The 72,089-nt window shown below is 46.2% G+C and overlaps 2 protein-coding genes across 3 annotated transcripts; both read left to right on the top strand.

Moving 5' to 3' along the window:
• The first annotated feature begins 41,527 nt into the window (after positions 1-41,527).
• On the top strand, positions 41,528-49,838 carry tsfm (Ts translation elongation factor, mitochondrial). Its single transcript, XM_060920303.1, has 6 exons — positions 41,528-41,634; positions 42,620-42,772; positions 42,948-43,076; positions 47,708-47,824; positions 47,906-47,987; positions 49,194-49,838. The coding sequence occupies exons 1-6, from the start codon at positions 41,587-41,589 to the stop codon at positions 49,574-49,576; spliced, it is 912 nt and encodes a 303-aa protein (XP_060776286.1). The 5' UTR covers positions 41,528-41,586; the 3' UTR covers positions 49,577-49,838.
• A 528-nt stretch (positions 49,839-50,366) lies between these two features.
• On the top strand, positions 50,367-60,893 carry myl6 (myosin, light chain 6, alkali, smooth muscle and non-muscle). 2 transcript variants are annotated; one of them, XM_060920309.1, is made up of 7 exons: positions 50,367-50,486; positions 50,747-50,774; positions 55,322-55,465; positions 58,187-58,360; positions 58,637-58,714; positions 58,810-58,845; positions 60,153-60,893. In XM_060920309.1, the coding sequence occupies exons 1-6, from the start codon at positions 50,484-50,486 to the stop codon at positions 58,836-58,838; spliced, it is 456 nt and encodes a 151-aa protein (XP_060776292.1). In that variant the 5' UTR covers positions 50,367-50,483; the 3' UTR covers positions 58,839-58,845; positions 60,153-60,893. The 2 variants fall into 2 exon arrangements, with proteins under 2 accessions (XP_060776292.1, XP_060776293.1); XM_060920310.1 differs by lacking the exon at positions 58,810-58,845.
• Positions 60,894-72,089: the final 11,196 nt, after the last annotated feature.

Below are 72,089 nucleotides of genomic sequence, written 5' to 3'. Positions count from 1 at the left end.
CAGGCTGACACCTTACTGGCCGGGGGCTGCCCAGCTTAAGGCGGGTGGTAGTCGGCCAGTGGGATGCGATGACCCCTCCCACCATCAAAGCTGACCCGTGGTGCCCGTACCCTATGCCAATCGGGATGGACTTATCACCCATAGTCTGCCAGCTCCCGTGTTGTGTCCTCACTCTGGGAAGCGAGGCTGGAGTTTCCTCTCCAGGGTGCAAAGCCTGGGCAGAAGATGGTGTAAGTATGGAAATCCTGGGTTGCCCAATCATCAGGACCTCCCTCTCGGCTTTGCTGGTGGTGATCCAAAGGAGTGCGGAGCATGATGTTTGGCACCAGTTTGGCTGCAGGTTTCATTTTGAGATTGCCTTCCCCTAGATAAACTGCCTTCCCAGGCTGACAAGCTCCGTCTACCCATGCTATTTACCCATAGCTGGGGGGCTGGTTCATGGGTATCAGGGCATGTTCACATGCCGGTGGGCCATGCATGCCATATGTCTGGGGGCCAGACCTCCTCTGACCTCCCTGCAGTTTAGCCTGGGGCCTTGCAGTGCCTAGTTTCCATCTGTAGCCACGAGGAAGCACTGCATAGGACTTGCTGTGGAGAGGCTATATACTGACAGGAGAGACTTACGCACTTGGCTCTCTTTTTGTGGTGCTGCAAGACAGTTCAAAATGTAGCAGCAAGAGTCCTTACTAGAACTAGAAAATATGGCCACATCACCCCTGTCTTATCCACACTGCATTGGCTCCAAATCAAATTTCATATTGATTATAAAATACTACTATCGACCTTTAAAGCACTGAATGGTTTTGCACCACAGTACCTGAGTGAACTTCTGGTCCTTTATGACCTACCATGCCTACTTAGATCAAAAGGTACAGGCTATCTGTTGATACCTCATATAGTGAAGGCTACATCAGTGGGCGGAGCCTTTTCTTACAAAGCCCCACAGTTATGGAACAGCCTTCCAAGTAGTGTTTGGGACTCAGACACAGTCTCAGTGTTTAAGTCTTGGCTGAAAACGTATCTATTTAGTCAAGCCTTTTGTTAATAGTGTTTATGAGGTAAAGGAATAGATCTGGAGGGTTCTCAAGCAGAGAGTGTTCTGGTAAACTGGGATGCATGGATGCTGTCGCCCCCCCCACTCTCACTCATTCACTCGGGTTTGTTGATGGTGTAGTGGCTGGCTACTTTATGTCCCAGGGCTTCCTCATGACTGTTTTACCTTCTGGCTCTCCCTTTTAATTATGCTGTCATAGTTAGTCTCACTGGAGTCCCTGCTTGCACTCACCGCAAAATGTATACTGTTCTTAAGCATTAGATGACACCGGGCATACCTAACAACCTGTGTTTTTCTCTCTCTCTCTCTCTCTATCTCTCTCTCTCTCTCTCTCACTCTCTCTCTCTCTCACTCTCTTTCTCTCCTGTCCTTCCCCTTTGTCTCACCCTCTGTCTCTCTCTGCGACAATATTTCTTGTCAAAAGCGTGATACAAATGAACTTGACTTGACATTCTTAGTATAGACCTTTCTGTACACGTCATCATAAATCACAAAGTTGCTGCAAGATAAAAGTGTTCATCCTATCATCCAGACATTGCTAGTTCAAATCCTGATGATGCTACAGTCATCTGTAGCTGGGAGCACAAGAGACCAAAATTGGCCTGTGCTCTCAAGGATGGTGGGGCATACTTTCTCACCATGAGAAAGGTGTGGCAGGGTGGTGTTACATGCGGCTCAAAGATGTAACAACAAGAAAAATACCCCAAAACCGAATTCAAAATACCATAGGTCTTTTAATAAAGCACTTGCAAGTTCACAATCACAGAAAACCAAACGCACACAACAAGTGGCCAACGTGAAGCCTAATGCTCACGGGGCCACTAACAACTGAGGGAAGTCCAATAAATAAGGGTGCAGGTGAGCTCATCCCGCCAGGTGGCAATCAGGCAATCAGCGCAACCGCGCCCAGGAACACTCGCAGTCGTCACCATAGACCGTATGGTTGTCACAGTGGTGTAGTGGTTAGCACGGTTGCCTCACAGCAAGAAGATTCCAGGTTCGAGGGCCTTTCTGCGTGGAGTTTGCATGTTCTCCCCATGTCTGCATGGGTTTCCTCTGGGTGCTCCGGTTTCCCCCACAGTCCAAAGACATGCAGTTAGGTTGACGTGGGGCGGCCTTGAGCAAGGTACTGAACCCCTGACTGCTTCGTGGGCGCTGTGTGTGGCTGCCCACTGCTCTGGGTGTGTGTGCACGTGTGTTCACTGCTTCAGATGGGTTAAATGCAGAGGATGAATTTCACTGTGCTTGAAGTGTGCATGTGACAAATAAAGGTTCCTTTTTCTTCTTCTTTGTGGTGTGATGGCGCCGGTGTGTGTGGCTTGCCATCCGCTGCTGTCAGCTCTGGTGTCTCTGTCTGTGTTTGTCCTGTTTCTGACACTTGTTACCGGCAAAGTTAACTGTCTACGGATCTATGATCGACAGTCACTACTTAACATCTGCCTGTCTTATCAAAACTTCGTATCGTGTGATGATGGAAAGAATTTTCCTCCCCCTCCATTTCTATCGGAGATACCCGCTTGTATACGCCGCGCTCCTGTCCCACGCCCAAACCGGAGTCGCAAACGCCGTGGAAAGCGCAGCAGTCTGCTGGTGAAGGTGAAGCTCCAACTGTTGCGGTCCCTGGGATCAAAACGTCAGATTTTGGCATTGGATTTTCCATCTGATTGCAGCCGTTTTGTGTCTTGGCATTCCCTGGAACCAGCATACACCTGGCTGAGGCCCCTTGTTGCGCCCCCGGAGGAGCTCCGCACCCAACGCGCTCACTCACCTCGCCTCCACAGAGGAGGGGTGAACCTGCATAGTCTCCGGCCGGTAGATCGGGCACCCCGGAAGGAGAGTGATCCGGCGTCTATCAGGCGTCTATCTATGCACTTGTGAATACACGATCACTTGGGAATGACTTCTTCAAAATGCAAAAGTTGGATCTGTTGTGCCTGACAGAAACCTGGCTAAGTGCTGGTGAGTTGAACCCTTTTGCAGAACTTTTACCGCTTGATTGCTCATACCTAAACTCACTGAGAACAACCGGACGCTGTGGTGGCTTAGCATCTCATCTCATCTCATTATCTCTAGCCGCTTTGTCCTTCTACAGGGTCGCAGGCGAGCTGGAGCCTATCCCAGCTGACTATGGGTGAAAGGCAGGGTACACCCTGGACAAGTCGCCAGGTCATCACAGGGCTGACACATAGACACAGACAACCATTCACACTCACATTCACACCTACGGTCAATTTAGAGTCACCAGTTAACTTAACCTGCATGTCTTTGGACTGTGGGGGAAACTGGAGGAAACCCACGTGGACACGGGGAGAACATGCAAACTCCACACAGAAAGGTCCTCGCCGGCCATGCGGCTCGAACCCGGACCTTCTTGCTGTGAGGCGACAGCACTAACCACTACACCACCATGCCGTCCCGTTATAGAATCAATTTTAAAATTCTTTAATTTGTTTTCAAATCTTTACATGGTCTGGCTCCACTTTATATATCAGATCTCCTAAAGGTTCAGACAACATCTAGGGCATGTAGGTCAGCCGACCAACTCCGTCTTGTTGTTCCTCGCTCTAGGCTAAAAAGCAGAGGTGACCGGGCTTTTGCAGTGATTGCACCTAAGCTCTGGAATGAGCTGCCACTGCACATACGCCTGGCTCCTTCCTTGGCTGTTTTTAAATCTCATCTAAAAACCCATTTTTATGCCCTGGCGTTCAATACAGCATGAATTATTTATCTGTATGTATGTGTATATTGTTATGCTCACTTTTTGTTGTCTTTTCTGTTGTCTATCAAGTCATACTACTTTGTCTATCCAGCACTTTGGTCAGTTGTTGTTGTTGTTGTTGTTGTTGTTTTTAAAGTGCTTTATAAATAAACATGACTTGACTTGACTTCTTTATGAGGCGAGCTAATGTGAGCTCTTTCATACGGAAGTGGGTGAATAGCAATTTCCTCAGAGTTTGTTGTGTTACCCACAAATATTGCCTAAGAAGGTGTCTGAAAAATAGTTCCTCCTTGGAGTAAGCACACCATGCCCTTTGTGATGAGCCTAATTGGTAGCTGTCACATGACAGGGGAGTGTGGGGAGTGTGGTAGGGAGCTGCTGTGTGATACGTGTCTGATGATGACTAAATTGGGGAAAATGCAAAAGAAAAAAGAATCAGAAAAATTTTTACCACTGTAAGCACCTGATGCAAGGACTTTGATCAGTCACAAGTCAAACAGCTTCTCATTTTGATCCATATGCAACTCATGTTCTGTGTGCTCTGCATAATACACCGAATATATTGTTCCTAATATAGAACAGTATAGTGTCCACCTAATAACCTCATGTGTACCCAGTAACACACACTCCAAAAGGGTGTGGTTAATTCAAAGATTCAAAGATTCTTTATTGTCAATTCACTATATATCCAGGATGTATAAGAGAATTGAAATGCCGTTTCTCTCTACATTTACAGTAACAGTCAAAAGTTTTACTTTAGTCAACAGTACTATTTACTGGTTGACTGAAACGCATTGAGAAGGAAGAAATTTCACTAATTACCTTTTGACAAGACACACCCGTTAATTGAAAAGCATTCCAGGTGACTCCCTATAGTCACTCCATTAGTGTGCAAAGCATCATCAAGGGAAACGGTGGACACGCTGAAGAATTTAAAATATCAAACAGATTTTGTTTCTTAATACTTTCTTGTTTACCACATAATTCCATCAATGTTCCAGATGTTATTTCATAGTTTTGATGTCTTCAGTTTTGTTCTACAGTGTAGAGAATCGTCACAATACAGAACCATTGAATGAGTACAGTAGGGGTGTTCAAACTTTGACTGGTACTGTATACATAGTATTAATATTTAACATTTACACTAGGATGGCACGGTGGTGTAGTGGTTAGCGCTGTCGCCTCACAGCAAGAAGGTCCAGGTTCGAGCCCCGTGGCCGACGAGGGCCTTTCTGTGTGGAGGTTGCATGTTCTCCTCATGTCTGTGTGGGTTTCCTCTGGGTGCTCTGGTTTCCCCCACAGTCCAAAAACATGCAGGCTAGGATAATTGAAGGCTCTAAATTGACCGTAGGTGTGAGTGTGAATGGTTGTTTGTGTCTCTGTGTCAGCCCTGTGATGATCTGGCGACTTGTCCAAGGTGTACCTCGCCTAACCCAGTGAACGGGGGGGAATTAGACAATTGGAACAAAATAAAAAAGATGAATAATGAATGAATTAGCGAAAAAGAGATTTTAGCTGCCCCTAACACTTTTCTTCGGGTCAGAATTAAGCCACGCATCGACTGATGCTTGATGAGAGTGATGTTTTTATTATCTTCAAGAATCTTTAATGTCTCCAAACACCAAACACCGTGAAAAACTGAAATGAAATAAATATTACATTCTTAACATTGTTACATCTTCCCAGCCAATGAATATCTTAGGCCAATATCTTTTACAGTCCGTAAGTGTCCATGTGGCCTTCATGAAACTTTAACATAAAATCTTAAGGAAACTTAAACACATGAAATAAACATAAAATGCACAAGAAATACAATTTTCATACCGTGTGTGCCTTCTGACCGGAAAATTAGGAGCTGCTAAGGCTTTACGGACAAACTGTTACACACATCTTGCTCCATGAGCATCGCAGGTCCAAAAGACTGAACACATGATTTCCCAGCTACTCATTGCGTTAGTCACATGACTACCTGTGCACGTCATTACGTCATTATTACAGCTCAAAATTACAATTCACATTTTTCCCAATTATATAAGAAATATCGAAAGAATAAGAATATAAAAATATCTTAAAACAAAAATATTGTATAAAAATAATATACAAAAATATTAAATGCAACAGGGTGGCACGGTGGTGTAGTGGTTAGCGCTGTCACCTCACAGCAAGAAGGTCCTGGGTTCGAGCCCCGGGGCCAGCGAGGGCCTTTCTGTGTGGAGTTTGCATGTTCTCCTCATGTCTACATGGGTTTCCTCCTGGTGCTCCAGTTTCCCCCACAGTCCAAAGGCATGCAGGTTAGGTTAACTGGTGACTCTAAATTGACCGTAGGTGTGAATGTGAGTATGAATGGTTGTCTGTGTCTATGTGTCACCCCTGTGATGACCTGGCGACTTGTCCAGGGTGTACCCCGCCTTTCGCCCGTAGTCAGCTGGGATAGGCTCCAGCTTGCCTGCGACCCTGTAGAAGGATAAAGCAGCTAGAGATAATGAGATGAGATGAGATTAAATGCAACAAAGAAATTGGCACACTTTTCAGCGCCAGCTACACTGCCACCAAAATTTCAGAGATTTGTTACCTGTATTTGAACCATGGAAATAAATCTTGGAATTTTCCCAAAATAAGAAACAACTTTCACACCTATTCTTGTGTAAAATCTGAAACTTTAAAGATCAGCCTTAAGTGCTGTTTGATACTTGTCTATGGATTCTGTTCCACTAGCACAACTAGTTTTTGAACTGGTCTTTCAAGAAAGGTTGGTTGAGTTAAGCATTCACCTCACTTTCCTAATTTACTTTGTCCTATCTGGATTTTAACCTTGCGCACCAGACCATCATCCTCCTGTCTTGCTTCCACAACTCTGGCAAGTCTCCATTCATTTCTGGGAATATTATCCTCCTTGACAATGACAATGTCTCCCACTTTCACGTTTCTTCTGGGCACATGCCATAGTTGTCTGAGGCTTAGGTTAGACAGGTATTCTTTTCGCCACCTACTCCAGAATTGCTCTGTTAAGTATTGCACTCTCTGCCACCTTTTACTGGCATATAAGTCTTCTCTCTCAAAACTGCCTGGTGGCGGGAGTGGCACAACAGTCTTCATGGTGAGCAACTGATTCGGAGTTAGAGGTTCAAGACTCTTCGGATCACTGATGGTATTCGTGGTGAGTGGACGACTGTTTACGATTGACATAACCTAATAGAAAAATGTCCTCAATGAGGTGTCATCAAGTCTTCCCTTGGCTTGTGCCAAAACAGTGCTCATGATGCTCCTGACAGTCCGAATTTGGCATTCCCAAATCCCACCCATGTGGCTTGCCTCGGGAATGTTCATGAGGAAATCACACTGCTTTCTAGCAAGGTAAGTTGCAATCCTCTCTTTGTCTAGATCCTTCAGACCCTTCTCCAATTCGTTCTTAGCTCCGAGGAAATTTGTCCCCTGGTCGGAGCAGATCTGTCTTACTGCTCCTCTAAGAGCTATGAAGCACCTCAAAGCATTCAAGAATGCGTCTGTTGAGAGATCCTCCAACATTTCTATGTGGATGGCTCTGGAGCTCAAACATGTAAACAATAGACCATAACTCTTGAATTCTTTACGACCCTGTTTGGTGTAAAAAGGGCCGAAGCAATCAATCCCAGTGTATGAGAACGGAGGCGAGGGATCGACTCGGTCACTGGGTAGGTCTGCCATACGTTGTTGCTCTGTCGGACCGCGTACCTTTCTGCATGTGACACAGTTTTTAATATGCTTGGCCACTAACTTGCTAGCACCTAATATCCAATAACCATTGGCCCTGAGCTCATTCAAAGTCTGACCTCGGCCTTGGTGCTGCGTCTTCTTGTGACAGTGGTCAAGAATGAGTTGGGTGACAATGCCCTCTTTAGGTAAGATCACTGGATGCTTCAACTCTAGGGATGCAGAAGACATTCTTAATCTGCCTCCTACCCTAAGCAATCCATCTTCAAATATTGGATCAAGTTGATGCATCTTGTGAGTCTTTGGCAATTTTGTGGACCCTTGGCTGAACCATTTGAATTCTTCTTTAAAGGCCTCTCTCTGTGCTGCTCTGACTAGCACAAGACCAGCTTCTCTTCGTTCTTCAACACTGATGGGACCAGTTCTTTCTTTATGTGCCAGTCTTTGGATTTGCACAATGACATTGAGGGCTGTGTTCCAATCCGAGAATCTTGAGAACCTTTTCAGGAAGCTGTCTGGTTCAGCTGCATCAGTTCTCAAGACCTTTACCTCGGGGTCGCCCACAAGAAGTTCTGGTGTTCTTTGGTCTGTGACAATTTCTTATTGCCACAAGAAATCTGGTCCTCTCAGCCAACTTGAGTTTAGCAGCTCTGCCACCTTGAGACCCCGTGAGGCATGGTCTGCTGGATTCTGACCCGTCTCAACATAGAACCATTGACTAGGATCAGTTGTGTCTCTTATTTTCTGAATGCGGTTGGCTACAAATACACGGAAGTGCCTGGCTTCATTCTTTATGTACCCGAGCACTACCTGTGAATCGGTCCAGAAAAACTCTTGATCTATTTCCAGCTCTTCTCGGAGGGTGTTACTAACAGCAGCAGAGACTGTTGCTGCTGTGAGCTCAAGGCGGGGAATGCTGGTAACTCTCATTGGTGCCACTCTGGCCTTACCCATGACTAATGCACAGTGCACTTTCTCATCTGCAACAACCCTAATGTATGAGCATTGGCCATATCCATTAGTGCTGTCATCTGAGAAATGATGCAGCTCAATTTTTCTGACTGCGCCAAGGGTTTCAGGGATGAAGCATCTTGGAATTTCAATTTTTTGAAGACCTTCTAAGTCCTGGAGCCATGCTTCCCATTTTGGCTTCAGTTCAGGGTGAATGGGTTCATCCCATCCCATGCCCTGTCTGCACATCTCTTGCAGCACTCTTTTACCGTTCAAGAGGTAGGGAGCTAGAAATCCCAGTGGGTCGTAAACACTGGCAACTGTTGATAGGATTCCCCTCCGTGTGGCTGCCTTTTCTGTGAGGATGACATTGAATGCAAATGCATCCCGCTCAATGTTCCATCTTATGCCAAGTACACTCTGCGTCGGAAGCTCACTGTAATTCAGGTCTACATCTTGGACAGCACTGGCACGTTCACTCTCTGGTATTGCATCCAAAACTTCTCTGTTGTTGGAGACGAATTTATGTAAACGCAGCCGTCCCTTGCTGCAGACCTGTCGTGCTTCACTGACAAGCTGGTTGGCCTTTCCAACAGAATTGACGCTGACCAGCCCATCATCCACATAAAAATTCTTGTGAAGGAAGGTCGCTGCCAGTGGGAAGTCCTCCTCATATTCAGTGGCAAGGAGTTTCATGCCATAGTTAGCACATCCCGGCGATGATGCAGCGCCGAATATGTGGACACGCATGTGGTATTCCTTAGGCTCGCTTTCTGTATTTCCATTGTCCCACCAAAGAAATCGCATGTAATCACAATCCTCTGGGCTGACGTGGAAGCGATGAAATATTTTTTCCACAACGCAATTGATTGCGATCTTGTGTTGGTGAAATCTGCACAGGACTCCAGTCAGAGTGTTCGTTAAGTCTGGGCCTGTGAGCAGATGGTCGTTCAGGGAAGTGCCTTCAAATTTGGTGGAGCAGTCAAATATGACCCTAATTTTTTCAGGCTTCCTGGGGTGATACACCCCATGGTGCGGAATGTACCATGTGTTGCCTTCTTTGGGGTCCGCACTTGCCTCTTCTGCATCCCCATCTTTAAACACACCGTCCATGAACTTGATGTAATCCTCTTTGTATTTAGGATTCTTCTCCATTTTTCTCCTTAAATGTTTCAGGCGCACTGTAGCAAGCTGCCTATTGTTTGGCAACTGCGGACATGCCCTAAATGGTAGCAGCATCTCCAGATGTCCTGCTTCATTGTGCCTGACTTTGTCATTCAACAGGTATAGAAACTGAATGTCTTCCTGTGATATTGTTTTTTCTTTTGGGTTGGTGTCGAGAAAATCAGTCTCCAGTGCCTTAATCACAGAGGCGGGTGTGATGGGCGGAAGTTCTTTCACAGACACACGGTGGCAGAATCTGGTCTCATTGCTTGTGCTAGAGTAAGGCACAGTGGCTCCAACTATACTCCAGCCTAATGCTGTCTTGACCGCATAGGGTTCATGTTCTTCCCCAGATACCACTTCCTGTGGTTTCAGAGCCCTTGCACAGTCATAGCCAATCAGGAGTCCGACTGGACAGTTCAACAAACTTGGCATCTCTTCAGCCATGCTATGAAGATGGGTCCACCTCTTTGCTGTTTCACTTGTTGGAATACTATTTTCCTCCAACGGAATGTATTCCTGTGTATACGTTGGTGGTAGCTCAATGCTCTCTTGTGAGCTATACCCTCTCACCCTCAGTCCAACAGCTCTGTGGCAATTCACTATAAAACTCTTGTCAGTCATTGTTGACAGTTTCAATTTCACAGGTTCTGTGTGAGCTTGAATTTTTTTTGCAGACATCTTGGTCTATGAAGGTACTGCTGCTTTGTGTGTCCAATAATGCATAGACTAAGAGTTCTGGGCTATTCTTTGCTGCACTGGAAAGCCAAACTGGGACAATCATGGAAGTACGGTCACCGTTGTCCATTCTCACATTGCACAAGTTTGTGGAAGTACTTTCATTTTGCAGTGGCACTTCTGGCTTTTCACCTTGAGGAAGATCCTCGTGGAGTGGAGATGGGTGATTCTGCTTGCAGATGTTACAAGTGGCTCTCTTTCGGCATTTTTTGGTAACATGGCCGACTCTGAGACACCCAAAGCACATGTTGTTGCTTATCACAATTTTTTTCTTGTCTTCAAGAGGCATTGCTGCGAATTTCTCACACTTGTAGATGAAATGATTTTCTTTGCAGCAGACACATTCTAAGGGCTTTTTTGGTTGAGTGACAGGCAGGCTGGCAGTAAAACCCTCTGTTGAGTTTGAGTTTTCCTTTGGCATCTTTGCTGTCATCACCAATGCATTGGCCTTAGGACGCTTCTGCTCTTTAGCAGCTTTCTCATCCATGTGTTTCAGTGCATGAAGGGATGAGACTGGGTTGCACGCGATGCACGCTTCTTCTGCCACAAAGCTTGAAAACTCCTCGAAGTTAGGATATGGTTTTCCTTCATCCAATACTTTAGTCACAAGCCAGTTCCAGCGGGTAGTTAACCAGTCAGGCAGCTTTTGTAGCAATTTCTGGTTTTCTTCACAATCATCTAACACCGTCAGACCAGCTACATGTGGCATTGCGTTCTTGCAAGAGATGAGGAAATCACAAATTCTCTCAACTTCAGAGACTCCTTGGATCCAATTTTAGGCCAGCTGCTCAGCTTGCCCCGGAATGCTCTTTGAATAACGAAGGGATGGCCGTAACGTTTATTCAGGGCTTCCCATGCCTGGGCGTAAGCTTCTTCGTCACTCCTATAGAATGTGCCTTCCAATACACAAAGTGCTTCTCCACTAATGTATTTTTTCAAATAAAAGAGCCTGTGCACTGAATTTGTGCAACTTGTTTCAATTAGCGCCTTGAAACTAGTGCACCACTCTGTAAATTTGAGTGGGTCTCCTGTAAACGTGAATGGCTCTGGTGCTGGTAATCTAGTCATTACCAGGGACTGTTTTAAGGCTTCAACCAGCAAGGTTTCATTGGAAGTTGGTGCTACTTTGCTTTCAGCGCAAGGCAGGCCTGAGAGATTTTGGGGCGCCTGAATGGGTGGAATGCTGTCATGCTGTATTGGAAGCTGACGTGGAGACAATGTGATAATTTCTCTTTCTCCTTTTTCAGCATTTAACTTTGATTCCTCTTCAGCATATACATTGTATTCAGCCTCCATAGCCTCAATATCCCTCTGATCTTCCATCATTTTTAACCTCTCTTGTTGGGCTAACACCTCTTTCCTTTGTGCAGATATTTCTTTTTCCCTGGTAACTGCAGCACGCTTTGAAGCCAATTGCGCTGCCACCTCTGCCTTCTTTTGTGACACATGGCTACCTTGCAGACTGCCCCCTGCAGCTCTTGACACTGTCGAACCATATATTGACCTGGCATCATCTCTTTCGAGCAATTTCGAGAGTGATTCTTTCACTGTCTCGGGGTCAAACTCTTTATCTGCTTCTGCGTAGCGTGTTTTTAGAAGTGTGACTACTTCTGTTGTCACTGAAGAGCAGCTATCCATTCTTCTCCTAATGTCTGGAGATGGTGTGGTCATGGTGCGCAAGCTCTCATATTCTTGCTTTAATATTGGCTCATATACACCTAAGGATTGAATCATGTCGCCTAGTTCCTTTTTAGTGCATTCTTGCTTTAATTTGGTCCTAATGAACTGAACCTCAGCCTTAAAGTTTACATAAGCATACATGAACTTCTTTTCCTTTTTGGAACTCTCCTCTTTTATGTATTGAATTCCCTTTTCAGTAGGATGCTTCTCTCTTTCAGATCGCCTCAATACTGTCTGAGGTGTTGGCTCGAGCCCTATTTTATGAATTTGAAGATCTGCATTAATTTCAGCTATGCGCTCTTCAATTTCCTGTCTTTCTGACTCTTCAAGTTCAGTGTCTAATTTTGCCTCTAACTCTGTCTTCTCTTTTACCAGAGCTTCAATTACTCCTTTTAGGACACTTGTATCTGGTTTGCCCTCTACCATTTTGCTCAACATTTTTAGCACGCAACACAATGCAAATATTAAATCTTTAAATGTAATGCAAACTGTAGAACCATAACTATAGAACTGTCATGAAAAGACAAATAAACAAATAAAGAAGTTACATAATTCTGTTCAATTTACAAATTGTCAAAATGCAACATTTTCTTCTTTTCTTTTTTTTCTTTTTTTTCTTTCACCAACAAATGAGCAAGAAATATTCAGTTCAATTCTGTCCAGTTGAATGAACGAAAATCAAATTGGAAAATATACAGTCTGACCTGTTATCCATTGCAATAGTAGGCTTATTCGTCAGCTGAATTGTCCCTGTGCACCGTCTTCTTCTTGCGCTGTGCCCTTTTCCCGCGCTGGTTTGCAGCTCGCGCTGCCTTACTGAACAGATTCCAGAGCGAGGAGGCAGGTCCTCGCGCAGGCCTACAACGCCAAGCCAATGCTCCGGAAACGCAGGCCTCGGATCTTCACAGGAAAGCTGGCGCAGCTCGTTCTCTCTCCTGACGGCCGTTGTTCCCTCTCGCAGGTGGCGATGCCATCCTCCTTCCATCGATGGTCTCGCAAGCGTTTCTGCAGTGCCCTCTCTCATCAGGTGGATGCTGCATTTCACTCGGTCGAGACACATTTCCCTTGTCGACACATTCTTCACTTTATCCACTTTCTGCTTGGACAACCTGTTTCCACTCCCCTCGGAGGACACGTTTTTCACTTTAGCTGCCCCTAACGCTTTTCTTCGGGTCAGAATTAAGCCACGCATCGACTGATGCTTGATGAGAGTGTTGTTTTTATTATCTTCAAGAATCTTTAATGTCTCCAAACACCAAACACCGTGAAAAACTGAAATGAAATAAATATTACATTCTTAACATTGTTACATCTTTCCAGCCAATGAATATCTTAGGCCAATATCTTTTACAGTCCGTGAGTGTCCATGTGGCCTTCATGAAACTTTAACATAAAATCTTAAGGAAACTTAAACACATGAAATAAACATAAAATGCACAAGAAATACAATTTTCATACCGTGTGTGCCTTCTGACCGGAAAACCAGGAGCTGCTAAGGCTTTACGGACAAACTGTTGCACACATCTTGCTCCATGAGCATCGCAGGTCCAAAAGACTGAACGCATGATTTCCCAGCTACTCATTGCGTTAGTCACATGACTACCTGTGCACGTCATTACGTTATTATTACAGCTCAAAATTACAATTCACATTTTTCCCAATTATATAAGTGTTAGAATATATGCATAAGCTGCTATGTTCTCGAGCCTGTGTACTAACCTTTTGATGAACTTGCTGACAACTATGTCTGCACAACTGTTCTTGTTTTGCTGGAGGAAGTGCTAGCCCAATCCAGCTGACAGGGTCATAAGTAACCTATTGCACAATATATAGAATGCTTAAAACCTTTCCATATAAGGGCCCGTTTACACGAGGACGCTGTCAGGTAAAAACGACTAAATATTTTATCAGAAGTGCCTTTCGTTTACACGAGGACGGCGTTTCCGAGGCTGAAAAACGGATAAAATTGAAAACGCCTTCCAAAGTGGATAAGTTTAAAAACGGCCCCCGTTGCGTATCCGTCTAAACTACCCAATACGCGAAACTCCGCTCGGATCTGCTCACGTCGGGTACGCGTTTACGTCATACATGTGTCATATACTGCACATGCCAGCCCGGGAAGTAAGAAAGTAAGTAAAAAAGTAAGAACATGTCTGATTACATCGATCTAACGGACCTTCAAGCTGCTCTGTGTTTTAATGCAGTAGATGTGTTTTCCTGCTCACCCGCCCAGCTGGAGCTCCTCAGTTTGGTGTCGCCAAGTTACATACACACGCACGCGCGCACACGCGTGTGCGTGCACGCACGCGCCGCCTATTCAAGCCGCTCGTGAAACCATAAACCCGAGACTGAAAACAAAACTAGCAGCCGAACGGGTTTATTTTGCTGAGATGGACACTGCCTTTTCTCTTCTTCACCGAAATAAGAGTGAGTGTTACTTAATAAAGGCAGATTAAAAGAGTTTCGGTTTGCTCCTGCTCCTCCCTCGAGCACTACAGTACCTCAGCCGGACCGGTGTTCTGTAAAGTTATCCTAGCAAGTTCTCATACAGACCGTTTTATTATTCAAAACAAGTCATTACAAATTATTTGACTCGGCCAAAGACTCGACCAATACGCACAAAACATAAAAATCGGCAAATGCGTGAAATTCTCACTGATTTTCTATCAGCCCAGCTGATCGGTGGGACAAAACTACTGTTGAATTTTCCTACCGTCCTGGATTTCGCGCATGCGTAGTAGGCTTGGTAGGATAACTTGACAGAACAGCGGCGCAGATGTGCAGATCAGACAAGACGGAAGACGTTGCGCATGCGTGCAGACATAGCGGAGACATTTATGCGTCACCGTATAGACGCAGATTTCCTCCTTGAAAACGGTCGTGTAGACGCGGAAAAAAGTGAGAACGAAAACGGACTTTTGCGTTTTTGTTTTATACCGTCCCCGTGTAAAGTGGGCCTAAGGCTAAACCCAGCTATGTGATAGTGGCGACATCTGTATCCTGTCGCCTATAAAATGTAACCTCTGTTCTTCCCTCTTTGAGCATTGCTGAATAAACCAGATTTGATTTCACTCGTGTGGTCTATTCCTCGATGCTCCGGAGCGCTCCTATGACATCGACACATCAGGACACAGACGGGCCGTAAGAAGTCCCGTTTCTTACAATTTGGTGACCCCGATGTGATACTCCTGATCAGGTAAGACAAGATTTGATTGACTACCTGGTTGGCAGTATCATTGGACGTCGAGTAGCCCCTTAGAGGGGAGAGTGGAACCCCAGTAATGGTACTGGGCAGAGCGCGCTATACAAATTAAGGTTTTATCGTATGCTCCTCTGTGTCTCTTGTGGCCTTGTCAAAATAAGGGTATTTTAATTATGGGCAGCTCGTTCCCTAAGCCAGCACTAGGCGAAACGCCCAAAGACTGGATGCAACGCTGTGGTTTAACCTATTATGTTGTCCCATACCTGGACAACCTTGGGGGATGGACTGAGGCAAATCCTCAGATCCCGCCCTATCCCCGTAGTGGGACCTTTGATCCTGGATACTTAGCCTCTGCCCACCGTATGATTTATGAAGGGCAGGGCGACCCTGACTGGGATTATCCTTATATGCGAGAAAGCTATGAAAAATGGTATGGAATGAAGGAGGCGTGGGATCAACTAAAAAAGATATATACGCCTGGGCCTGTGCTAAAAGCCATCCCTAAACCTAGATCTAAAACTAAAACACCATATTGCACTAGTTCTAATTCCCTTCCAGATTCTCCCATTGGCCCACCGCCCTATACAGACAAGGGTAAAAAGACACTGCCCACGAGCACTAGCTTTAACCCTCAACCTGCGCCTGTCCCGTCACTCTATCCTTCTCTAGCTGAGATGAGGATTTCCGTAGAGCCCGGAGCAGATACAGGGACTGAGAAAAAGAAGGCTAGTGTAAAATCGACTTCCAGTAAGAAAAACTCTAGAGGGTCGGGGAAGAATGGTGCTGCGGAAAACGACGACGATGAGGAGGAGGAAGGGGAGGAAGGGGACGATGATTGGGATAACCCTGATGATGTAGGTCCGGACGGGGGATCGCGCCCTCCGCCACCGGTCAATACTGCGTGCGTCTGGGTGGCTAAGCGTAACGGCGTCGACATAACTCCCCCATCGCCCTCTGCCCTAAGGGATATTATTAGTCTGTTGCCCTCCCCGGATAAGCCTCTCCTCTTTGTGGATATGCTAGTTAAGGCATCTCGGAATTGCCAATTGACAGGGGCAGACTACCGTTTTATCCTTCAGAGCAAATTAGGCGATATGTATGATGAAGAGCGTCTCCTGGAAGCCATCCAGGTTTTGAGCATGGATAATGACAAGGTAATCAACCTAGAAGAAATTACCGAACCTGAAGTGAGAGAGGGTGAAAGGAAGAAAAAGGTCAGGCGAGTGATTTCCACCTTTTTCTGGAAGGACAATGATGGGGCGCTCGACAGGTTGCGTAAGGAATTGACCGCGTATCTGCTGTCACTTAAACAGGCAAATCGAGATCTTTCACAAGTGACGAATTGTAAACAGGAACGGAATGAGTCCACCTCTGTGTTTTGGAACCGTTTTTGTGAAGTATGGCAACATCTGGGAGGATTGGACCTAAATAGAGACGGTGCTAACCCTCTCTTCTTGTCAACCTTTTTGGTCAACTGCCGCCCCGAGATCCAGGGTGTGTTAAAACACCATTGGAGTGACAGGAATAATTTAACCGTCCGCGCTGCTGGAGAAAAGGTGCGTACGTTGGAAGGAGATGGTCTTCTGGATGTTAAAATTAATAAGGCTTGTTTGTCCGTCGCCCCGCATCAGGTTTTTGATCAGAGGCGGGGTGGAGGAAGGCGTGAGGGCCCGGCTGGGGGCCAGATTCGAAGGAAGAAAGGCAGGTGTCATTATTGTGGAAAAGAAGGTCATTGGATAAGGGAATGTCACAAGAAGCAGCGGGACGAACAAGGGCGGGATAGGGGTGCAGTCGAAGGTTCACGGGGCTTGCAGTATCAGGAGCAGGTAGTGGAGCCTTATCGTGGCCCTCCTAATAGTGGACAGGCCCCCTACCAATCGCGACAATAGGGGTGCCCGCAGAGCATGGAACCCCCGACCGTTTCTATGTTGCACCTCTCTTTCCATTCCCCTGATAATGAGGACCTTCCCATTGTGGTTTTAAATGTAGATGGGGTGGAATACTCATTTCTACTGGACACAGGGGCTACCCTGTCCTCCATGGAGAAAGATTATGAGGGGCCCCTTTCTTCACGGTCTGCTAACTCTGTGGGAATTGATGGGGTTCCCTTCGCTTCCAAATTCACTCCGCTTCTGTCTGTGTCGTGTCCCTCTGACTCCTCACTCTGTTTCTCTCACTCTTTTGTTTTCATGCCTGAATGCCCCTTCAACCTCTTGGGTCGCGATCTCATGAGCTCTCTTGGTTTCTGTATCTCTTTTAGTGGCTCATGCATGACTGTACAAACAGCTGATGACTCCCCCCCAGATGTTGTGGCTCTATCTAGCCTGAAAGTGCCTCATAATATCTTTAACTCTGCCTGTGTGTCTGTGTCTCTTCCCTCCTCCCTAGATTCTCTCCCTTCCTCTCTGTGGGCAGAGCACAAGAACGATGTAGGCTGTGTCACCTGCGCACCTTATGAAGCTACTGTTAAACACCTTAACCCAGTATACATTAAACAGTATGCTCTCTCACCGGCCAAAATGAATGGTATTGACTCTGTTCTCTCCTCCCTTTTACAGCAGGGCGTCGTGGTTCCGTGTGTAAGCTCTTACAATACACCCGTCAATCCAGTGCCCAAACCTGATGGCACCTGGAGGTTCACTCAGGATCTCCGGAAAATAAACGAACTTATCGTCCCTGTGGCGCCGCTGGTGCCGGATGTTCCTTCCCTTATGGCTTCTATCCCACACCATCACACACATTTCTCTGTTGTTGACCTTTGCTCAGCCTTTTTTAGTGTCCCAGTTGAATCACACACCCAGCCTCTGTTCGCTTTCACACACAGGGGCCAGCAGTACACGTGGACAAGGCTGCCACAGGGTTTCATTGACTCCCCCGCGGTCTTTGCGGCCGTGGTCAGAAGCGCACTTGACAACCTCTGCCTTCCCCCGGGTTCCATGGTCCTCCAGTATGCGGACGATCTGCTGGTGTCCGCCGAGAGCCAAACTCTCTGCCAGGAGGTGACGAACGCCCTCTTACTGCTGCTGGCATCCAAGGGTTTCAAGGTATCACGCACTAAACTGCAATACTGTCTGTCTACTGTCTGTTACCTTGGTCATGAACTCTCTCAGGGCTCTAGGAAGCTTACCCAGGACCGCATCAAGGTCATTCTGGACACACAATGCCCGGCCACAAAGCATGCTCTGATGTCGTTTCTTGGCCTCATCAACTATTGCAGACAATGGATCCCTGACTGTTCTATCTATGATAAATGCCTCCGCTCTGCGCTGCGTCACAATGATCCTCTCACTCAGCCGCTGGTCTGGACTGAAGAGATGCTGTCTGCCTTTGCTGTGCTCAAACAGGCCCTCTGCACTGCTCCCGCCCTGGGCCTGCCTAACTATGAACTGCCCTTCCATCTCTACGTCTCTCACCAGGCCGGAACCGCTTCAGGGGTCCTGGCCCAGGAACATGGGGGAGGTATGCGGCCTTGTGCGTTTCTCTCTAAAACTCTTGACACTGTGGCACAGGGTTTGCCTGCTTGTCTACGGGCTGTGGCCGCTTGTGCGCTGATGGTCACAGATGCGGAAAAAATCGTTCTCTCACACCCTCTCATTCTTCACTCGTCCCATCAGGTCTCTCAGATTCTCCGCAATCTTAACACACAACACATGTCCTCCCAACGCCGTTCTGGTTACGAGACCATTTTATTGGCTACTGAGAACCTCACGATTAAGCCTACCTCTTCTCTTGACTCTGTCGCTCATGCTCTTCAACGCTTTCTTAACGCTCAGGACGATTGCGAACCTCTCGACTCTCATGATTGTCTGTCTACTATTCTACATGACACTAGTATTCATCCTGATTTGCGTTCCACTCCTCTTGTGTCTGGTGATTCTCTGTTTGTCGACGGCTCATGTTCTAAACCGTCCGACGGTGTGTTCCTCTGTGGTTATGCCGTATGCCGCCTGCCTGATGAAATAGTTGAGGCCTACTCCCTTCCTTTTTCGTCAGCACAGGCTGCCAAGTTGTATGCCCTAACGCACGCATGCATCCTAGCTCAAGACTTAGATGTCACTATTTACACTGACTCTCGTTATGCCTTTGGCGTGGCGCATGATTTTGGGCGCATCTGGGAATCCCGTGGTTTCACAGCAGCTGATGGAAAACCTATCTCTCATTCATCCTTGGTTCAGGGCTTGATCACGGCGTGTCATCTGCCCAAAACATTAGCTATAGTCAAGACGCGCGCACACTCCACCGGGGATACGTTTGAGATAAGGGGAAATTCCTTAGCCGATCGTACCGCCAAACAGGCCGCGGCCTCTTTTCCGCTTCCACCTTTTTTAAATATGGCTCTCGTCTCTACCAGTCATATGGTCAGTGCCATTTTGCCCGACATAGATCTAAAAACTGTGCAGGCTTCCGCCTCCGTCTCAGATAACCAGTTTTGGGATTCACAACAGGCACAGGAAAAAGATGGTTTCTGGATTGATGCGCAGGGCCGTCTCTGTTTGCCACGACACTGCATCCCTTTCCTCGTCCGCGAATTTCATGGTCCCACTCATCGCGGCCGAAGAGGGGTAGTAGAGGATCTGGAAAAAACATTTTGTATCAATAATTTGCACAAAGACGTACACAATATCTTGGATAAATGTTTGACGTGCGCCCAGAATAATCTATCTAAACCAGGCGCGGTACATCAGCACCTTCCTACGCCCGACACGCCTTTCCAAGAATGGCAGGTAGATTTCACCCACATGCCGAAACAGGGACCGTTCAAATACCTTTTGGTCATGGTTGACAAATTTTCACGCTGGATAGAAGCTTTTCCCTGCAGCAAGGAAGATGCTCGGACAGTGGTGTTAAAATTGACAGACGAAATTATCCCGCGGTATGGTCTCCCTGTAGGAATCGATTCAGATAAAGGAACGCCTTTCACAGCTAAAGTGACTCAGTTGCTGTGCAGAGAACTGAAAATAAATTGGCGCTTCCATATTCCATACCACCCACAGTCTTCAGGGATCGTGGAAAGAGCTAACCATACGATTAAGGGAAAAATCCGAAAAGCCATGCAGGATACCGGTTCCAAGAACTGGCTGCAGGTCTTACCTCTAGTGCTCGCTGACATGCGTATGACATCACAAACTGCCCTCGATCACCTCTCGCCGTACGAAGTAGTTATGGGACGGCCGTTTCCCTTACCCTGGCGCCGGGGGATGCAGGCTGTGGGAACGAGCGACCTCGATGTGCACCTCAGTGAGTACTCTGCGGGTCTCGTCAGGGCATTGGATGAATATTGGACACGTGTCAATTCAAAAAAGCCACTCATTCCAAAAGAAAACACACACCCTTTTGAGGTTGGGGATCGGGTTCTGGTCAAAAAGTTTGCAAAATTGAACACCCCCTTGGGGGAAACACCCTACAGTGAGCCCGCAGAGGTAGTTGCTGTAACCCGCACGGCTGTGCTAACTGATCTCTTTCCACAGTGGATCCATGCGGGACGATTGAAGAAGGCTCCCAATTAATAGCTAATAGTATTGTGAATGCCCAACAGGTTTTTGTGTTTCAGTGATCTGCCAAGACAATAGCTGACGGCCTTTTCAGGGATCGCCTCTGCCAGCATCTGGAGAAATCCGGTTTCGGCTGACCTACAAAGAGGGGATAGTCGGTGAGTCCCGTGGAGGTCACCCATGAGTTCCTGGCCAAAGCCTGCCAACACATCAAAGAGAAAGGTGAGAAGAAACCTCTCCTAGAACAACGTAGGAAACAGAAACATAGCCAGTGACCAGTATGGCTATCCTACTCTTCATCCTCATCACGCTTGGGGCAGGGCTACCCGCACAAGCATTTCCACACGATAATGTATTTTGGCAATTTGCAAACTGGACTGCCAGAGAACATACTAACGAGTCATGTTATGTCTGTCATATTATGCCCACTATTAGTTCCACCAACTCATTAAAGCCTTCGCACAACAATGATTCTACTACCCTGACTGCTATATCTCGTGGGTGCATATCTAGTCGATGCATATCCGCCTCCCTCAATCCTAGTACCTTTACCACTAACTTCATGACCACCAATCTAACCCACCAAGAATACCTGAGTAGATACCCCTGTATAACGTTATACTTAAATAAGTATTGAAGTATAAAAGAGGGGATTGTTAGAATATATGCATAAGCTGCTATGTTCTCGAGCCTGTGTACTAACCTTTTGATGAACTTGCTGACAACTATGTCTGCACAACTATCCTTTTTTTAACTGCTGTAACCTTTTGATGAACTTGCTGACAACTACAGTGGTGCTTGAAAGTTTGTGAACCCTTTAGAATTTTCTATATTTCTGCATAAATATGACCGAAAACATCATCAGATTTTCACACAAGTCCTAAAAGTAGATAAAGAGAACCCAGTTAAACAAATGAGACAAAAATATTATACTTGGTCATTTATTTATTGAGGAAAATGATCCAATATTACATATCTGTGAGTGGCAAAAGTATGTGAACCCCTAGGATTAGCAGTTAATTTGAAGGTGAAATTAGAGTCAGGTGTTTTCAATCAATGGGATGACAATCAGGTGTGAGTGGGCACCCTGTTTTATTTAAAGAACAGGGATCTATCAAAGTCTGATCTTCACAACACATGTTTGTGGAAGTGTATCATGGCACGAACAAAGGAGATTTCTGAGGACCTCAGAAAAAGCGTTGTTGATGCTCATCAGGCTGGAAAAGGTGACAAAACCATCTCTAAAGAGTTTGGACTCCACCAATCTACAGTCAGACAGATTGTGTACAAATGGAGGAAATTCAAGACCATTGTTACCCTCCCCAGGAGTGGTCGACCAACAAAGATCACTCCAAGAGCAAGGCGTGTAATAGTCGGCGAGGTCACAAAGGACCCCAGGGTAACTTCTAAGCAACTGAAGGCCTCTCTCACATTGGCTAATGTTAATGTTCATGAGTCCACCATCAGGAGAACACTGAACAACAATGGTGTGCATGGCAGGGTTGCAAGGAGAAAGCCACTGCTCTCCAAAAAGAACATTGCTGCTCGTCTGCAGTTTGCTAAAGATCACGTGGACAAGCCAGAAGGCTATTGGAAAAATGTTTTGTGGATGGATGAGAACAAAATAGAACTTTTTGGTTTAAATGAGAAGCGTTATGTTTGGAGAAAGGAAAACACTTCATTCCAGCATAAGAACCTTATCCCATCTGTGAAACATGGTGGTGGTAGTATCATGGTTTGGGCCTGTTTTGCTGCATCTGGGCCAGGACGGCTTGCCATCATTGATGGAACAATGAATTGTGAATTATACCAGCGAATTCTAAAGGAAAATGTCAGGACATCTGTCCATGAACTGAATCTCAAGAGAAGATGGGTCATGCAGCAAGACAACGACCCTAAGCACACAAGTCGTTCTACCAAAGAATGGTTAAAGAAGAATAAAGTTAATGTTTTGGAATGGCCAAGTCAAAGTCCTGACCTTAATCCAATGGAAATGTTGTGGAAGGACCTGAAGCGAGCAGTTCATGTGAGGAAACCCACCAACATCCCAGAGTTGAAGCTGTTCTGTACGGAGGAACGGGCTAAAATTCCTCCAAGCCGGTGTGCAGGACTGATCAACAGTTACCGCAAACGTTTAGTTGCAGTTATTGCTGCACAAGGGGGTCACACCAGATACTGAAAGCAAAGGTTCACATACTTTTGCCACTCACAGATATGCAATATTGGATCATTTTCCTCAATAAATAAATGACAAAGTATAATATTTTTGTCTCATTTATTTAACTGGGTTCTCTTTATCTACTTTTAGGACTTGTGTGAAAATCTGATGATGTTTTAGGTCATATTTATGCAGAAATATATTAAATTCTAAAGGGTTCACAAACTTTCAAGCACCACTGTATGTCTGCACAACTGTTCCTGTTTTGCTGGAGGAAGTGCTAGCCCAATCCAGCTGACAGGGTCATAAGTAACCTATTGCACAATATATAGAATGCTTAAAACCTTTCCATATAAGGCTAAACCCAGCTATGTGATAGTGGCGACATCTGTATCCTCATCTCATTATCTCTAGCCGCTTTATCCTTCTACAGGGTCGCAGGCAAGCTGGAGCCTATCCCAGCTGACTACGGGCGAAAGGCGGGGTACACCCTGGACAAGTCGCCAGGTCATCACAGGGCTGACACATAGACACAGACAACCATTCACACTCACATTCACACCTACGGTCAATTTAGAGTCACCAGTTAACCTAACCTGCATGTCTTTGGACTGTGGGGGAAACCGGAGCACCCGGAGGAAACCCACGCAGACACGGGGAGAACATGCAAACTCCACACAGAAAGGCCCTCGCCAGCCCCGGGGCTCGAACCCAGGACCTTCTTGCTGTGAGGCGACAGCGCTAACCACTACACCACCGTGCCGCCCCATCTGTATCCTGTCGCCTATAAAATGTAACCTCTGTTCTTCCCTCTTTGAGCATTGCTGAATAAACCAGATTTGATTTCACTCGTGTGGTCTATTCCTCGATGCTCCGGAGCGCTCCTATGACATCGACACATCAGGACACAGACGGGGCGTAAGAAGTCCCGTTTCTTACAATAAGAAATATCGAAAGAATAAGAATATAAAAATATCTTAAAACAAAAATATTGTATAAAAATAATATACAAAAATATTAAATGCAACAAAGAAATTGGCACACTTTTCAGCGCCAGCTACAGAGATGAATTGGCAATTCAAGTTTGGGATATGTGGACAACCCAGTTTACCAAACATTTTCGAAATGTAGAATTTGACATGAATTCAGAGCAAAATCACATAAAAAGCTGAAGGAACTGGAGCTGGCCTTTAAAGGTAATCAAAACTCTTTAGATGCCTCGATTACTGAGCAGAAGCTCAAAAATAAAACAAACAAACTGAAGTCAAAGAAAACACCAGGACCAGATGGAATCCTGAATGAAATGATCAGACACATCTGATTTGAATTGGACTTTTAAGGACTCTTTAATCCTCACAGTCCTGCTGTCCTGAGAGAAGAGAAGCAGAGCTGCACTTACACACTGAGTGCATTAAATATAACCACACTGAATTCTTCACCGGGGGCAAAGGATCACTGGAGGAGTAGTACCTTTCTGGTCGGCCTATGTTATCTTGGCATCCCAGACTGGCCTCCCCATATCCAGCGACATGTGATGCGCAATATACGGCCAAATTGTCATCAGCAAGTGGCCACAACACCTAGCCTATCACATGTTTGAAGACCGCATGCTGTGGCTCTTAGCGCCGCCCCTAGTCTTGCAGAATGCAGTGGATCTAAGGGAGTAAACCCCAAAAACAAATCAGGATCAGTCCCTGCTTGGGTTAGCCCACTGGTCCTCAAACTTTGCCTCTCTGGGTTAGGTTAGGTGATTTGTGTGTTCGTAGGACTCCACTCCTAAATCTACCCCCTGAGGAACGCAAGTACGGAAGAGGGCAGCCTGCTTGCCCGCTGCACGGGGCCAGCAACCCTTCGCAGTGGAACTACATACCCGCTACGGACCCATATAAGCATAATCAACATCACAAACATCCGCGCTGTGAATCTGGGCAGCTCAACAGCAAGCATGACGGACAACGGGTAAAGCCTCGAAGACCCCGTGGCCCCGATCAGCCCAGTTTCGCTCGCAAGAATCCTAACCAAGTTAAATTAGCCTGTTGGAACGTCCGGACTATGTCGGATGAAAGCACAGCCAAACACCAAGCTCCAGAGCGCCGTTCAGCCTTAGTGTCAATGGAGCTCGATCGTCTTAATATTGACATTGCTTGTCTTAGCGAATGCCGGATACCAGGTGAGGGCGAATTCATTGAGGGAAACTACATCTTTCTCTACTTAGGCAGGCCACCAGGACAAACCAAGCTTGAAGGAGTGGCTATTCCGATTAAAAACACCATCCGCACTCTTGTGATCAGCTGGAATGGACTAAGTTCCAGGGTGATGAGCATGAGAATTAAGCTGGACAAATTTACAGCAACAGTTGTCATATGCTCCAACATTCAAGAGACCTCCAGAGGAAAAAGCTCACTTCTATGATCAGCTGTCAGAAGTCCTAGCTGCAATCCCCAGACTCGACAGAGTTTTTTTGCTTGGGGATTTCAATGCCCAAGTAGGCAGGGATCAAGAAGCCTGGCCAGACGTGATCGGCCCCCATGGCCTCGGTGACATAAATGAGCAGGGAACCTTATTGCTTGAGCTTTGCACCTGTTTTGGCCTCTGCATCACCAACACGCTCTTTTCCCACGCCGATATACACAAGGGGACCTGGCAGCACCCAAGATCCAAGCGATGGCACCTTATCAATTACATCATCGTTAAACAACATTACAAAAGTGATGTTCTTGATTCAAGAGTCCGCCGCAGCACCAACTGCTGGACGGACCACAAAATGGTATGTGCCCGTCTTAAGCTCCGTTTTCATCTATCAGGCCAGAAACGGAAAGCCACCGCACCAAAGCGCCTCGATGTCAGAAAGCTAAGTGACCCAGCTATAGCTGAACAGATGCAGGAGACCATCCGTCAGAACCTGACTACGAACCCTTCTGAAAACCTCCCGCTGGAACAATGATGGGAGAACCTTCGCAACATCCTCTACAACAGTGCCAAGGACACCATTGGCTTCCAAAAGCGCAACCTCAGAGACTGGTTTGACGAGAACAACTCCTTTATCAGTAACCTCCTGAACCAAAAGAAAACTGCCTTCCAGGCTGTCCTCAATAATGACACCCAAGCGAACCGAGCACGGTATAGCCAAGTGAGAAACATCTGCCAGAAAGAGCTCAGTCGACTTCAAAACCAGTGGTGGTTAGATCGCGCCAAAGAAATCGAACAGCATGCTGAGCGACATGATTCTAGATCCTTTTATCAGTCAGTTAAGTTTGTTTACCAACGATGGCAAAGTGGCATTTGCCCCATCAATGATGCACAGGGCAACCGTCTTTTGGAGAAGGAAGCCATACTGGCCAGCTGGCAAGAGCACTTTAGTGACTTGCTGAACCAATCTGGAAGAGCCAGTGACAGTGTTCTTGATGCAATACCTCAGGATGAGATTCTTGATGAGCTAGAGTCACCCCCAACCATTGACGAAGTTAAGTCAACCCTCGACCGACTCGCCAACAACAAAGCTCCTGGCCCAGACTGCATCCCAGCAGAGATCCTGAAGGCAGGTGGTAAACCCCTCCTCACAGAGCTCTGGCTCCTCCTTCTTTCCATCTGGAATGAGGAAGAGGTCCCCCAAGACCTAAAGAATGGTAACATAATCATGATCTTCAAGAAACACTGCCGTTTCGTTTGCAACAAATACCGAGGTATTACGCTCCTCTCTGTCATTGGTAAATTATTTGCTCATGTCATCCTTGATAGAATATGGCCCCGTATTGAGCAATACATCCCAGAAGCACAATGTAGTTTTAGAGGTGGACGTTCTACCAGCGACATGATGTTTGCACTTCGTCAACTCTTGGAAAAGTGTAGAGAACAGCACCAGGAACTTCACATAGTTTTTGTGGACCTAGTAAAAGCGTTCGACACGGTCAGTAGACCCCTTATGTGGACTATACTGAAGAAGATAGGAATCCCCTCTAAAGTGGTTAACATCTGTGAGGGAAATTTAATGGACGAACATTATTATTTTCTGTGTTCCTGTATGTTGAGCTCAAGTGACTTAATGGATGAACATTATTATTCTCTGTGTTTCTGTATGTTACTGAGTTACTGAGAAGAAATGTTTTTCCACATGCTGTAATCACTTTTCTGTGGCCTTGGTGGTAATGAGCAGGGTGCTTGAGTTTGTCCTAACTACGCATCTTCTCATGATGTAACCACCTTTCCTGACCTCGGTGGTGATAAGCAGGGAGCTTGAACTCTCCCTAACTCGCATCCGCCTGCACATACCAGAGCACGCCAGGTGCACGCTTTAACAAAGCTTCATAGAAAATCTTGAGCCAATCACGTGAAGACACAAGAAGTGAGCGAATGCTTTCAGAGTACAATAGATAACATTCCTAAAACACAACTCAGAGTGCGCGTACTCTCAGCATCATCAGAAGTGATGTCTTCTTCTATTCTTGTCTTTCCTTTCCTATTTTATACATCTTTATATGATCTACTATAATAAATGACTGAAAAGACAACTGTTAAGCGTTCTGAAGTGTTTATTAGAAATTTCCATTACAATTTGGCGTCCCCTGGGTGGGCCCTATGCGTCTGATCCTCGGACGACGGAACACTCCCAAGGCTACGGTGCGGAGCTGAGAACTCGGACGAGAGACCAGGCCATCAGGGCTCACCGAACCAGTAAGTGATAACTTTGCATTCTTGTGTAAAGAAATTAGTGGAAACATTATTTAAAGAATGATACAAGAATTGGACAGAGATTTGTCCTAGTCAATGAAGACTGATATAAGAGATGGACAGAAGTTTGTCTGAGCCCAGGAGGACTGCTAAGCTGTGGTACCATCAATATGTTTGCAGACAACGGATAAAACACAATTTTGAGACAATAAACCGCGAGTAGTTTATTGGGTTGTGTAAGAGAATTATCCGCCTAAGTGACGACTGGGTAATCGCTTGCCTACTTGAGGAGGGGAAGTACGGGTGCGTGTTTCGACGGATTCACGTTCAGCGATTCGTGGGAATTGAATCTTGCTCCCTTTGTTCTGTGTGAACAACTGGCCCATCTGGGGAACGGGATAGAGAGGTTCGATCGCGAAAACGCAAAGACACACCGGTGTGCACGCAAAATATTGATGAATTAACAGAGTAATGTCCTCCTCCAAATTCTGAAACAGAGAAACAGATTTTGTACACATGCGCGAGTTGTCTTTGAGGTTGTTGTGCTAAATGATACCTACTTTAATTTAAGGCAAATGTCAGATAAATTGTTTACTAATAAGAACACACCTAAAAGATTATTGTGTCGCATTTTTGGACATAGTCCAACCTGCTCTTCTTGTGATCCTAATAAAAACTCAGCCATTGTTGTCATAACCTATTGATATAATAGTGTACAATGAGGAACAGAAACAGTAAGTTAGGGAAAGAAAAGAAAAAGCAAGTAAGTGTGAAGCTACATGTGCTATAATAAGAATTGGCTGTTCCTATGAGAGCCCAAACATCCAGTTTATGAAAACCTCGTATGGCGAGGATTATTTGGCACAGTTTGATATATGGGTAAAGGACTTAGGATTCCCTGGAAAGGGCAGTTTTAGTCCCAGGCAGATAGGACAGTTAGAAGAAAAGTTGAAACAGAAGGAAAAAGAAGAGTCTGCAGATAATGTTAAGTTCTTAGGGGACTGGAGGGCATTTTCTGCATGGAAAGAAGAAACACTTAAGAGAGAGTACAAAAGAGAGAAATGACAGGCAGGGCTCTCACCCTCTTCTCAGTGTTTGAAATTTCAGATGGACCCTGACCTGGAGTCTGCCCCACCACCCCAACCCACACTGCCTCCTCAGCGAGGCGGAGCATCACTCCCACAAGCGCTTCACCCACAGAAAGGGGGAGAAGTCAAGACAAAGAAAAAAAAGAAAAAAAAACTGAGCCTCTGGAATCTCTCCCAGCCTACCAGCCGCCTCCAGCATCAGCGCCTCTCAGCGCTTCTCCGTCACACATGAGATCCGGTCTTGCATATGGTGATGGAAAAGACACCCTCCTGGACCTGACCACGTGCTCACCAGTGGGTCCACAAGGCCATAATCTAAAGTCTGAACTCCTTCATCTTCCAATGATGGAAGTGGCTGGAGCTGACAGCGTGCCTTTAGTCCACAGACCCTGGATGACAGCTGATATCAAGGAAAGCATGGCTTCTCTTCCCAATGTGAGAGAGGTAGGAGGAAAGAGATTTGGTAACGAACTGTTGATATTTTGCAGAGAATTACGACCGACCACCCATGAACTTCGCTGCCTAATCATGACCAAGATGGGTATAGATTGGAACAAAGTTTCCAAAGAGTGGCCGGAAGCTGACCAGCGAATGACTACACCAGACTGGAGCGCGACTGGCAATAGTGAGTATAGAGATACTATCACTGCTCTCTGTGCTCGTCTGGACAGTGCTTTTCCTTTGAACATAGACATGACTAAGATCGGTATGTGTAAGCAAGAAGATGGAGAAGGTGTGTCAGCGTTTCTCGCCTGTCTCACCGCCACACATGAGAAACACAGTGGCCTGACCAGACCCGCGACCCTGGCTGGAGTGGAGGGCACTCCTGAGCCTTACCAAGATCGAACAGTACACTGTGCATGCAGAAAAGCTGCTGAAAGAGAAGGAGAAGACAAAGTCGACACAAAGAGACCAAGATCTACACGCCGCCACTCTCACTCTTTTCCAGACTGTTCAGCCTGGAGAAAAAGGAACAAGAGGAGGAAGAGGTCGAAGTAGGGGCTGAGACAGGACAACCTGGAGTGACTCGTCCTGGATAAAAGCTGCAACCTGCTACAACTGCAATCAAAAGGGACACATTGCTCGAAATTGTCTCCACAGTAACAGGCAGAAGCCCCATGAGGAGAACAGCAAAGCAGACTGATGGGCGGACTCCGGGAACGGGCCCCACACAGAGAACAGGGGAGGTAACACACACATACCTGATGATACACATACACATAGACAGGAGCATTCACATAACATTAAACACATTAGTAGCAGCACCTGCATGCAACAGCAAGACTACACAGAAACGCCCGATACACCAGTCCAAATAAATGCACCTGAAGTTGCATTAAGTTTGTTAAAATACACAACTACTCCCTTCTCTAAACTCCCTTGTATGCCCCTCACTGTGTGTGGGCATGTGCTAGCCTTTTTAGTAGATTCTGGAGCAGCACACTCAGTGATACAACATGGGGTACTTCCAGTAGACCCACCGCTCAGCTCAAATTCTATTCAGACAGTGGGCATCTCAGGACGACCTGTAACCAAAACTTTCTCAGTCAACCTCCCGTGTGAAAGCGAGGGAGGAATAGTTACGTCCCACTCATTCCTCATCTCACATACATGTCCAGTAAATTTGTTAGCACATGATTTAATGTGCAAATTAGAAGTAAATCTCACATCCACTCCAGATGGACTAACTATTGAAGTAAGTGAAATGTGCGGTGTGCAGTATGGGTTTGGAAGCCCTCTGTATGTGTATGTCTGGCGGCTCTGCTCAGATCATCTCATCTCATTATCTCTAGCCGCTTTATCCTTCTACAGGGTCGCAGGCAAGCTGGAGCCTATCCCAGCTGACTACGGGCGAAAGGCAGGGTACACCCTGGACAAGTCGCCAGGTCATCACAGGGCTGACACATAGACACAGACAACCATTCACACTCACATTCACACCTACGGTCAATTTAGAGTCACCAGTTAACCTAACCTGCATGTCTTTGGACTGTGGGGGAAACCGGAGCACCCGGAGGAAACCCACGCAGACACGGGGAGAACATGCAAACTCTGCACAGAAAGGCCCTCGCTGGCCCCGGGGCTCAAACCCAGGACCTTCTTGCTGTGAGGCGACAGCGCTAACCACTACACCACCGTGCCGCCCCTGCTCAGATCAGCTCACACAAATTCCAAAACACCTTGTACAGCTCGCACACTTGAACACCTCATCAGTTGACACAGATTATATGAAAGAGGAAGATTTGCATTGCACAGCACATGTTCACCAAGGTCAAGATGTAGAGTTTGAAAAGACTTGGTTTGCAGACCCCCATGCACGTGAAAGATTGACCCTCAAACTATGTATTGGTCTAAACATTATTGCGCTGTGCAGGTCCATTTTACTCGTTGTCCAAACAGCTGCATCAATGTTCATTGCAGTGTTCTCAAACATGTTATGCAGCCTTGAGTCAGAGGACTTTGAGGTCGGCTGCTGCCAACATGATTTCTTTGACATCATTAATTCTATATCCCATGTCTCATTACCAAGGCCACGAGCCGCCCATTGGAAAGACATGGGGAAGTGGGTCAGGAAGTGTGCAGTCGATGGCAATGAATGGTCCCAAACAGAGGACCCTAGTGTGTTGTTTTGTCAAAGGCTTGGGGTCTACAAACAAAGTCATGCTATGTGTGTGTATGTTAAGCGCAGCGTAATATTAGCCACTGATGACCAGGGCCCTGGGGACCCCGGCCATAGTGGCCTGCTTGTCTCTGTTTCCACAGGCATAACTCCAGCAGAGGTGCACCCCAAATTGGCGGGAGTTCCAAATTCCGTTTGGGCAAAGGGTAAACATGATGTGGGCCTAATAAAGAATGCTGAACCAGTGGTGATCACCCCCAAATCAGATTTCAGTCCTAAACAGACCCAGTACCCACTCAAACCAGAAGCAATCACAGGTATAAGACCGGTCTTTGATTCGTTGCTGAAGGCAGATGTAATTGTCCCTTGCCAGGACTCTCCAGTGCGCACTCCTATTTTTCCAGTTAAGAAGGCAAGAAAACCGTCCCAGCCCGATGAGTGGAGGCTTGTCCAAGATCTGCAAGCAGTCAATGCTGTGGCTGTCCTGCGCGTGCCTGACGTCCCTAAAGAGCGCTCTACAGACCACACCCACTCTGGGACTGCCTGACCCCAATAAACCATTTGTTCAAACTGTCGATGAAAAGAAGGGTTTTATGACCTCTGTTCTTTTGCAGAAACACGGGGATAGATTGAGACCTGTAGCTTACTTCTCCAGCAGGGTGGATCCAGTGGCGGCTGGACTTCCTGTTTGCCTGCGTGCAGTTGCTGCAGCTGAAAAGGCAGTAACTGCCTCCAGAAATATTGTGGGGTATTCTAACCTCACCCTTTGGTCCCACATGCTGTCTCCCTGCTTCTGTTGGAAAAAAAAAGAAAAAAGACGTCACATTTGTCAGCACAGAGATGGTTGAAGTATAACGCTGTCATACTTGATATGCCTAACATCACTGTGAAACGTTGTTATGTTCTGAATTCTGCCTCTCTTCTCCCTACAGAGGACGATGGAGAGCCACATGACTGTGTAGCTCTCACTAACGATTTTTGTTCCCCCAGGGCAGACTTAAAGAGCGACCCTTTGGAAAATCCAGACATGATCCTCTATGTGGATGGTTCAGCCTCCAGAGACCCAGAGACGGGAAAGAACAAAGTAGGTTTTGCCATAGTCTCAGATCACGAGGTCCTCAAGGCGTCGTGTCTGCCCTCAAACCTGTCAGCACAGGCCGCAGAGCTCTGTGCCCTTATCGAGACATGCAAATTGGCTGCAGGGTGATCTGTCAATATTTTTACGGACAGTAGGTACACGTTTGGCGTTGTGCACGATTTTAGCACTATTTGGAAACACAGAAATTTTCTCACTAGCACAGGATCTCCCATTGCACATCATAAACTGGTCTCTGAGTTGTTGGATGCTGTTCTACTCCCTAGAGCCATTGCTGTGTGTAAGTGTGCTGCCCATACTAACAATACTGATCTTGTGTCTCAAGGGAATGCCAGGGCAGACGCGGCAGCTAAGTGTGCAGCCTCGGCTTCCAGTTCACCCTCTAACCTTGCCTTTCCTCAGGTTTCTACCCCTTGTTTACAGCTAGCGGACCTTCAGAGCACTGCCACCCAGGACGAGAGACGAGTCTGGAAACAGGCGGGCTGTATCCTTGCAAACTCGGTCTGGGTTTGTCCCTCTGGCCGTCCCTGTCTACCAAAACACATGTTCCCTTTCTATGCAAAATTGGCACATGGGCTCACCCATGTGTCAAAAAGGGGGGATGGTAGCAGAAGTAACAAAGAGATGGTTCACAAAGGGGTTTTCAAATTATGCTGCGAAATTTTGCAAGCAATGCTTGATATGTGCACAATATAATGCAGATCAAGGTATCAAACTAACTCAAGCAGCACACCCAATACCAGACAAACCATTTGATCACCTCCAAATGGACTTCATTGAACTGACACTTGGAGAGGGAAAATGGGTCCCTTAAAAATAAACTAAGCAAAGCTTGTGCAGAAACAGGGCTAGGATGGACAAAGGTCCTCCCTGTAGTACTCACACAAATGAGGATGCAAACTGGGCCTAAACATGGGTTAAGCCCATTCAAAATTCTGTTTGGACGAGTACCCTACACAGGGATAGGGCCAGCTCAAGGAACACTGCTGGACACCACACTGTGTGATGATGCAATGTTGAATTACTGTGCAACGTTGTCCTCTGCTTTGAAATCTATCCCCAAACAGGTAAAGAAGCACTTCCCAAACCCACTGAGGGACCTCTGCACGATCTACAACCAGGGGATTGAATCGTGGTGAAGGACTTCCAACGAACCAAGTGGAACAAGCCACGGTGGAATGGCCCATTCCAGGTCCTGCTCACGACCCCAACGGCAGTGAAGGTCACAGGCAGAGTGACGTGGATCCACGCTATCCGCTGCAGGAGGGTTCCTGAACCGGCTGAGCAGGAGGAAAAGGAAGGCCTAAGTGACCAGACGCTGACTAAAGCTCGTGAGGAAGAAAGGCATCACTGCATGGAACAGTGCGAGTATCACATCAATCACGCATGCACCCTCAATAGGGAAGAGTATTTCAGTGTCTAGCTGATAGATAAGTCTTAGGGTTTTGAGTTTCCTTCAAGTCCCGGTGAGGTGGGACGAGGGCTGATAGGGCGTGCCCGCCCTCTGAGCACCAATACACGTCAAGAAGGGCAAGGGTTAACTCAGTAACATTACTGAGGCACTGAACAAGATGCGCAAGGTTGCTGAACAATTATGAGCAGACGAACATGGAGGAGACAAAGACAGCTGGTGGCATTGGTTCAGTGGATGGAAGACTCTGATTCTATCCACCATACTGGTCCTGGGCTTAGTGATTGTGATGCTATGTTTGCTCCCTGTTTTCTGTCAATGTTGTATGTCTGTGTTTCAGAGGCAGCTGACAAATATTGGTTACCAGATGGTGAAAATAGACTCAGACTACTTGCCTGACTGGCCTCCAAACCCACACGAAGACTATAACCCACCATTCGATGACATCAGCACAGTTGACATGAAACTAGCCCTAACTTAAAACACTTTCATTATGATTGTTTCCTGTTCTATTATTCCTGATCTATGTATATGGCTTGCTAGCATTCATTTAAGATGTCTATGTCTTATAAAAACAGCCTTAGCATTATCCCTGTACACTCAATGGCGTGTTAAGTCGAATCTCTCTGAGAACTCTTATCACTGAAACTGTGTAAAGTTCTTTTCTTTCCTTTTAGCAATTTATCCTATAGGATAAAAAGGGGGGAATGTGAGGGAATTTTAATGAATGAACATTATTATTCTCTGTGTTCCTGTATGTTGAGCTCAAGTAACTTAATGGATGAACATTATTATTCTCTGTGTTTCTGTATGTTACTGAGTTACTGAGAAGAGATGTTTTTCCACATGCTGTAATCGCTTTTCTGTGGCCTTGGTGGTAATGAGCAGGGTGCTTGAGTTCGTCCTAACTACGCATCTTCTCATGATGTAACCACCTTTCCTGACCTCAGTGGTGATAAGCAGGGAGCTTGAGCTCTCCCTAACTCACATCCGCCTGCACATACCAGAGCACGCCAGGTGCACACTTTAACAAAGCTTCATAGAAAATCTTGAGCCAATCACGTGAAGACACAAGAAGTGAGCGAATGGTTTCAGAGTATAATAGATAACATTCCTAAAACACAACTCAGAGTGCGCGTTCTCTCGGCATCATCAGAAGTGATGTCTTCTTCTATTCTTGTCTTTCCTTTCCTATTTTATATATCTTTATATGATCTACTATAATAAAAGACAACTGTTAAGCATTCTGAAGTGTTTATTAGAAATTTCCATTACACATCATACAGAGCTTCCACGATGGCATGGAGGCAAGAGTACTGATTGGTGGAGAACTAACCAAACCTTTCTCGGTAACAAATGGACTTCGGCAAGGTTGCATATTAGCTCCCACACTCTTCATCCTTCTCTTCTCCTTTGCACTGCGAAATGCCCATAAATCCATCCCTGGCTTCGGAGTAGACATAAAATACAAGCTTGATGGCAAGCTGTTTAACCTCCAGAGGCTTAAAGCAAAGTCCACAACAACTGCTCGTCTCGATGACTTTCTCTATGCCGATGATGCTGCACTGGCCACTAAAACCTGTGAATCATTACAAGAAGGCGTGGCAGCTCTGCACAAAACTTGTACATCCTGGGGATTAACTTTTACAAACCCAAGACCGAAGTCATGCATGTTCAGTGTGCGCAGCCACCTGCCATCACTATTGAGTATACGGAACTCAAGCAAGCACACACTTTCACATACCTGGGAGGAAACCTGTCGGATGACGCAAGCATAGATTCTGAAATCCAGCGCCGAGTAACTCGTGGTGCAGCTGTGTTTAATGCCTTAAGAACCAGGTGCTTCAATAGAAGAGGTCTCTCTATAGATACCAAGGTTACTGTTTATAAAGCAATAGTCCTCCCTTCCCTCCTGTATGGATCCGAAACGTGGGCAACACTTGTACATCACATATGCCGCTGTGGCAGCGGGGGCGTGGTCAAGCGCCGGTCTGTGACAGGAGGGCGGAGTCAGGGAAGGTAAGTGGCAGAATCACTTCACCTGAGAGCAATTAACCTGTGTTTGTGTGTCTTCCCAGCAACCACGCCCTATATAAGGAGAGAGAGAGAGCAGAGGAAGTGAGCTCTCTCCCGCACCAGATGACTTGTGTGTGTGTATGCATGTGGCTGGGAGAGTATACTTTGCGACTGAAAAGTGCAAAATAAAATAGTTTTTGGAACTCAGTTCTGGCCTGCCGTACTTCTGTGCTCCACCCACCTGCTCTGACATCTACAGTGGTGCCGAAACCCGGGATCTGGAGCACAGCAGCCTCACAGCCCCATGGAGTCCTCCCCGTTTGCTGAACTGGTCCACGCCCTTGCCACAGTCCAGCAAAGCCAGCACCAGGCGCTACTCACCCTCCGAAAGGAGCAAGAAGAGCGGTTTGAGGCCCTGGTGTTGGCCCAACAAGAAGATCGACAGGCGTTCCGGCACCTCCTCGCGTCGGCGGGGTCCACCAGCGCTCCTACCGCGGGCCCGTCTCCCCTCACTGTCACCAAGATGGGCCTGCAGGATGACCCCAAGGTGTTCATCACGCTCTTTGAGCAAGTCGCCGAAGCCTCGGGGTGGCCGATGGAGCAGCGCGCGGCGCGCCTCCTCCCCCTGCTCACGGGAGAAGCACAGCTGGCCGCGCTACAGCTCCCCGCCGACCGCTGGCTGGCCTACGCGGACCTCCGCTGGGCCGTCCTCCAGCGCATGGGGTGCACTCCAGAACAGCAGCGCCAGCGCTTCCGCACGCTGCGCTTGGAGGAAGTCGGCCGGCCGTTCGCGTTTGGCCAGCAGCTCCGGGACGCCTGCTGGCGGTGGCTGAGGGACAACAACCGCGATGCCGAAGGAATCCTCGACCAGGTGGCGCTGGAACAGTTCGTCGCTCGCTTGCCAGCAGGAGCTGCGGAGTGGGTCCGGTGCCACCGCCCGGCATCGCTGGATCAGGCAGTCGAGCTGGCGGAGGACCATTTGGCGGCTGTCCCGGTGGCAGGACGGCAGATGGCATCTTCTCTTCTCTCCTCTTCTCTCTCTCTCTCTCCCCCTCCTCCTGTGTCCCGTCCTCGCCCCATTCCCCCACCGCGGAGGCGGGGGCCGGCCCCACCCCAGCCGGCCCGCTGCACCCATGGTGCCCTCCCGTTTCTCCCTTCTGTGTCTGTCTCTCCCCCACCTCAGGTGAGTGAACCCCAGATCACCGGTGCAGAGGGAAAGCCCAGGCCGGTTGGCTGGAGCTGCGGGGAGCTGGGCCACCTTCAACAGCAGTGCACGACAATGGAAGTGGGCGCGGTGGTTTGGATCCCCGACGTGCCAGAGGCCGCCCTCGATCAGGCCGGAGCGTATCGCATACTGATGAGTATCCAAGGGGCTACATATCAGGCGTTGGTGGATTCTGGTTGTAATCAGACCTCAATTCGCCAAAGCCTGGTTCAAAACGAGGCATTGGGGGGAGCACAAGGGGTGAGGGTGTTGTATGTGCACGGGGATGTTCACCGCTACCCTTTGGTGTCAGTCCACATTATTTTCAGAGGGGAAAAATTTATAGTGAAGGCGGCGGTTAATCCTCGCCTTACCCACTCTTTAATTTTGGGGACTGATTGGCCGGGATTTCGGGGTTTAATGACATGCCTAGTAGAGAGTGGGTCCTGCCAGTTGACAGGGGGAGGTCCCGGTGTCGCTTTGGTGGGAGCAGCTGTCACAGAGCCGTCTACGTCATCTCCGCATCAGAGTGAGGAGCCGCCGGCTCCTCCTCTCTCTATTGGGGAATCCCTTGCGGATTTCCCATTAGAGCAGTCGCGAGACGAGACTCTGCGGCATGCGTTTGACCAAGTGAGAGTAATCGATGGTCAAATGCTCCCGCCGAACGCCACCCCGTCTTCCCCTACTTCGCGATTATGAAGGATAGATTATACTGAGTGACGCAGGACACTCAAACTAAAGAGCGAGTCACGCAGCTTTTGATTCCAAAGAGCCGCCGGGAATTGGTATTCCAGGCGGCTCACTTTAATCCCATGGCCGGACACTTAGGGCAGGATAAAACACTAGCCCGAATAATGGCCCGATTCTATTGGCCGGGGATTCACGGCGATGTCCGTAGGTGGTGTATGGCATGCCGCGAATGCCAGTTAGTAAATCCAGCGGCCATTCCAAAAGTGCCTTTGCGCCCTCTACCGTTAATCGAGACCCCGTTTGAGAGAATTGGGATGGATCTCGTCGGGCCATTAGATCGGTCAGCACGAGGGTACCGCTTTATATTAGTTCTGGTGGACTATGCAACGCGATACCCGGAAGCAGTGCCTCTGCGCAATATCTCAGCATGCAGTATTGCAGAGGCACTCTTCCGTGTCATCTCCCGAGTTGGAATCCCGAAAGAGATTCTGACTGACCAAGGCACTACGTTTATGTCACGAACACTGCGCGAACTGTATGGGTTACTGGGGATTAAGCCGATCCGCACCAGCGTATATCACCCACAAACGGACGGTTTAGTGGAACGGTTCAACCGCACCCTCAAAAATATTATTAAGAAATTCGTAAGTGAGGACGCACGTAATTGGGATAAGTGGCTCGAACCCTTGCTGTTCTCAGTGCGAGAGGTCCCCCAAGCCTCCATGGGGTTCTCCCCATTCAAATTATTATATGGGCGTAAGCCGCGCGGCATCCTGGACGTGCTGCGGGAAAATTGGGAGGAGGGACCTTCACAAAGTAAGAACGAAGTTCAGTACATTATGGACCTGCGCGCAAAACTCCACACGCTCACCCACCTAACTCAGGAGAATTTGCGGCAGGCCCAGGAACGGCAAGCCCGCCTGTACAACAAGGGTACGCGCCTTCGAGAGTTCACACCGGGAGATAAAGTACTCGTACTGTTGCCCACGTCGAGCTCCAAATTGATCGCCAAGTGGCAAGGGCCCTTTGAGGTCACACGGCGAGTCGGGGACGTCGACTATGAGGTGAGGCGAACAGACAGGGGTGGGGCGCTACAGATCTACCACCTCAATCTGCTGAAACTCTGGAACGAGGAGGTCCCCGTGGCGTTGGTGTCGGTAGTTCTGGAGAAGGCAGAGCTGGGGCCGGAGGTTCAAAAAGGGACATTGGCGTCACGTACCTCTCCGGTCCCCTGTGGAGACCACCTCTCCCCGACCCAACTCACGGAGGTCGCCCAGTTGCAGGCCGAGTTTTCGGATGTGTTCTCGCCCCTGCCCGGTCGCAGTAACCTCATAGAACACCACATAGAGACGCCCCCGGGGGTGGTAGTGCGTAGCCGCCTTTACAGGCTACCTGAACACAAAAAAAAGGTGGTTCGGGAAGAACTTCAGGCCATGCTCGAAATGGGCATTGTCGAGGAGTCCCACAGTGACTGGAGCAGCCCGGTGGTCTTGGTTCCCAAGGCCGATGGCTCGGTCCGGTTCTGTGTGGACTATAGAAAAGTCAACGCAGTGTCTAAATTCAACGCGTACCCAATGCCTCGTATTGATGAGCTGCTCGATCGACTAGGCACGGCTCGCTTTTACTCAACACTGGATTTGACGAAGGGATATTGGCAGATCCCCTTGACTCCATTATCCCGGGAGAAAACGGCCTTTTCCACACCGTTCGGCTTACACCAGTTCGCCACACTTCCGTTTGGGCTGTTTGGGGCGCCCGCTACGTTTCAGCGGCTGATGGACAGGGTCCTCCGGCCCCACGCCACCTATGTGGCCGTGTATTTAGATGATATTATCATTTATAGTAACGACTGGCAGCGGCACCTGCAACACCTGAGGGCCGTCCTTAGGTCGCTGAGGCGGGCGGGACTCACTGCCAACCCAAAGAAGTGTGCGATTGGGCGGGTGGAAGTACGGTATCTGGGCTTCCACTTGGGCAACGGGCAGGTGCGTCCCCAAATTAATAAGACAGCAGCGATTGCGGCCTGCCCGAGGCCCAAGACCAAAAAGAGGGTGAGACAGTTCCTGGGGCTGGCTGGCTACTATCGTAGGTTTATACCTAATTATTCGGACGTCACCAGCCCGCTGACTGACCTCACTAAAAAGGGGGCGCCAGATCCGGTCCAGTGGATGGAGCAGAGCTTTCTCTGAGGTAAAGGCTGCACTGTGTGGGGGGGCCACTTTTACACTCCCCTGACTTCTCTCTCCCTTTTACGTTACAGACGGATGCGTCGGACAGAGGGCTGGGGGCCGTTTTGTCCCAGCAGGTGGAGGGGGAGGACCGCCCGGTCCTTTACATCAGTCGGAAGCTGTCAGTGCGTGAGGGGCACTACAGCACGATTGAGAAGGAATGCCTGGCGATCAAGTGGGCGGTCCTCGCCCTCCGTTACTACCTGCTGGGGCGCCCTTTCACCCTCTGTTCGGACCACGCGCCCCTCCAGTGGCTCCACCGCATGAAGGATGCCAACGTGCGGATCACCCATTAGTATCTGGCACTCCAACCCTTCAACTTCAAGGTGGTCCACAGGCCGGGGGCGCAGATGGTCGTGGCGGACTTCCTCTCCTGTCAAGGGGGGGGGGAGTCGGCTGCAGGCCAGACGGGCGCCCGGCCTGAGTCGGGCGGTGGGGGTATGTGGCAGCGGGGGCGTGGTCAAGCGCCGGTCTGTGACAGGAGGGCGGAGTCAGGGAAGGTAAGTGGCAGAATCACTTCACCTGAGAGCAATTAACCTGTGTTTGTGTGTCTTCCCAGCAACCACGCCCTATATAAGGAGAGAGAGAGCAGAGGAAGTGAGCTCTCTCCCGCACCAGATGACTTGTGTGTGTGTATGCATGTGGCTGGAAGAGTATACATTGCGACTGAAAAGTGCAAAATAAAATAGTTTTTGGAACTCAGTTCTGGCCTGCCGTACTTCTGTGCTCCACCCACCTGCTCTGACATCTACAGCCGCCTTGAAGTATTCCATCAAAGGTCACTCCGGCAAATCCTGAACGTCAAATGGTTGCACCACGTCTCTAACACTGAGATTCTCGAGCGCTCCAACTGTACCTCCATTGAGTTCATCCTGCGCGAAAACAGACTTCGCTGGCTTGGCCATGTATCCCTCATGGACGATTCTAGGATCCCCAAGCAGCTACTGTTCGGCGAGCTGAAGGTCGGGAAACGTAACAGAGGCTGCCCTCGAAAGTGCTGGAAGGGCTGTGTGAAAGAAGACCTACGCACCTTCCATATCGATCCCAAGACCTGGTATAATAGCGTCAGAGACCGGTGCCTATGGAGGCAGGCACTCCAAAAAGGAAAACAAACTTGTGAGGAAACCCTAAGAGCGTGAGCCTTAGAGCGCCGAAAAAAGAGGCACCATAGGGCTACGGGTCCCCCATCGTCATAAGTGACAGGGCCCTTTTTTTTTTTTTTTTAAGAATTCTTCACCAGAGTGAACAAAATCATCTCCAGGTTTAACTGCCTCTCAGACCCTGACAGACCACCCCACCTACTGGGGGTACAAAGGAACCCCCCCCCCACACACACACACACACACACACACTATTCTACAGTATTGTATGTGTTCTGTTTTTGTTTTTCTCAGGGGTCGATGAGTTTCATCACTCGGGTATTTTTCTGACTGTGTTGCTAAGCGTATGTATTTGGTTGATCTGTTTATTTCTGTAGTTATCTTCTGATCTGTTCCCGGAGTCTGTATCCAGGGTTTAGGAGTGTTAACTGAAACTGAAATTGAGTGTGTTGCCTGATGTTCAGGTGAGAGGAGAGACAGTAATCCTCCTCCTGTCCCCTAGGTGGCAGTGTGAGCCTCTCTCTCTCTCTCTCTCTCTCTCTCTCAGGCGGAAGCAGAAGGTTCATGTCCTTCGTGCTTTCCGTAGTGCGCGTGTTGCAGTGCCATTCCACAGGAACATGGCAGCCTCCAGCTTCTTCTCCTCTCTCAGAACTTACATGTGTAAAGTAAGAGTGACATTTCATCTCTCACTATCACTGTATCAACCGCACTCTCCTGCATCCAGCAGACTGCTTAGTGCACTTCCTCTAGTGTACACTTCACTGATGTAGTGCACTAAAATACATACTTTTAACATCTAGCTGTTTATTTCTCACCTCCTGTCCTTTAAATTTTGTTTACGTCTTAAACTATTTATAAATAGAACTACGTTACATTAAATATTTCGATCTTTATTATTATTATTATTCTGCAGAATTATCAGTTTATATTCAATAATTATTCTGTAATTCATGCTCTTAACCCTTTATCTTTAACCCTCTATATATAAAAGGTGTGTGTGAGAGAAACATTTCCAAAAATAATAATGCAAAATTTACACATTTGTTTCTGCAACTCCACATTTATCTCTATGTAAAAATATTAAATAATAATTGTTTGTTTTAATAAAGTAATTACTAATTCAATTGTATGTAATTAAAAGTAGTATTTAATAATAATAATAATAATAATAATAATAGTCAAATAATTCAGCAGAATGAATTTATAAAGACATTATAAAAGTCATCTCTTTAACATCAGTGCTGTAGAATGTGGTTCTGTATATTGTTCCTTTTATATAAACTGTAAATACAGTGAATTATTTAAAATAGTAAGTGTTTTACTTTCTGTTTGTTCTTTATTTTTTTCCTTTCTGTGTGGACGTGTGGAATAGAGTTAATATAAAGACAGAAAACTTTTGTTTTAAAAAATATAATCATGTGATGATGTGTTTCAGAACACAGACATGTTATAGAGAAAAAAAATATGATGATGATGATGATAATAATAATAATAATAATAATAATAATACCTTTATTTATATAGCACTTTCCAAACCAGGCAGCACAAAGTGCTTTACATCATGATTTAAAAATGTGTTGTAGAGAAATCCACTTTGTGTTGGTAATGATGTGTGTGTGTGTGTGTGTGTGTGTGTGTGTGTGTGTTCAGATGAGATTAGCGGTGTGTGTGGAGTGTATACACACGGGACGCTCAATGTTCACAGCTGATAAAGCTCTGCTGGTGAAACTGCGCAAGACCACAGGGTACACCTTCATCAACTGTAAAAAAGCTCTGGAGAAGTTCAACAACGACATCACACAGGTGAGGAGAGAGAGAGTGTGTGTGAGAGAGACAGTTTGTGTGAGAGTGTGTGTGTTACTGTGTGAGAGCGTGTTTGATGTTACAAGTTTAATGTTCGTGCGCACAGGATCAGGTGAGCCTGACTCCCATGATGTTCAGTGTTAATGATGAGGTGTGTGTTAATGACGGTGTTCAGGCAGAAACCTGGCTCCATGATCAGGCTCAGAAGGAAGGCTGGAGTAAAGCGAGTAAACTGGAGAACCGCAGAACCGCTGAGGGTCTAATCGCTCTGCTGAGGAGGGAGAACACAGCTGTTATGGTGGAGGTGAGACTGAACACCTCTCATTACTTACACACACACACACACAGATTCCGACAGTGAGAGTAATCACACACACATACAGTTACACAGTGATTATTCTCCTATTTATCAGGTTATTAAAAGGGCATCACAACACAGTGCGGTTTAGTTCTCGAATCTGATTGGCCAGAAGGAGTGAATTATTTTTGTATAACAGCAGATGCTCCACTGATCATAAACACTTTAAAAATGTGTGTAATCTTTATGATGAGATGTTTATTTATGTGTCGTCTCTGGAAGGAGTCTCCAGTGTCAGTGCTGTGTAACAGTCAGAGGTGAAGCTGAAACTTTTGCCTTATTAACTTTGAGAGAGAGAATAAAGAGAGATTGGTGAGGGAATTAATGTTTATAGCTGCTATAACGTCAGTGACAACAGGAATTAAATTGTTTTATGAAGATACTACAATATTAAATTTGAGCTATAGATCATTAAAATGTGTGCGCTGTGAGTGGGTGAGAAATTCTCATCTCATTATCTCTCGCCGCTTTATCCTGTTCTACAGGGTCGCAGGCGAGCTGGATCCTATCCCAGCTGACTACGGGCGAAAGGCGGGGTTCACCCTGGACAAGTCGCCAGGTCATCACAGGGCTGACACATAGACACAGACAACCATTCACACTCACATTCACACCTACGCTCAATTTAGAGTCACCAGTTAACCTAACCTGCATGTCTTTGGACTGTGGGGGAAACCGGAGCACCCGGAGGAAACCCACGCGGACACGGGGAGAACATGCAAACTCCACACAGAAAGGCCCTCGCCGGCCACGGGGCTCGAACCCGGACCTTCTTGCTGTGAGGCGACAGCGCTAACCACTACACCACTGCGCTGCCCTGGGTGAGAAATTAAATGTGGTAATTGTTAGCTCACCTGACCATAAGGTCGATGAGCTGTTGCCATGGCATGGCATCCGTTGTTCACAATTCAGTTAAATTGTATCTCCTCCGTCAGTTTGCCACAGATTTACGTTCCAATTTCTTTCAAACAAAACGCTCATCAGTCTACACAAAACTTGGTTGTTGTTTTGGCAAATTTTTGCTATCGAGTTAGTAATTAGGCCAAATTAACTAATTTTCCAGGCCTCTCATTAGAATTTTATCTCCTCTCTCATTTCTCACCCGATTCCAGTTCTGGCGTGAGTTTCCCAAAAGTGTTGTAGCAAAAAAGATCATCGTTAAATGGTAGAGTGAGCAGCACAATGAACACTCTCTCTCCTAGTTAAGGTGCTGTTAGCGTTAAGAGGCTTTTGGGAAACTCACCCCTGATCGATATTTTGGGTTGATCTTCCCTCGGGGAACAAAACCTGGTTGTTTGTTTGTTGATGTTCCTGTTGTAAACAATTTGTCGTGGAGGTTGGTCCTCTCTCACATTGTCACATTTCAGTTCTGTTTGATGTTTTGGTCATCATGGTTGTTTTGATGGTATGCCAGATGAGCTACTATGTCCTTGACGTTCTGGTTGGTAAATTGCTGTGGTATGAGTGGAATAAAAGCCTACTTCAGGGTGGTGACAGTATCTCATCTCAGACCTCGCCAGTGTGGATTATTTTACGATAACAGCATGGTCTGGAGTGTGTTATTCCTCAGCACACCTCCTGCAGTCAGATTTCTGTCAGTTTACAGTTTACTTTGTTGACACTGAGGAGAATGATGAGCTGTTTTTACTCGGATTGAGCTCTCAGTCTGATTATTAACACATCATTAGACTGCATGTACAACCCCGATTCCAAAAAAGTTGGGACAAAGTACAAATTGTAAATAAAAATGGAATGCAATGATGTGGAAGTTTCAAAATTCCATATTTTATTCAGAATAGAACATAGATGACATATCAAATGTTTAAACTGAGAAAATGTATCATTTAAAGAGAAAAATTAGGTGATTTTAAATTTCATGACAACACCACATCTCAAAAAAGTTGGGACAAGGCCATGTTTACCACTGTGAGACATCCCCTTTTCTCTTTACAACAGTCTGTAAACGTCTGGGGACTGAGGAGACAAGTTGCTCAAGTTTAGGGATAGGAATGTTAACCCATTCTTGTCTCGTCTTCTTTCGCTTATCCGGGGCCGGGTCGCGGAGGCAGCAGTTTGAGCATGGAAGCCCAAACTTCCCTTTCCCAGACACCTCGGCCAGCTCCTCGGGAAGAACACCGAGGCGTTCCCAGGCCAGCCGAGAGACATAGTCCCTCCAGCATGTCCTGGGTCTTCCCTGGGGCCTCCTCCCGGGGGGACATGCCTGGAACACCTCCCCAGGGAGGCGTCCAGGAGGCATCCGAAAGAGATGCCCGAGCCACCTCAGCTGATTCCTCTCGATGTGGAGGAGCAGCGGCTCTACTCCGAGCTCCTCCCGAGTGACTGTGCTTCTCACCCTCTCTCTAAGGGAGCGCCCAGCCACCCTGCGAAGGAAACTCATTTCAGCCGCTTGTATCCGCGATCTTGTTCTTTCGGTCATTACCCAAAGCTCATGACCATAGGTGAGAGTCTGAATGTAGATCGACCGGTAAATCGAGAGCTTCACCTTTTGGCTCAGCTCCTTCTTCACCACGACGGACCGATAAAGTGGCCGCATCACTGCGGAAGCTGCACCAATCCGCCTGTCGATCTCACGCGCTATCCTTCCCTCACTTGTGAACAAGATCCCGAGATACTTAAACTCCTCCACTTGAGGCAGGACTTCTCCACCAAGCTGGAGAGGGCAAGCCACCCTTTTCCGGTCGAGAACCATGGCCTCGGACTTGGAGGTGCTGATTCTCATCCCAGCCGCTTCACACTCGACTGCAAACCGCCCCAGTGCATGCTGAAGGTCCTGGTTTGAAGAAGCCAGCAGGACATCATCATCTGCGAAAAGCAGAGATGAAATCCTGTGGTTCCCAAACAGGATTCCTTCCGGCCCCTGGCTGCGCCTAGAAATTCTGTCCATAAAGATTATGAACAGAACCGGTGACAAAGGGCAGCCCTGCCGGAGTCCAACATGCACTGGGAACAGGTCTGACTTACTGCCGGCAATGCAAACCAGACTCCTGCTCCGTTCGTACAGGGACCGGACAGCCCTTAGCAAAGAGCCCCGAACCCCATACTCCCGAAGCACCCCCCACAGAATACCACAAGGGACACGGTCGAATGCCTTCTCCAAATCCACAAAGCACATGTGGACTGGTTGGGCAAACTTCCATGAACCCTCTAGCACCCTATGAAGGGTATAGAGCTGGTCCAGTGTTCCGCGACCAGCCTAACATTCAATGGGAATGTTAACCCATTCTTGTCTAATGTAGGATTCTACTTGCTCAACTGTCTTAGGTCTTTTTTGTCGTATTTTCCATTTTTATGATGCGCCAAATGTTTTCTATGGGTGAAAGATCTGGACTGCAGGCTGGCCAGTTCAGTACCTGGACCCTTCTTCTACGCAGCCATGATGCTGTAATTGATGCAGTATGTGGTTTGGCATTGTCATGTTGGAAAATGCAAGGTCTTCCCTGAAAGAGATGTTGTCTGGATGGGAGCATATGTTGCTCTAGAACCTGGATATACCTTTCAGCATTGATGGTGTCTTTCCAGATGTGTAAGCTGCCCATGCCACACGCACTAATGCAACCCCATACCATCAGAGATGCAGGCTTCCGAACTGAGCGCTGATAACAACTTGGGTCGTCCTTCTCCTCTTTAGTCTGAATGACACGGCGTCCCTGATTTCCATAAAGAACTTCAATTTTGATTCGTCTGACCACAGAACAGTTTTCCACTTTGCCACAGTCCATTTTAAATGAGCCTTGGCCCAGAGATGATGTCTGCGCTTCTGGATCATGTTTAGATACGGCTTCTTCTTTGAACTATAGAGTTTTAGCTGGCAACGGCGGATGGCACGGTGAATTGTGTTCACAGATAATGTTCTCTGGAAATATTCCTGAGCCCATTTTGTGATTTCCAATACAGAAGCATGCCTGTATGTGATGCAGTGCCGTCTAAGGGCCCGAAGATCACGGGCACCCAGTATGGTTTTCCGGCCTTAACCCTTACGCACAGAGATTCTTCCAGATTCTCTGAATCTTTTGATGATATTATGCACTGTAGATGATGATATGTTCAAACTCTTTGCAATTTTACACTGTCGAGCTCCTTTCTGATATTGCTCCACTATTTGTCGGTGCAGAATTAGGGGGATTGGTGATCCTCTTCCCGTCTTTACTTCTGAGAGCCGCTGCCACTCCAAGATGCTCTTTTTATACCCAGTCATGTTAATGACCTATTGCCAATTGACCTAATGAGTTGCAATTTGGTCCTTCAGCTGTTCCTTTTTTGTACCTTTAACTTTTCCAGCCTCTTATTGCCCCTGTCCCAACTTTTTTGAGATGTGTTGCTGTCATGAAATTTCAAATGAGCCAATATTTGGCATGAAATTTCAAAATGTCTCACTTTCGACATTTGATATGTTGTCTATATTCTATAGTGAATACAATATCAGTTTTTGAGATTTGTAAATTATTGCATTCCGTTTTTATTTACAATTTGTACTTTGTCCCAACTTTTTTGGAATCGGGGTTGTAAACAGATGTGTCTAGTGGACTGTAATGAACATTGTGTGTGTGTGTGTTCAGGTGAACTGTGAGACTGATTTTGTGGCGAGGAATGAGACGTTTCAGCAGCTGGTGCAGGACGTCGCCTTTGCTACAATGAAGCATCATCAGAGCAGAGCACAGAGCGGATATGTGAAGGTACTCACTCTCACCGGAAACTTCTCCATGTTTACTCATTAAAACATCTTATAACGTGTGTGTGTGTGTGTGTGTTTACAGAGCATGATGTCTGCTGAGGATGTCTGTAATCTCGCCGTGCCTCAAGGTTCCTCTGTTGCAGACCAGCTGGCCCTGGCTATAGGTAAACACCAACAGGAAGTGCAGCAGGGTTTTAAGGCATGTGTGTGTGCGTGCGTGCGCACACGTGTGTATAGTTTTATGCCATCCGTCCGTTATCCGTAACCACTTATCCTGTGCAGGGTTGCAGGCAAGCTGGAGCCTATCCCAGCTGACTATGGGTGAGAGGCGGGGTACACCCTGGACAAGTCGTCAGGTTATTGCAGGGCTAGTTTCATGCCTTCTGCTGTTAAACCCTGAAAACACTGATAAACCCTCCTCTTCCTCATGACTGACTCTGCCCTCTCTGTTCAAACAGCCATTGCCTATGAGACTCCTTTTAAGTCAAGTCAAGTTTATTTGTATAGCGCTTTTAACAGTAAACATTGTCACAAAGCAGCTTTACAGAATTTGAACGACTTAAAACATGAGCTAATTTTATCCCTAATCTATCCCCAATGAGCACGCCTATGGCGACGGTGGCAAGGAAAAACTCCCTCAGACGACATGAGGAAGAAACCTCGAGAGGAACCAGACTCAAAAGGGAACCCATCCTCATTTGGGCAAGAACAGACAGCCTGACTATAACATTAACAGTTTTAACATGAAGTCAGCTTCCTTGATGCTATAAACCCCCCACCAATGGAAACCCGAGAGTAAAACCATTCACAACAACCGTAGTCCCAAAGTCAGCAAGTCAACTGTAGTCCCCAGCCACAAAAGCACTACTGCAAGAGTCCAGAACGTCCTCCAGGCGCGACCCCCAACTGTCCACACGGGGCCGTCCTCCACAGGAGCGATGCGATGAGACTCCAATCAGACACAGGGCACCAGGATGGATCAGGCAGGTCTGAGGAGCAGAAGAGGTTCAGCATCTCGATCCCAGGACCAACATGTAACTCAGAGGGACAGATTTGATTATTTTTCACTGTTAATGCTCATCTCATCTCATTATCTCTAGCTGCTTTATCCTGTTCTACAGGGTCGCAGGCGGTGTACCCCGCCTTTCGCCTGTAGTCAGCTGGGATAGGCTCCAGCTTGCCTGTGACCCTGAAGAACAGGATAAAGTGGCTAGAGATAATGAGATGAGAATGAGATTAATCTTGAGATTAAATTTAACATTTAACTGAAATGTTTTGTTTAAATTTAATTAAACATCATGAAATCAATCTCTCTCTCTCTCTCTCTCTCTCTCTCCCCATCCCCCTCCCCCTCCCTGTCTGTCTCTCAGGGCGTCTGGGTGAAAACATTTCAGTGAGACGGGCGGTGTTAGTAGGCGTGCCGGCTGATTGGCGTATGGGGTCGTATGTACATGGGGCAGTGTTGGGGCAGACTAGTATGCCGATGGGGCGATACGGCGCTCTGGTGGTATTCCAGGGTGGGCCTGAGGGGCAGGAGGAGGTGCTGGGTAAAAAACTGGGGCAGCACATCGTGGGGGAGGCGCCTCTGAGCCTGGGGGATGTAGGGGACGTACCATGTGGAGAATCAGAGACACGCCTCTTACCTCAGAGCTTCCTGTTAGAACCCCAGTACACTGTAGGACAGTACCTTGCTCTACAGAATGCACGGGTTCTTGACTTCATTCGCTTTAAATGTGGAGAGGAGACGCAGTGACACCATGCCACAGTGTACAGCAGAGAGAATATAACATTTTAATAATGTTAAATAAACACACACAGTTAATAATAATCAAATGATTCAGATGATGTAAAGTGTACCAACTGAGGGTGAAACTGGGGTGAAATTTACCAACATGAATTGTGTTTTATAGCACAGATCACTACAAGAGAGTACACACACACTGTTCATGATCATGAAATATTTCCTGTATTTGTTGTAAACTTGTGAAGTGAAAATAAAACATTTATATGTCGCACTTTCTCTCAGTGCATGTTCATTACGGTGGGGTTGGGTGGGGTGTCTGGGTCTGGACCAATTACCCTGAACTGGTGTCCCATCCAGGTGTATTCCCCACCTCACTGCAGATCCACCGCCCACCTGACCAGGATAAAGAACACAATCAGTGACATCACTGTGGACAGGGCTGCACTTGATTCTGCAGTTCATGTGCATCTCTGAAACATTATGTGGTGACCATGGAGACGTCCTTGTCCCACACGTTGGCTGGTCATGAACCTGAGCACTCCCTCAGGCCCTCTGTAGTGCCCATGATGGTGATCTGATGGACATTATCTTGAGCCCACAAGAAAAATCAGGACTGATCAAGATAAATAACTCAGTATCTTTCTGTAACTTTCAATATAAATAATAGTGTAATATTAAAAATGTAAGTATAAAATTAAATATAAATGTCAATGAGAATAATCTTAAGGACAAATGGGAACAGACGCCGTGACACGACTGCTCTGATTGGTCAGTGCTGGTGACTCGCTGTGACGTCACAGGTATAAAAGCCCGCCGCTGTGCTGAGCTCGGGGTTCGGTGTGGCTGTGCTCAGGTCGGGTCGGTTCGGTTCGGTTCTTCTTCCGCTGTCCCGCTTCACAGCTCCTCATCGGTCACAATGGTGAGTGACGGAGACTACACAGTTTTAACACCGATAATGACACTGGTTAATCAAAGTGTTAATTTTATTGTTTGTTTGTTTGTGTGTGTGTGGAGGCCTTTTAAAGCCTGAGGTAAAGCCGCTAGCTAACAATGCTAACGTTATCTCAGGAACTGAAGCGCGTGCTGCTGTTTTATTTCGTTTAATTTAGTGTCGTTTTATTCAACATCTCGGTATCTAAACTATCTAATAACGCTTTTCTCCTTTCTGAACATGTCCAGTCTGACTTCTCGGAGGATCAGATTCTTGGTGAGTTCATGTTTATTATTTTTCTCAACAGTAATGTCTCATTATTGCTCTGTGTTTATATAATCGGTGTTTAACCTGGACTGTGTGTTGTTTCCCATGCTGTCTGTTCCAGGCTGTTCTCATGTCTGACAGGGTTGTGTGTGTTTAGTGTGTGTTTAGGGAGCCGGCCGGTGAGTGGAAATGGAGAATTAGTGATTTTATGGTTTAATAGTTTTATTAACTCTCGAAAGTGTTTGGCATGATGAAGAAACATCACTAATCCTGGCATGATGGTTTTATTTTACTTAAAACTTCATTAACTCTGGTAAAATAGATTCAGTAAATATGAAGTTTAAGAACTAGTCTCAGTAAGGGTACTGTGTCTGCAGATTTGTGTGTTGAGGAACCAGACTGTACACCTGTACTGAGTGGGTTGTAGTGTACAGGTAAAATAAGGTGAAGTTTAGCATCAGTGTGCTGTTTGAGTTATTACTCAATCTACCAAAAGAGTCTTCTGGTAAGTGATAAGTATTTGATAACACAGCAAGCTGGAATGACTGCGTAAGTGATTTCAGAGTCACTGATGATAGAAGTCGTCTTTGTCACGTGTACATTACAGCCCAGTGAAGCTATTTTCCTCCTGTATCCCAGCTTGTGAAGAAGTTTGAGTTCAGGGTCAGTGCTGATGCGGTGACACTGGAGCAGAGAGGATTAAAGGGAGCCCACAGTGAAAAATAAACCTCAGCTAGAAACCTTACACATTCTGCACAAACACAGTTCAAGTCCCCTATACTGTCACATGGTGTTGCATAAAGCAGTGCTTTTAAAACACTTTTGTATTCCTGCTTACTTCAAGGGTGCTGCCATTTTGTGGGTGGAGTCTAACATGGAATCATTTGATGGGTTTCCTGTTTCTTGATTGGCTCGGTGCTCCTCACACTGGAGTGTAGCTGGATGTACAGAACATTGTTGAAAAAATAGCAAAGTGCAAAGCCTGTGGCTACAAAAATAATAATTGTGTTAATGAGGGTAAGCATTTTTTCTGCGTTCCAGTGCTAGCAACCGAGCAACGTAAACGACTTGCTAAACAGCAGCTACACAACTGGGGAACAGGGTCACACTTTAGAAACGTTCTCTAGGAGAAATTCTGTTTTCTGAGGACTTTTTTTTCATCCCTCTCATTATCTGTAGCCGCTTTATCCTGTTCTACAGGGTCGCAGGCGAGCTGGAGCCTATCCCAGCTGACTACGTGCGAAAGGCGGGGTTCACCCTGGACAAGTCGCCAGGTCATCACAGGGCTGACACATAGACACAGACAACCATTCACACCTACGCTCAATTTAGAGTCACCAGTTAACCTAACCTGCATGTCTTTGGACTGTGGGGGAAACCGGAGCACCCGGAGGAAACCCACGCGGACACCGGGAGAACATGCAGACTCCACACAGAAAGGCCCTCGCCGGCCACGGGGCTCGAACCCGGACCTTCTTGCTGTGAGGCGACAGCGCTAACCACTACACCACCGTGCCGCCCCATTTATTTATTTTTATTTTATTTTTCCTTTTTTTAAAAATTTGTATACAATAGAATTATACAAAACAATCACAATACGACTACACAAAAAACCAGAATTCAAACACACCGAATTTAAAATTGAGTGAAAAACCAAAATTAACAGTGAGGAATAATGTGTGAGTGTATATAAGGAGTAGTACTGACTTACTGTTGGACTGGGGAGATGGAGGCTAGATCGCAGAGAAGGAGTTTCAAAGGAAATGAGTATCTTTATGTAGGATGATAAGAGAAATAAGAATAGGAATAATTTGATTAACTGACTGATTATACAGATTGCCTGGGCACCCAAGTATGACCACGGTGTCGTCCTGCTCCCACACAAGATATACCGCAATGAGACGGCAGAGGGAAGGCCCTGCATGCTAACCGGCCCAGGGCCCCCAGCACCCTTCTCTAAATTGTGTTAGCATTAAAAGAAGCGAGGCGTGCAGCGGAACACCTGCAGAGGCATCTGCATGCACGCCTCGCTTGCCCTAGTCTATTTGTTCTTGTTATTGGTAGATGTATGCAATCTAATGTGTAGTGCATTTAAAAGAGAATAAGATGTCTTGCGTATTGTCAGGAAGAGGTATGTGTGTGGCGGGGGCCCAGAACCCATGAATACCCCACAGCACCGACCAACACCGGTCCCACATGGCAACCCGACAGGACCGGGCCGCCTGAGCCACCCATGGGGCCCAGGCAGAACAGGGATGAGTGAAGCAGAGAGAAAGAGGAGAGGGGGAAAAATAATAAAGGTCTATTTCTGAGGACCGTTTTGAGCCCGATTGCTTTGAAAGGAATCTACATGCTGAGCTCTTGAGCTGCGCAGGTCACGTTCAACTCAAACCTGATGCTGTGTGAACAATATTCCAACACTGCCCACGGAAAAGGGAGTCGGGCCACGCAAGCCGATTAGCGAGAACAGTACAGATGTTCAAAGCACATGTTTATGTACTGCCTAAAAGTGGAGCTCCCAGTGAGCATCTCATGTTGGTAAATCTCAAAGCAGATTAAAAACCATCTATCTTATGTAAATAAAGATGCAGATTTTGTTGTGCAGGGCTCCACTCTGCTCCGCTGCAAACTCTCACTCGGCTTTGAGCGGTCTCCCGCCTGTATTTAGACCATGTAATCCGTGGTGGCACGTGCAATAAGTAAAGGCTTCATCGCTAGTATGGATGCACACATGAACATAAACACACACTGAGATTCTGTATATAACAGGTTGGTTACTGATTTGTGAGTTCTCCATCTGGTGCTGCTCCTCTCGCAGCAGGTGACTGCTACACAAGCTATCATGGTCTGTAGTCAATTTCCAATGCAGACTTGTGTGTGGCGTTTCCAAATCGGGTTTATTCGTGAAACATTTGAGTGACTGTACTTGTATATCACACAAGTTTGTGGTCTTCATAACAAACCTATTCACGGCCAGTTTTCCACTTGGCACACTTTCCACATCAGCACCAGATCGCCACTGAACCCTTTTTCTTGCTTTTCTGACTTTGTGCTTGTAAAGCACCGCTGATTTCATCGTTGGAATCCTCCGATTTGCTGCTGAAATAATTTCCCAGACGTGGATAGTTTTTTCTAAGGTTCATACAGAGATCCAGTTTCTCCACTGTCCGTATTGACTTGAAGACAACTCTTTTTCATCTGAATAAATGCAGGCTAATAAGTATGTTTACATCAGCTACACCTAACTTCTGGTACCTGGCTATCGATGATTGAGGTCACATCCTGGAGTCATATTGGTTGCCCCTGTGCAATAAAATGTGACCTGCTTATGGACTTTTAAAGCTACTTGTGTGAGATGGCTAATCAAGTGACTGCACTTATGTGGTGTTATAATTGGGGCTTGTGCTATCAATATCGATCATGTTTAAATGCTGTACTGGTACCCTTTCACCACAGAACCACCCATCTCACATTTAACAAACATTTCTCCATTTACTAATGTTGAAATAAAATCTGTTGCACTTGGCTAACGTTACACACTTGTGTACATGGCTAACATCAGTCACAAGTGTTCAGCCTAAAGCTGCACTTTTACAGCTGGATGTTTTTGAAAAAAGTCCTTGGAATTTTTGATAGAAAGAGATTTAAATAAGGATACAATGCGTTGAATGTACCACTAAATGTTTTCATGGTGATTTTTAAAACACAGTTTGCTCAGAAGACTGAAACAGCAGTAAAACAGTGGAAATGTATCTCAGTTTCTGTGAGGAACATTAGATGAGATTTTGTAAAGAGTGCATATTTCTCAGGTTTCCTGGGTAATCCACAGTTTCTCTGGGCACTTTGCTTTATTCCCCTCCAGGTTCTGCTGTTCAGCAGTTTAAGTTCTGACTAATCAGTTAAGTTAATGATCCGGAGTCCTTTTTAGGTTGCGTTCCTCTCTGTCCCTCATCGCGGTGTCATTTCCTCTGCAATGGAGTTCTGCGTCTTGTTTTTCTCCTGCACTCCCCCTTTACCATATAAGGTCAGGAGTGTAGAAGCGTGTGTACTCCCACTTTACCATATAAGGTTAGGACTGTAGCGTGTTCAGGCTGAGTTGGCCTGCATTCCTCCCAACTAACAGCAACACTGCCTCCAGGCGCGTGCACTCCTGCCTTTAGAGTGTTACACATAGTGTTCCACATTGTAATGATAAACAGGATTTCCCCCAAAACACTGAAATTAAAACATGTAGAAATACTTTTAACTCGTTTGTTACCTGGCTGTCTGAGCGGCATGCATCGTGTGATCTGCCTTTTCAGAAATTATCTAAGGAATAAAATGCTCTGGGGTCTTCTGTTACAGGAAAATAATCAATACCAGAGTATGACGTGGCCTAACACAAAGCTGGTCAATTTCCCATAACAGCCCATCCCCCAAGGTTGTTTTTTTATTTTTGAAGTGAGAGACTGAAGCTAAAGCATGTTTCCCTTTACTACTGCCTTTAACACCAGCGTGTTCTCTGCTTCTCAATGTCTTATTGAGTAAATCTGTATCCTGTCTGTGTGTTTGTTCAGAGTTTAAGGAGGCCTTCCTGCTGTTTGACCGGACAGGAGATGGAAAGATCAGCTACAGTCAGTGTGGAGATGTGATGCGAGCTCTGGGTCAGAACCCTGTCAATGCTGAAGTGCTCAAAGTGCTTGGAAACCCCAAAGCTGAAGGTCAGACCTAGAAGAACAGCCTGGAGTAATATCAATGCAGAAAGCCGTGATGTAGTTGTCCGCTCTCTGATTTCATTAACCACACACACCTGCTTTCCCTTTTTCACTTATTGCTTTATTTGAACCGCAGCTTCTGTTAGTCTGTCTTGCGTTTTTTTTTTCCTTGCTGATGCTTGTTGTGTTCCTTGTGTCTCCTGTCAAGTTCGCATGCCTGCGGTGTTTGTTGCTTTAACTATCCTGTAGAAAATAAATGTTTCTGCACTTGTATCCATCTTTGCCCCTCCAACCCTGATTAAAAATATTCAGTGGAAATCTGAGGGAGACAGGCACCAGATTCACATCGCTTTTATTATTACTACACTGTTTTGTTATAACTGTTTATATTGTGTGCAGTCTATGGTTTATTTTATCTCAGTTTTGTATGTACATGGAAAATGAGCTTGATGTCATCTAGTTTGCTCCTATTCACGATTTTGGCTCTGCGCGTTAGATCTTGAAACGTGGTCCTGCTGTATCTGGTGATGTTTGGCTGGTTGTTTTACATTGAGTTACGATGTATGCTGTCACAATATCGTTATGCCGTTTACGTCACCACTGTTGCAACGCAAATGTTTCTGCTGTAGTGGGAATCTGAACCAAGTTTTCTGCACGTTGTAATATGTACAGAAAGCGGTTTGGCGTTGTCTTGCTGAAAGAAGGAAGGCCTTCCCTGAAAAAGATTTTGTCTGGATGGCAGCATGTTGCTCTGAAACGTGTTTCTATCATTCAGCATTAATGATGCCTTCCCAGATGTACAAGCTCCCCATGTCATGTGCACTAACGCCCCCTCATACCATCCCAGATGCTAGTTTTTGAGCTTTGCACTGATAAGCTGGATGGTCCCTCTCCTCTTTAGCCTGGAGGATGTGGGGTCCATGACTTCTAAAAAGAATTTCAGATTTTGATTCGTCAGACCTCGGGACAGTTTTCCACTTCCTCGGGACAGTTTTCCACTTCCTCGGGACAGTTTTCCACTTCCTCGGGACAGTTTTCCACTTCCTCAGTCCATTGTAAAAGAGCTCTGGCCCAGAGAAGGTAGCTGTGTTTCTGGATATTGTTTATATCTAGTTTTAACTTGCGTTTTGGATGCGCTAACAAACTGTTTTCAGATGATGGTTTTCTGAAGTGTTCCTGAGCCCATACAGTGATTTCCACTACAGGCACGTGTCTCCTGAGGGCCTGAAGATCACAGGCATCCAATGTCAATTTTCAGCCTGGTCTCTTGCATACAGAGATTTCTCCAGATTCTCTGAATCTTTTAATGATGATATGGACCATAGATGATGTGATCCCCACATTCTTTGCAATTTTACATTTAAAGAACGTTATTCTTAAATTGTTGCACTGTTTGCCCACACAGTCTTTCACAGAGGGTGGGGTTCATCGCTATCTTTACTTCTGAGAGACCCTGCCTCTCTGGGATGCTTTTTTTTTTTAAATTATACCCAATCGTGTTGCTGAACTGTTGCCAATTAACTGAATTGTTGGATTTTAAATTTAAAGGGCATATTCTGGACCTTTTTTATTTTTTTAATATATGAAAGTATGTCCCTTTACACACTCATCCAGAAGGGTAATTTTGCACAAGGCCATCTGTCTACAGCAGAAAAAAATAAAATAAAACGCGTCTGGACGTCACCTGCGGAAGCACCAGCAGGCTGCGCGAGCTTTGCATGGTTTCAGTGCACAGCCTGTGTACACCAAGCGCTTCCATTTCTCTCTCATTGTCCCGTCTTTTGGAAAACAATGAGTACTAATCCCATCAAGATTGGTGTTGCTACACCCTCCTATGATGCATCTGTTAACCATTTTAATAATTACACGATAACGAAGAAATTTGCAGAAAACCACCAGGTCGTTTTCTCATAAACAAACCAGCACTGATTGTAGGATTCAGAGGGAGGCGTCACGAAAATCAATATTTGTTTGCCGGGAAACCCAAATGCCAAGTTTTTTTCAGAGGTGGACGAATTCGCCTCAAATGGCTTGATGTCGGCTGAATTTTTCTGGTATTGCGCATGGTGGAAAAAAAATTGCAGAGAATGCAGAATGTTACAGATATTTGACCAAAGTTTAATATAAAATAGGAGAATTACATTGCTATTGCTCCTGAATTTACCCGTGATATGCACTTTAAACATTACATGTTGAAACCTGTTGCTGGCACTAAATTCAAAATGAGGATAGGTCCCCCCCCCCCCCCCCCCCCCCCCCCCCAGAAAAAAAAATCCTCAGTTTCAACATTTGATGTTTTTTCTTTGTATTATTTTCAATGAAATATGGGGATCCCATGATTTGCAAGTCATAGCACTCTTTTATTTACTTATTACACAGCGTTCCAACATTTTTTGAAATGGGGTTGTAGATGGTGTTAAAGTTCAGGCCAGTAATGTTCCTGATTACTCAGTGTTTGGTCTCAACTATCACTTTCTAGTCATTTGCATATCACATGTAATTGGTCCAAACCTGTAATATAGTGACGGCTCACATGTAGCTTGGCCCCAAAGCAGTTTCACACAGAAATACTGTCTGTTTTAAGTGGAAGAATGTCAGTTTGGTGAAAAGTAAAAATATGAGTAGTGAGATGTTTTTGTTAATGGGTTGTGGTGCACAAACTTGGACTGGGTGTGGCAATGACTACCTCAATATTTGTGTGTGGTTTTTTTTTTTTTTTTTTTTTAGAAATGAATATTAAAATGCTGGATTTTGAGCAGTTCCTGCCCATGCTCCAGGCCATCGCCAAGAACAAGGACCAGGGCTCATTTGAGGACTTTGTGGAGGGTCTGAGGGTGTTCGATAAAGAGGGAAATGGGACAGTGATGGGTGCAGAGTTACGCCACGTCCTCACCACGTTGGGTATCTATCTCTCGTGCACTCTCACAGCTGTCGTCCTTTCCTCTTATACTAGTCACAACAGACTATAGAGGTCCTCCTTCTCTTAGATCATCTTAATATAATGACCTCACACACAACTCATGTGTAGCTCTGCCTCCACAGTCAGTTACACACAGAAGTACTGGAGTCTGTTTAAATGGTGTTGTATTGTTTTCCATTTAAAACATCACTCTTGAGTCAAAAGTACATTTCTGCATCTGGCACTGGCTATCCTTCAGATATTTGTGTCATATGCAGGTGAGAAGATGACGGAAGAGGAAGTAGAAACTCTGTTGGCAGGGCATGAGGATGCAAATGGATGCATTAATTACGAAGGTAAAACGCGCGTGTGTGTGTGTGTGCGCGCGCGTGTGTGAGATACACATGTTAACGTGTGTTTTTTGCTTCCCCCCCTCCCCCCGCCTCGACAGCCTTTGTGCGCCACATCATGGCCGGCTGAGTGTTGGGTACGGACAGTCACCTTGTGTGTGTGTGTGTGTGTGTGTCTCTCTCTCTCTCTCTCTCTCTCTGTCTCTGGGTTTACTGCAGGCTCTTTATCCTATCTTATTCTATAGCATGTAGCATATCTGCTTGTGGCTAGCACAGTGCTAACTGTCTCACTAGCAGGACTGGCTGATGCCCCACCTCTTTCCTCTTCCTGTTGAGTGGTGTGATGCCCACAGTGTCAGGCTGAGTTGGTGGTGTTAGCCCCATGTGTGAGGAATCACTAACACTTTTGTGTTTATTTGTTCAGTATTCCAGGAGTGTGTTCTGGGCCAGTGTCCAAGGACTGTGTTGCGACTTTATATTCCAGAACTGTGTTCCAGTATTCTGGAAGTGTATTCTCAGACTGTAACCCATGACTGTGTTTGGGAATTCCGGTAGTGTATTTTGGGACAGTGTTCTGGTTCTGTATTCCACTTTTGCATTCAAAGATGGTATTTTTGGTCCTGCCTTCTCAGACTGTGTATCCAGGGACTGTGTTCTGGAATTCCTTTCGTGTCGTCTCGGACTGTTTTTCCTAATTGTATTTCATGACTGTAGTCTGGGACTCTTTTCCTGTTCTGTTTCCTGGCGGCTGTGTTCTGGGATTTTCAGTTCACTGTAACTCTGTGCTGTTACTCTCTCTGTGCTGTAATATTGTCTTATACAGGAGTATAGTGTGACTTTAAGGACAACTTTATCACTGTATAAGTAATCAGAGTCTGAAGTTTTAAAACTTTTTTTTCCAAGCCTCAGAAAATGAGGAAACCGTTTAGTAAAGCTAATGATTATTTAAACAAAAAAAGCTAGTGAGCAGTGAGTGCTGGAGTTTATTAGCTAGACATTAACAGGTAGAAATGTGGTGTTTTCACTGAGAGGCATCAGGTGCTAAACACACCTGTGTAATGCAGGCGGAGTTTTCCACAGTGGTGCGGTAAAGATGGTGTTGGAGCTGAACGCGTCAGTATTAAAACTACAGTAGAGAAGAGTATTCCTCAGATAGGACTTGTACTTGCTGTGTGTCTGTCTCTGTGTCCGTCCTTGTATGGATGTGTTCTAACCCCAGCACGTTCCACCTTCCTCTAGTCCTGGATAGTTTTCTCCTCCTGTGTTCAGTTTCTCTCAGCATCCTGCTTCCACTACTTCTGATTGGGTGTTTCCATGGAAAGTGTTTGACAGCCAGAGTACTGTGCATATATTGAGTATACAGGACCTGTTTATATTTGAAATTTCTCACGCGTGTGTCTTCTCCTCCTCCCCCCCCCCCCCCCCCCCCCCCCCCCCCCCATAGAACTCGTCAGGATGGTGATGAGCGGTTGAAGATTTCAGACCCAGTTTTTATTTCACTTTTTTTTTTTGCCTGTTATGCACACGCCCCTCTCATCTGTCCATCGCTATTATTTTTATTAAGTGCCTTCAAGCTGTTTAATTTCTTCACCGTTCCTGATTCAGTTAGTTTTTCTCCAGTGTTTCACTCGGAGAGCAGATATTGTGTTTAAATTCTGTGACTATTTAAAATAAATGTAGTTCTGCAGCCGTTCCACAGGAGCAGTGTCTGTGTTCAGAGAATCTTCCTTCATACACTGCAGCAATACAGTTGAAAGTAGTTCTGGTTACTTGACACTTCCCTGAAATTTGTGGTATCCCTGCACCTTCAGAGACGCACAGCTGGAAAAGTAGTTCTATCTCTGATCTTTTGCTTCATTTATACTCAAATACCTTTTTAACTGAAGACTTCATCAGTGTGAAGATCCAAATGTTCATCATCTGCCTTGTACACTTCCAGTCTGAATGTGTTGGGGGGACCACTGCAGTAGGGCTTTAACACCATGACCCTCCTATAGTGTTTTTTTTTTTATTTTTTTATTTATAGCATCTCATGAGTCCAGCGTGTGTAAACGTGCATGTTTTAATTCGCTGCACCTGACAGGGTGATGTATTTATACTTGCACTTCCATCAGTATTTTGCTTTATTCTCCTCACCACTGTCATATTCAACTGTAAATTAATAAATACTGAGGTTTCAGAATAACTGGGTATTTGTGTGTGGCTGTTCATGATATGAATGTTTTGGTTCCTCTGTACTTTTAGTGAAGTTTGTTTAATCTTCTGATGGGATCCTGTGCACTTGCATTGCATGTCTTGCATTGACCTTCTATGGTAAGTTAGAGAGCAGCACTAATGGGTGTTCACACTTGCTTGATCATGAATGCTGTTAGAATTTTAAGTACTGCTTCAGACTCCTCGCATAATGCCCTGTTTCTGTGTTTTATAAACTAACCCTCAGGTGCAAAATGATACTGAGTTGTGACTGGAGGTGGCGAGTACTGAACTACATGTACTTTCCTTATGGTACATGGTTTAGTGTAACAGTACTCTCTTGAGTGTAATTAAATCGTAGGACTTTTTTTTTTTTTAAATAAGTGTTAGACTACAAATTATCTATTTAACTCCAGGAGACAGTCAGACAAATACACAATTAAAATTGAGTATAAATCCTGATAAATCTACACTTCAGGTGTGAACTGTTTGTTTTATTCAGGAGCAGTGGTGTGTGAGACAGATGAACAGCCCTGATCCAGGTTATTGGCTGTCTACGGGTTTAAAAGCACCAGCATGACACTGACCTGTAAATTACACAAGCCTAAACCCGTTGAGCTCAACACCCAACCTGTGTCGGGGGGAACGGGTCGGCAGGTAAACCGTCAGTGAGCTGTTTGAGCTGGACAAGATGTAAGAGCTGCTCCAGCCTGTAGATAAGGGGCGTCTTTGGTAGAAACTTATGAATTAATAGGAGGTAATGAGCCTTGTGAGGTGAAACTGCAGCAGTGCTTTAGCCATCTGGTCAGCTGATATTGAAGGTTCATGTCGGCCCACTGTGGTAGTTAACAGAATAGAAACTGGAACTGTTTGGTTAGTTCTGTGAATTGTACATGTATTAAGTTTAAGTAATTTACTTGGTAGTTTTTCGTCCGATAGTATTTTACCCTTAGTGCAGTAATGTTGATTGCTACTTTTACTCAAGTGAGCGATTACTCCAGCAGCAGTGCTGTGACTGTGTTCTGTGCCTTTCACACCACTGTTAGTGCTGGACTCTGTGGGGTTTCTACAGCTTGCTGTCTAACTGTGATGGTTTCTCCTTCAGCAGGGAGAGGTCTTTAGCTCTACAGGGTTTGTATACACACCAGTTCTGAATCCTACCAAAATGCTACAGTGGGTCACAACTTTAATACATACAAACTAGCCCTAAGAAAAGTAGAATTTGAGTCAAAAACTGTATTCTTGAACAAAAACTTTTTTTTTCACCATTCTGACACTAGTTTATTTTCTGTTTTCTTTGACAAATCCCTACTGCCTCTTTAAATGGTTTAATCCCTGCAGGTTAATGCGAATCAAATAACTACCTGTGTGTCAGTTGCAAATATTAAAATGCTTTAAAAAAAATCACAATTGTGCATTTTTTGAAAATCCACACCCAAAAGCCAATACTTATGAAATTATAATTTTACTTATGAAATTGTCTATGATCAGTCCTGAACTCAACACGACAGGAAATAGCTTTCTATCAGTAAAGTTAATATTTGATTTTTCAGTGAGTGTGGATTTTAAATTCAGTAGCTTTTTTTAAGAAATTTGTGAACTTTATGGCTTAAAATCTGAAGTACAGTTGTTTAAAAAAAATAGCAGTACATCAGTAACATGAACCACTTATTAGTAGTAGTGGTAATTCTGCATGGCAAATAATTTCCTTGTAGCTGTAGTAGTGTAACTGAAAAACAGACCCAATTGTCCTGACATGTATGCTGCCTGTTCTGAGAAATTGACTTTCATTGAAAGGGGTGTGGGCAGTGTGGCGTTTGAAAGGAGTCATTCATTCTGTGGGGAAAAAAACAAAAACCAGGTGTCCTTACTCCTTTTTATTCAGGAAAAAGGGAAGCAAATGTTTCACACACTGTTGTAAAATGTACTTCCTTCTTTGGAGGCTTTGAAACACAAAACACACCCGCACAGAAGACCACTCCTCCCCTGGATGAACAGGCCATATGTCTGGATCCAGCCAGTGTGGAGAGGAGCCTCTTCAGGATCAACCCATGTAAGGCAGCTGGACCAGACAACATACCTGGTCATGTTCTGAAGGACTGTACCATGGAGCTCAGGGATGTCCTTGCTGACATCTTTAACATCTCCCTGAACCAAGCTGTTGTCCCCATGTGTTTCAAAGCTACAACCATAATTACCAGTGCCAAAGAAGCCCCTCCCATCTAACTATAACAACTATCGGCCCATAGCACTGACTTCCATCATCATGAAGTGCTTTGAGTGACTGGTCATGCAAAACAAGTCCATTCCCCCTCCCTCTCATGACCTGTCCCAGCTAATACAAAAACTTGGACATTTGGGACTCAACACCTCTCTTTGTAACTGGGTGCTGGACTTTCTTACAGGGAGGCCACAGAACGTGTGGGTCAGCAGTAACACCTCCAGGACCATCATGCTGAGTACAGGGGCCCCACAAGGGTGTGTGCTCAGCCCGCTGCTCTTCACCCTGCTGACCCATGACTGTGTACCAATCTACAGCACCAACCACATCAAGTTTGCGGATGACACAACTGTGGTGGGCCTCATCACCAACAACGATGAAGCCAACTACAGGAATGAGGTGAGCCAACCGGTTGTGTAGAGTAAAGACGACAATCTCTCTTCCTGAACATGGAGAAGACCAAAGAGATTGTGGTTGACTTCAGGAGAGGTCACTCCCAGCATCCCACTCTGACCATCAATGGTCCTGCAGTGGAGAGGGCGAGCAGCACCAATTTCCTAGGGGTGCACATCGCTGAGGACTCTCCTGGTCCAACATCACCACATCGCTGGCCAAGAAGGCTCAAATTCACCTCTACTTCCTCCACAAACTGAGTGCACAAGTCCCCCCCAAATCATGTGCTCATTCTACAGGGATGCCATTGAGTGTCCTCACTGGCTGCATCACTGCGTGGTACGGAGGCTGCAGTGCCTCCTGCCGGAAGACTCTGCAATGCATAGTGAACACGGCCAGCAAGATCGTTACCCCTCAGCCCTCCCTTACGGACATCCATCACTCCCGTCTCACCCGCAGAGCCCTCAGCATCGCTTGTGACACCTCCCACCCTTCACACTCTTCAGCCTCCTGTCCCCAGGGAAAAGACATGTAGTTAGGTTGACGTGGGGTGGCCTTGGGCTGAGGTGCCTGACCTGCGACTGCTCCCTAGGTGCTCTGGTATGGCTGCCCACTGCTCTGAGTGTGTGCACGCGTGTATGTGTGTGTTTTCATGGCTTCAGATGGGTTAAATGCAGAGGATGAATTTCACTGTGCTTGAAGCGTGCGTGTGACAAAGGTTTCTTCTAAAAGGTACCGGAGCCTCCGGGTCCGCTCCACAAGACTGCTGAACAGCTTCATTCACCAGGCAACAAAAACCTGAAACATGCAGAAGAAAATAAACAGCTACTATTAAAAACAGAAGAATAGTCAGAATGACAAAGATTCAGCCAATCATCACCTCCAGCAAGATCAAAGGTTATCTCATATCTATAAGTACTGTTACACGTGATCGAAGCTCCACTATCACCAAGAAGCCCCATTGTGGAAAAAAATGGCAGGTGCAGAATCTAAGATTTGCCAAGGAACACATCGATTGGCCCAAAGAGAAATGGTGCAACATTTTGTGGACTGATGAGAGTAAAATTATTTTCAGGGCTTGTGGTCATTGACAGTACGTCAGATGAGCCCCGGGTTCTGAATTCAAGCCTCAGTACACTCTGAAGCATGGTACGGGGCTGCTTTTCATACTCTGGTGTTGGGCCAGTTTATCGTATCCCAGGGATCAGTTTGAATGCAACAGAATACTTGAAGAGCTTGTTCCCACATGCCGAAGAGGAAATGCCCTTGAAATGGGTACTTTCAACAAGACAATGGCCCCAAACACACAAGTCGGTGAGCAATATCTTGGTTCCAGACAGAAAGGATGAAGGTAATGGAGTGGCAGCTCAATGCTCTGACCTTAACCCCACTGAAAACCTGTGCGGGGCCATTTAAAAGTGCAGTTTCTAAAGAAAAATCCCCAATGTTCACAGGACCTGTGGAATGGAGTTGGTTCATCCTGGGCTGAAATACCTGTTTTATAGGTGGCAGAAGCACAGCAGTTACCGAAAATAGTTGTTGTGCAACTATTACTCAGTTTGAGAAAAATGTCAACTGTTTTTTTTTTTTGAACAGATTAATATCCTTTTCTTTGCTTCCTGTAAAATAACATTGTCAAGTCTGTGTGAATGCTTTGATTTGGAACTGAATGCATAAAGTTTCCAGTACACTTGAAATATGGGAATGAGAGCTATTCAAAATATTTCATTTTATTCCCCTTTTTAATGCACTATTTATTTAAACACAGCTGTAGCGAGGAAAGCGTCCACTGCTATTAGTTTTTTTTTCAATTGCTTACACACGCAACCTTTTATATATTACACTATTTCTAAACTGTCACTCAAACTTCAGAACTCCACCTCAAATCAGCAAAACCATAAACTAATTCTCAGCTGACACAGTTTTCAGTTTAGCTATTCACTTTCTGCAAATCAATACACACAATTCTCTACCTAACACACGAAAATCTAACAGGAAGTAACTTGATTTCCTATTTCAAACACAACCAATCAAAATGCCACACTTATTCATCAGTGCTTCAGACTGTGTCCTCATATGTGCAAACAATAATTGCTTTAATGAACACCAACCAATCACTGCCTGTCATAGGCCTATAAACAGGGTAAAGGTCAAGTTATCAGTCTTGAACAATGGATAACAACAATGCAGAGAGAGCCAGGGGAGTCAGAGGAAGGCACAGAGGTCGACTAGAGGTTCGTGGAGGACGCTTTGGAAGGGGAGCAGGACGAGGACGAGTTGGAGGAGGAAGGAACGAAGAACCAAGAAGAATAGTCTCTGATGAGATTAGGGCTACTCTGATTGATCACGTGATCAATCATGGGTTGACCATGAGAGAGGCTGGACTCAGAGTCCAGCCCAACTTGAGTCGATTTACAGTGGCAGCCACAATTTGAACTTTTCGAAATGAGAACAGGTATGCAACAATCAACAGTACTGTAATGTACATGTAATAGCCATTCCTGCATAGCTGTAAAATACATGTATACTATTGTAGCTCCAAACATCCATTTTACTGCACTACACTGTATGAATGGTCACAGGGCAGCACAACCTTGACTTTATACAGCACTCTTACAGTACTACTGTATTTCTGAATTTTCTAGAGTGGAAAGACAACAGCATCATGGAGGACGAGGTCGTATATTTTCACAAGCACAGGATATCGCAATTGTGAATATGGTTTTGGCAAATAATGCCATTAGAATCCGTGAGATTCAAAATCATATTTTGGAAGACATCACCATATTCAACAATATTGATGCTGTTAGTCTATCTACGATACATTGGGTCCTCTAGAGCAATCAGTTACGGATGAAGCAGCTGTACAGGGTCCCATTTGAAAGGAACTGTGACAGAGTCAAGAACCTGCGGCATGACTATGTGGAGGTATGTACATAGTACTGCCAGTACATCAGACTTTCACCTGCTGAGACAGACTATTGTATCGTGCGTATCCTAATCTATTCTTTTGTCCAATACAGAGAATTTTGGAGATGGATGTCCACTCCATCCTCCATGAATACATTTATGTGGGCGAGGTGGGATTCAACCTCACAAAGTCAAGCTGGAGGGGGAGAAACATCATTGGACAGAGGGCAATTGTCAATGTCCCAGGCCAACGTGGAGGAAATGTCGCCATGTGTGCCGCCATAATGCAGAATGGTGTCCTGCACCACCATGCAACACTTGGCCCCTATAACACTGGTCATATCCTAACATTTCTGGACAATATTCATGGTATTCTTGCTCCAAAGGAAGAGAATCCAGAACAGGCAAGATTTGTGGTTATATGGGATAATGTCAGTTTTCATCGCTCCCAGCTGGTCCAGAATTGGTTTGTCAACCATCCCCATTTTTCTGTTGTCAACCTGCCTCCATATTCACTATTTCTTAACCTGATCGAAGAATTCTTCTCAACATGGCGTTGGAAAGTGTATGATCATCGTCCCTATGCCCGCCTTGCACTTCTCCAGGCAATGGAGGAAGCATGTGGTGACATTGATGCTGCTTCTATCCAAGGTTGGATACACCACACAAGATGATTCTTTCCTCGATGTTTGGCAAGAGAAAATATAGCATGCGATGTTGATGAAATATTGTGGCCAGACCCAGCCCGGAGGAGAGATTGATCCTAAATACACACCCAACTTGCTCTCCCCATCAACACACACACACTTTTTCATACATGTCTATTTTTTGGTTGCTGTATCATCATATGTGGTGGTTGGTGTACTTTGCTTTCTTTTTTTCTTATATGCTGTACAATACTGCATTCACAACAGCAACCGATTTATTCAGAAAATTTAATATTTTTGGTTCCAATATTGCTTGTATTGACTTCTATTTGCCTCGTCTCGTCTTCTTCCGCTTTATCCGGGACCGGGTCGCGGAGGCAGCAGTCTAAGCATGGAAGCCCAAACTTCCCTTTCCCCAGACACCTCGGGAAGAACACCGAGGAGTTCTCAGGCCAGCCAAGAGACATAGTCCCTCCAGCGTGTCCTGGGTCTTCCCCAGGGCGTCCTCTCGGGGGGACATGCCTGGAACACCTCCCCAGGGAGGCGTCCAGGAGGCATCCAAAAAAGATGCCCGAGCCACCTCAGCTGATTCCTCTCGATGTGGAGGAGCAGCGGCTCTACTCCGAGCTCCTCCCGAGTGACTGTGCTTCTCACCCTATCTCTAAGGGAGCGCCCAGCCACCCTGCGAAGGAAACTCATTTCAGCCGCTTGTATCTGCGGTCTTGTTCTTTCGGTCATTACCCAAAGCTCATGACCATAGTTATTGGACTTCCATCTATTCTTATTGGACTTCTGTGCTAGTCACGGTTTGTCCATAACAAACACCATGTTCGAGCATAGGGGTGTCCATAAGTGCACGTGGCGCCAGGACACCTTAGGTCGGAGCTCGATGATAGACTTTGTTGTCGTTTCATCTGATCTCCGGCCCTATGTCTTGGACACTCGGGTGAAGAGAGGGGCTGAGCTGTCAACTGATCACCACCTGGTGGTGAGTTGGATCCGCTGGCGGAGGAGGAAGCTGGACAGACCTGGCAGGCCCAAACGTATGGTGAGGGTCTGCTGGGAACGTCTGGCCGAGCACTCTGTTGGGGAGGTCTTTAACTTCCACCTCCGGGAGAGCTTTTCCCAGCTTCCGAGGAAGATGGGGGACATTGAGTCTGAGTGGACCATGTTCTCTACCTCCATTGTGGATGCAGCTGTTCGGAGCTGTGGCCGCAAGGTCTCCGGTGCCTGTCGTGGCGGCAATCCCCGAACCCAGTGGTGGACACCGGAAGTAAGGGATGCCGTCAAGCTGAAGAAGGAGTCCTATCGGGCCATGTTGACCTCTGGGACTCCGGAGGCAGCTGACGGGTATCGGCAGGCCAGGCGTGCTGCAGCTCGGGCAGTTGCGGAGGCAAAAACTCGGAACTGGGAGGAGTTCGGGGAGGCCATGGAGAAGGACTATCGGTCTGCCTTGAAGAAATTCTGGCAAACCATCCGGCACCTCAGGAGGGGGAAGCAGTACTCTGCCAACATTGTTTACAGTGCGGGTGGGGAGCTGTTGACCTCGACTGGGGACATTGTCGGGCGGTGGAAGGAATACTTTGAGGATCTCCTCAATCCCATGTCTCTCCCATGTCATGTCTTCCATTGAGGAGACTGAGGCTGATGACTCAGAGGTGGACTCGTCCATTACCCAAGCCGAAGTCACTGAGGTGGTTTGCAAGCTCCTCGGTGGCAAGGCACCAGGGGTGGATGAGATCCGCCCTGAGTATCTCAAGTCTCTGGATGTTGTGGGGCTGTCTTGGTTGACACGCCTCTGCAACATCGTGTGGTGGTTGGGGACAGTGCCTCTGGAGTGGCAGACTGCGGTGGTGGTCCCTCTTTTTAAGAAAGGGGACCGGAGAGTGTGCTCCAATTATAGGGGAATCACACTGCTCAGCCTCCCAGGGAAGGTTTACTCCAGGGTACTGGAGAGGAGAATTCGGCCGATAGTCGAACCTCGGATCCAGGAGGAACAATGCGGTTTTCGTCCTGGTCGTGGAACACTGGACCAGCTCTATACCCTTCATAGGGTGCTCGAGGGTTCATGGGAGTTTGCCCAACCAGTCCACATGTGCTTTGTGGATCTGGAGAAGGCATTCGACTGTGTCCCCCGTGGTATTCTGTGGGGGGTGCTTCGGGAGTATGGGGTTCGGGGCTCTTTGCTAAGGGCTGTCCGGTCCCTGTATGCACGGAGCAAGAGTCTGGTTCGCATTGCCGGCAGTAAGTCAGACCTGTTCCCAATGCATGTTGGACTCCGGCAGGGCTGCCCTTTGTCACCGGTTCTGTTCATAATTTTTATGGACAGAATTTCTAGGTGCAGCCAGGGGCCGGAAGGAATCCTGTTTGGGAACCACAGGATTTCATCTCTGCTTTTTGCGGATGATGTCCTGTTGGCTTCTTCAGACCAGGACCTCCAGCATGCACTGGGGCGGTTTGCAGTCGAGTGTGAAGCGGCTGGGATGAGAATCAGCACCTCCAAGTCAGAGGCCATGGTTCTCGACCGGAAAAGGGTGGCTTGCCCTCTTCAGGTTGGTGGAGAAGTCCTGCCTCAAGTGAAGGAGTTTAAGTATCTCGGGATCTTGACATCTATCTTTTTGCATAATACTGTATTTTCATTCTTGTATGGCAATATATAAAAAAAAGAGCTTTAAATTTAGAGCAACAGTGTGTAAATGATATACACACGTATGTGATACTATGGGAAATGTGTTTATGATGTGAGACAAATGCTTGCTTTTGAGGTGTGTTTAGAATATTCTGAATACTGTTTCATTTCGCAGGAGACAGCGCGCTTTTTGCATTTCGTGTGAGCAATAGTTGGATTTGTTTGTAAAGTTTTGAGAAAAAGACATAGAGCTTTGAAAATGTGTGTAAGCAGTTGAAAATAACTGTAATCAATGGTAAAGGTTTAGTGTGCTCTTACTGCTCCCCCTAGTGGTGTTCACTTGTTAGTGCACCTCTCATCCTGCTGCTTCTTGAAAACAAAATAAACAGTTTATGGGGGAAATATTTAGCTAAAAGTCCCTTATTCATTCTTTCCATTTCTTATTTTTTTATGCTCTAATTCCTGAGGATTTCTTTTTGTTTCCTCTTTTTTTCTTTGGAATTCCATCTCTGAAATTCCATCACTTTCAGCTTCATGGATATACAAACATCTTTTAGATTAGATAAAACTTATTGATCCCTTTGGGAGGGTTCCCTCAGGGAAATTAAGATTCCAGCATCATTGCAGATAAACAGAGAAAAGAGAGGGAAAACTTCTAGATAAGTTAAAATAAAGTATTTACATATACAAATATAAAAGAATAAGATATGGGGAAGGGGGGGAGAAGTGGGGTTAGGGTAAGTGTATGTGTTTTGGGGGGGGGGGGGGAAGCAGGAGAGATATTGCACATTATCCGGTATTGCTTATTGTTAGGCTAGGCTACTGCTCCTTCCCGTCCTCTGTCCTCCTGTTCCCCCCCCCCCCCCCAGAGAGGAGTTGTACAGTCTGATGGCGTGAGGGACAAAGGAGTTTTTGAGTCTGTTTGTCCTGCACTTGGGAAGGAGCATTCTGTCACTGAACAGGCTCCTCTGGTTGCTGATGACGGTGTGCAGCGGGTGAATAAAATTTTACCTGAATAAAATATAGAGGATATTACATGGTGGCACGAAGATATGAAGTTTATCTTTGAGTGAACAAGTGAAAAATATTTTTCAACACAAAAAGATAAACTTTGTATCTTCGCACCACCGTGTAATGTTCTTTATATTATATGGACACATCCACAAAAAATGCGCAACTTGGTTTTAATTTTTAACTGGTTCACCATTTTGGCAACGTGCATCTAGTCAGCGGGAAAACAGTGGGAGTGACGTCATTGGCATGAACTATTGGGAATTATTATACATATAGGACACTTTTTTGATGGAATAAAAACATGTTCTATTCCCTTCTCTGTCACGGTCCTGGGGGCCTGCACCCCACTAGGACAAGGAACTGTATAACCTTGTCAAGGTGTGACAGCTTGTTCCCACCTGGTGTCTGCCTGGATCTGACACATGGGAGACCTGTAACCTTTGGGGGGGGGGGCCTTATGACACCAGGGAGGTACTAATTAGCAGTTCTGCCCAAACATCCCACCATAGCTGGTTAGGCACCAGGTTAGTAGCGCCTGACCCTGTAAAAATCCCAAAATGCTACGGAAACAGCAAGTGAAAGTCAAAGAAGAAAATGATGGACAAAATCCTGTAATGAAAGCCATGAGGAAGTTAGGGCCTCGAAGTGTTGGATTCTGAGTGCCAAAAGGATAACGCAGATTGGAACCTGGAATGTGCAAAAACTATACCAAAGTGAGAAGATGGCCCAATTGCTAAGGGAATTTGATGAGTACCAGCTAAACATCCTGGGAGTCAGTGAGATGAGGTGGACAGGCAGTGGGAAGTTGTGCAACAATGGCAGGACCATACTCTTCAGGTCATGAAGATCAACACTTCCGTGGAGTTGGCATGGTGCTGGACAGAGAGGCCTCTAAGCACACTCATTGGATGGAAACCAGTTAGCGATCGCATCATTACAGCATGTTTTCAGTCGAGTTATGTGAAGACAACCATCATCCAAGGATATGCTCCAACGGAAATTGCTGAGGATGAAAGAGACTGATTCTACGAACAGCTGCAAGACACCTTCAACAACATTCCCAGCCATGACTTGACAATCCTTATAGGCGACCTAAATGCTCAAATTGACAATTGTAGGTTAGATTTTGAAAGTGTAGTCGGACCTTACGGGACAGCACGGAATACAAATGACAGTGGGGAATGCCTCCTACTGTTCTGCAACATTAACAGCCTCAACATCGGCAACACTTACTTCCAATGCAAGACCATTCACCAGAAAATCTGGAGATCACCAGATGGGCCAAGCAGCAATGAAATTGATTTACATCTGTATCAGCCAACGCTGGAGGTCAGCATTACTTGATGTCAGAGCATACAGGAGCGCAGATGTTGG

The sequence above is a fragment of the Neoarius graeffei genome, chromosome 4 (assembly GCF_027579695.1).
Source record: "Neoarius graeffei isolate fNeoGra1 chromosome 4, fNeoGra1.pri, whole genome shotgun sequence".
Classification (NCBI taxonomy): Eukaryota; Metazoa; Chordata; class Actinopteri; order Siluriformes; family Ariidae; genus Neoarius; species Neoarius graeffei.
This window is presented reverse-complemented; position numbering and strand designations above follow the sequence as displayed.

Bases quoted from the DNA above. Each gene is read 5' to 3' on its own strand.
- tsfm (XM_060920303.1), top strand. From the start codon at position 41,587: ATGGCAGCCTCCAGCTTCTTCTCCTCTCTCAGAACTTACATGTGTAAA. The intron at 41,635-42,619 runs GTAAGAGTGACA...GTGTGTGTTCAG, and splicing joins TCAGAACTTACATGTGTAAA to ATGAGATTAGCGGTGTGTGT. The intron at 47,825-47,905 runs GTACTCACTCTC...GTGTGTTTACAG, and splicing joins CACAGAGCGGATATGTGAAG to AGCATGATGTCTGCTGAGGA.
- myl6 (XM_060920310.1), top strand. The intron at 55,466-58,186 runs GTCAGACCTAGA...TTTTTTTTTTAG, and splicing joins TGGAAACCCCAAAGCTGAAG to AAATGAATATTAAAATGCTG. The intron at 58,361-58,636 runs GTATCTATCTCT...TGTCATATGCAG, and splicing joins CCACGTCCTCACCACGTTGG to GTGAGAAGATGACGGAAGAG.